The sequence below is a fragment of the Genypterus blacodes genome, unplaced genomic scaffold (genome assembly GCF_046128005.1).
Source record: "Genypterus blacodes isolate CSIRO-AG114 ecotype Tasmania unplaced genomic scaffold, CSIRO-AGI_Gbla_v1 ptg000030l_1, whole genome shotgun sequence".
Lineage (NCBI taxonomy): Eukaryota > Metazoa > Chordata > Actinopteri > Ophidiiformes > Ophidiidae > Genypterus > Genypterus blacodes.
Genome location: NW_027466843.1, coordinates 1952579 through 2009396, shown reverse-complemented (window position 1 = coordinate 2009396; position 56818 = coordinate 1952579). Strand labels below are relative to the sequence as shown.

Here is a 56818-nt window from a genome sequence, read left to right as displayed (position 1 = left end):
ATCTGACTAAACAAATAAACAATCTGTTTCCTTCCTCACTCAGCAGGCAAGCAGCTTTAAAGGCTACTTCAGCCAAATCACAATAACATAACATTTTCACATGGAATGATTTTTAACTGTGCAGGTGGCTTTATTTGCCACCACTACACATTGGTAATGCTCTAATCATTTATTGCATTAGTGATGTAATTGTTGTAACCAATTGTGCACCACAAAATTAATCATATTCAAAAAGTGAAAAGGCGTAGGGGGTGCTTTTTATCATCATATGAGCAAAAGACATACTTAAATAATAGGGGAAAAAGTAATTGGAAAGTTTTTCTGTGATATTCAGCTGCAGAAGGACCAGCTGCAGTTTGGTCCTTCAGTTAAACAGTTTTATTCCTGAGGGAAAACGAAGTCATAGTGAAGCCACTGTGTGGTTTACATGAGTGCCAATATCAAGTCAGGCTAGACAGAACCAGAAACTACAACCACATCAAGATAAGATGCAGGAGACATGGGTAAGGGCAAGACGACTTGCCGGGAAAACTGCATGAAGATACAGCAGTGGATATAAGAGAATACAGTGTCAGATATCTCTACAATGCAGAAGCAGAAAGAATCAAAACACAATTATGGAATAAGCCTTTACTGCAACAAAACACCCTGAACCCCTGAAGCAGCACTTGTACACCTGATTCCCAGTAGTTGACACTGGAAGCCCTAAAGCTGATGACACACAGCTGCTGCCTGATGATGAAGATGAAGAAAGGGAGAAAGGTCTGCTGCTCACTCACGTCAACTTCCCAGCAGGCAAGTCATGACTAAATCAAGGAGAGCACTGGATAAAATAGCCTCTGAGATACTGATGCATGCACAGCAGTAAGCCAACAGCTGCCACAATTAGCAGAGAAAGAGAGAACAGAGTGTGCACATACCTCAGGCATGCTTTAAAGCTTTCCTGTGACCTTATCAGGTCTATCCAATTTCCTAAAGGGATTCATTCAAGATCGATGATTATCTCTGCTGTAGTCACAGCCTGAAGTTAATAAGAGAGATGGGTTCAAGGTAAGAGTTTACACATCTGCACAAACTCAAAATAGTGCAGTCAGTAAATGGAGGCAGCAAAGTCCTACTTTTAAATATCTACTTTAGCTAAATTAAACAACTTTGGGTAGTGGAAATGGTCCAGTTAAGGGCATTAACAAGTAACTGGTGCATGTTGCTGATAATGCATCAATAAAGACAATGAAACAAGCCTTTTATGTCTTCAGAGTAGAAGAAATCTAATAAATTCTGCAATAAGCAAATTCTTCCTGGAAATAATAATCTTTTGAGGGCTAGAATGAATCTTTTTTTATATCTGCTGTTACATGTGAGAGGAAAATGCAATATTCCCTCGGAAGGGTCACAGTAAAAGTAGAAAGTCTCTCACAAATGGAAACACGAAAATAAAATAGCAGAATTACAAAATACGCACGCAAACACACACGCACACACGCAGACACACGCAGACACAAACACGCACACGCACGCACGCACACGCACACACACACACGCGCGCGCACATACACACACACACACACATAGGCAAAGGCAGAGGCAATGCGGTCACGTGACGACATAACATCAAAGGGCCCGTGTGAACTGATGGAGGGGGCGTGTCCACAGCGCGCGCTCTTTGTGTGATGATAAAGATGATTGGCCCAGAGGAGCGAGGAGGAGGCGGGGAGGGGGGAGTTAAAACCCAACTCCTACTGCTTGAGGAGCCACAACGGCCAGTCGGTCTTCTGTCACACCGACCGGACTCGGATTGACTGCATCTTTCCCTAAAGGCACCATGGAGAACTTTAACCTGGGCCCGCTCAGCAAACCTCCCAGACTCCAGCAGCTCTCCCTCCTTCATCCAAGAACATCCACACCCTCTTTCCTCTGCTAGGACATGCAGCTTTCCACTCAAACACTTAGCGCACACCTAAGATCCGTTCCCCAGTAAAAGAGTCAGAGATGCGGGGCCGCGGCGCGGCGGTGTGGCGCTCCTGCCTGCTACTGCTCTTCATCCACGTGAGTGAGCCGCTGGAGGCGAGGAGAGCGCGTGGAGGCAGAGCGCAGCCGCAGTCTCCTCCGGCTGAAGGAGCGGAGAGCTTCCCGTTAGACTTCACAGCTGTGGAGGGAAACATGGACAACTTCATGATCCAGATCAAGAGCCTGGCGCAGTCGCTGTACCCGTGCTCCGCGCAAAGGCTGGAGCAAGACATGAAGCTGCACTTTCTGAGGAATGCGTCTGTGACGTGTAATGACGGGACAGCAGCGGGGTGAGTTAACGCTAGGAAAACATAGACCAAAAGTTCGAAATACAGAATTTAAAGGTGATGATCCCCTAAAGTCGTTGCACAATGAAATGAACAATGACGTCACGTCAGCAGCAGAGGTGGGATGCAGATTGACAGAGTTAAAATGACGCTCCTCTTCCAAGTGCGAGTGGTTGCGGTTGGTAATGATAATAACACAAGTTGTTGACGAAATTGTTTCATTGATTTCTAGTTTTTGCATAAGCATAGTGAGTTTACATGTCCACCAAGTTTGGTTACAATAGATTCATTCACGAGTTACAGCACTTTGTACAGATGGACGTGGCCAGACCAAAAGAATCCAAACCAAAAAGATCCAAAGGTTAAAGTAGTTATTACAGCACCACCATCAGTCCAACTGCCATCCAAATGTTATGGCTTCAAGCTTGTCCACCAAGTTTCATGACCATCAGTAAGTAATCCTACTAACAGGCAGACTGACAGATGGACAGACCAGCATGGGCCAAAACATGTGCTGGTGTAGTGGTGTGAGACAGTATTTAGAGGGGGAATCCCTGTTTCTCAATGAGATGAACTCAAAATGAAATATTAATCTGTATCAGCTGGTCTGTATGGAGGCACACTGCTTCCATCTGTAGTTAGTCACTAGTATTTTAATTTCATCACTAAGTCCACTTTCAAATACGAAAGAGAGAGAGAGCGAGAGAGAGAGAGATTGTGGTAGTAGCCTGATTAAGATAGTTACTGAAACCATTATACAGGATGAAACTATTATCAGTCAAGGATAACTAACCTAACATAAATTAGTAAATTAGTCTTCATCCACTTTTAAATTACTGTTGAAGTTAGGTAAATCAATTGTTTGGGACCTTTTCACCTCTGTAATAGAAATAGTGATGGCTGAATTCCATTTAGGTGCTAATTCAAACCACTAGGACCTTGGCACTGACAGTTAAATGGAATGCACTCATTCATCTCATGTATGATTCATTAATACGTTTGTTATAGTTTTAAATGATCAGTTCCTTGCAACTTGTGGAAATGAGGCTGGACCAAACTGAATCGAACTGACTGGACTCAACTGCAGATTCTGTGTGTGTTTGTGTGTGTGTGTGTACTATCATGCAATCAACAGTGTGGTGACTTTTTCTTTAATATCCAATTACAACTCTGAATAAGTGGTGCAACAACTTTTCCTTTCAGGACCCAAAATGACAAACCTCCTGTGTTTTGTATCTTTCTGTTGTACACACATTCATTGTGATTTGTCGATGTTGTCATTCAGGTACTACATCAAGGAATCTAAAGGCAGCAAGAGGTGGCTGGTGTTCTTAGAAGGTGATGAAGAGCACACAGAAGTCAGATCAGAACTCCTGTATTGAGTGACGTACAGGGGAAGAACCTTTAAGCTGAACACATGGAATGATCCTGACCTGGAGATGAGACATTCATCAGGATTACTCATGTGTACAGTTATTGTTAAATATCGTTCATCTTGTTTACTGTGTGTGTGTGTGTGTGTGTGTGTGTGTGTGTGTGTGTGTGTGTGTGTCAGGTGGATGGTACTGTTTTAATAGACAGAGCTGTGACAGCAGGTACGAGACAATGAGGAGACTCATGAGCTCCACCAAGTGGCCGCAGGGCAGAACAGGTAACTGGACAAAATGAGTACATGTTCGGATTTTGGCAAAATATAGTATTGCTCATCATGTTGACTAGAGTTTTAGCAGCCAACTATGTTAGCTACATCTTTGCACACCTACACACAGAAAATGTTTGTGTTTCCTCTTTAGCTGCGTTAAGCCCTTAATTCTTTTCGCTGTTTGTTTGTTCCTATCTCTCTCTCTCTCTCTCTCTCTCTCTCTGTGCATTCCTACTTTACTTTGGTAGCCAGTGGAGTTGCTGCAGCGCTCATGCATGTACTAACTGACCAAGCTAGTTATTTATTTACACACACACACACTCATATGTCATCGAGGTGAACTTTATGCATCTGGAAATATTATTAGTTTTCTGATTCTGTTGACAGAATTTATGCGACTGGTGAACTAAACTCCACATCTCTCCTCCTGTTTCACTCACCTTTCCTTTACCTTTAAACAGGAACTGGAATTTTGTCGCCTCAGCCAGAGGAAAATCCCCACTGGTGGAACGCTAACATGGTGTAAGTCTGTCCGTCTTAATATCCAAAAAGGAGCATTTGTTCACTAATATGAGATCTGACTAGCATTTATGCCATTTTCCCTATTTAAAAAAAGTTTGTTGTTCTGTCTCTTAGGTTCATCCCTTATTGCTCCAGTGATATGTGGATTGGGGCGACACCAAAGACTGAGCACAGTAAGACACAGACACAGCTTTATAACAGCCTATAGCTATTTACATGATAACGTAACATTGATTCATTTGAGTATTAATATTCTCTAGGTGACTACGCATTCATGGGGTCTGTGATCATTAAGGAGGTGGTGAATGAGCTGCTGACCAAAGGTCTGGCCAATGCCAAGGTTCTGCTCCTTGCAGGAAGCAGGTATGCAAGTGTGTGTGTGTGTTGTGTGCGTGCTCACCACTCCCGTTTAAATGGGCATAAGATAAGCGCTCGATTACAATTAACCCCCTGCATCGCACCTTCCCCGCCCCTCAGTGCGGGTGGTATAGGTGCTCTGCTGAATGTGGACCATGTTGCTGAGCAGTTGGCATCGCAGGGCTACAAGGGGGTGCAGGTCAGGGGCTTGGTTGACTCTGGCTGGTTCCTGGACAAGAAGCAGGAGAAGTTCACCGACTGCTTGGATACCATCAGCTGTGCCCCCACTGAAGCTATAAAGAGAGGGACCAGGTAGGAAGAGGGAGGATGGCCAGGTGAATGGATGGGTGGTGAGGGCTTTGACTGTACCTGGTGAAGGATTAAGCTTTGGTGTGATGTCGTGCAGGTACTGGGGTGGGCTGGTGCCAGAAAGCTGCAGACAGGCTCACGTGGGTGAAGAGTGGAACTGTTTGTATGGATATAAGCTCTTCGCCACATTAAAAAGTGAGTGACTGCTATACACTGAAGACTCTACTGTAAATGTACTTTGAGTTGGCCTTTAAAGTCTGACCTACAGGTTGTCCTCTGTCCTGCCAGGCCCGGTGTTCGTGGTACAGTGGCTCTTTGACGAAGCCCAGCTGACGGCTGACAACATCCATTTGACGGGACAGCCTGTCCAAGAGGGCCAGTGGAGATACATACAGAATCTGGGGCTGGAGCTGAGGAGCACACTACGAGATGTACCGTAAGGCTGACACACACACTGACACCCACTCACACACAAACACACAAAGTGTTTTAATGGCTTGAATCTGTGTGTTTTGGCAGGGCGATATTCGCTCCGGCCTGCCTGTCACATGATCTCATAACCAAAACGTGAGTATATCCACTATCATTGGAACAAAGTTGGTAATGTATTAAACACAATAGTGTTTGGTAATATGGCCATAATCATGTCACATCAGGTGTCATTACAGATGTTTTGTAAAGGAGGTGAAGTTTCTACCCACAGGTTAAAACATTGCTGTTGCTTGCTCAGACAATAAACAGAAATGAAGAAGACATGAATTCATTGTGAGGAACTGCTGCTTTTCTATCCATCACCTTTGCTTACCTCCATCACTGTGTGACCATAGCAACTGGATGGAGATTCAGGTGAAAGGCACCTCACTGCCCAGAGCCCTCCACTGCTGGGACCGCAGTCTCCAACACAGCATCCACGTTAATGGCAGCCATGGCAACCGCAACCACCAAAAGCACAGGGCCCCACCCATCAGGGGCTGCCCTCTTCATTTGATCGACAGCTGCCCGTGGCCTCACTGTAACCCCACCTGCCCGACCATCCGTGACCAGCTGACGGGACAGGAGATGAGCGCCATCCAGTTCCTCAAGCACATGGGCTTTGATGTGCAGAAGATGGCACAGCAACAGGGAATGGACCCCAGGAAGCTACTGGGCATGCTCAGTAATGGCAGCTGAGGATTTGTGAGGATCTGTGAAGTGCAGCTATGAAAAATACAGCATCAGTAAGCCACTCTGCAGAAATGAATGGAAGGCAGGAAATGGAAATAAAAACTGATAAAATATTTAATGTCCATCAACAAACAAACAAACTTGGCTATTTACAAAGTGAACGCAGGACTCCATTAGTACAATGTACAAAGTATAAATGTAAGTTTATATACAGTGTATGTGCCGTAGGGGCGTCTGGGTCTGAGTTTGTGAAGTGTTGTCCTACTTTATTGGCTCTAGCTGTTCATGTGAACAACAGATTCACATTTATAGGAGTTTGGCGCCCTCATCTGTCAATTCTAAAAATCACATGTAAAAACCTGTTTCAACATTCCACCAAACTGGCTGCTCTTTGTCATTTTCTGCATAAAAAACTAATTTAATGGTTAATATTGTCAAATAAAGGTGTAAAGATTTTTACTTAAACCTGTCTCTATGTCTTATAGGTTAGCAGTAGCATGCTTGTGCGTATCTCCATAATGTTCCAGTAATATTCTCCAGTTTCTCCATGGAACCGTTTTCCTCTGACTCTTCCACTGCATCGTTGCTCTCTTAAATGTCTCACACACTGTTGTCCTTCCTTGATACTTTCCAAACTTCAGTGTTCACAGAAAGGTCCAGGTTTGGGCTCCACACTTGGAATCAAAGTAGCTGTAACCTTAAAAGCCAGAGTCCTAGAGCAGAATGGAGAAACAAAGGATATAAGACGAAGCCCCGGGGAGAGATGGAGACATGGTTCATGTTGACTTCAGACACATGACACACCTGACTGGTGAGTCGTTTACGAGACCGCCTTTGATTTTCATGGGTGGTCTGGAGCTTAGTGATGAGAAACTTCTTATCCTCTCCCTCCTGAGCAGGCAGTGATGGAGAACGGCAGGAGCAATAAATATTGACAGGGGGAAACACAAGTGTGAGAGAAAAATAAATGCCCACCCCACAGATCCAAACTGATAAATAGAAGCTACTCAAACTGGTACTAACACATGGTGACCTGTGTTGTTAATGCAATAACCTGCATACAAAACTAAGGTTACAGAAATTCTATTTGCTTGAGGTAATTTAAGTCTTTTTCGCCTGTTGTCTTTATCATTACACATAGTTCTAGATGTCAATGGGTCAGATTGACTGACAAAGTCATATACACGATGAACGTGCCATCATACATTATCTATCTGCTCCTCTAGTAAGTTGATGATCCTCCGTTGGCCGTCCACTATCTGACTGTGGAAGTAGATGACAATCCTGGTAGAAAAGAAACAGATTGCATAAAGCATTAGAGTCAGCCTTCTGTTCATGACACTGAAATGATGATGCATGGATCCCTGGAGGTCCAATTGTGAATTCCCCTGAGCTGGAATGGTTACATGTCCAATTGCTTAAGGATGGAGACAGGAAATTCCTGGAATTGGCCACCCTGCTGTAAACTCCAGTGTGTGTGTGTGTGTGTGTGTGTGTGTGTGTGTGTGTGTACACTCACAGAAAGATACCAGCTGCCAGAAATAGGAAGACCGGGTTTTCCACGAGGTAGGAGTGTGCCCTGGCAAGCACGGACAGGTTGGGATTGTCTTTTTCCAGCTGTTCCACCCACTGCTTTCCGGACTGAAACATAGTCTTGAGGCCACGAAATGGACCGCACGATGCTGACGGCGTGATGCTGAGGACAGTGCGGGACAGATGTTTGAGACTACAAGCATCTTCTTTGAACATGTGTACAGAAAATAAACAACAAATGTGGCGGTATAGTTGTATGTCCAGCCAACATGAGTACAAGTAGGTTTTGTTAACTTTTGGCAGGGTTCTTCCTACTTCTTTTGTGTGTGTGTATATGTATACCTCCACATGGTGTATGTGACAAACACAGAGGCGCCCACGAAGGAGGGGAAGCAGAGGCAAGCGATGAAGGTGGTGGTCATCTGGGCGACTCTGTACGGCTTTCTGGGTGCCTGACAGTTCATCATTACACTGCCCTGTGGGGAGACACAACACAGGTCACATCACAGCAGACAGGAACACAGGCAGGAAAGTGAAATCAGAATATAGTATTTAGCAGAGGATACACACCTGCTACTTAAAAAGGGAGCATTGTATGCTAAGATAAAATAAAAATCAAACACACACATATACAGTGTATGCACCACAGTTACAATACTGACAGACACACCGAAACATCTGATTCAAATGGTGAGAAGTGAAAAACAACATGACTTAGCAGAAGAGGACAGAAATAGGAAATTCTTGACAATTTGATGAACACACCCTGGCTTCAGCTGTGAACCTTGAGGTCATTGCACTTCCTCACATTCTCACTTCCCCCTGAAGTCAAACTACAGTCCTAAAGGGAGGGTGCCATGATTAATGACAATTTGACTTTGCGTTCCATTTAATTTAGTCTCATATTGTTCTTATGTGCTTGTTTGCGTTTGTCGAATGATGAAAGGTTGACTTAACCAAGATCGTCTATGAACCGGCTCAAAAACTGACTGTCGATGTTGATTTCTAAGTTGATTCATGCGAGTGGGCCATTTTAACACGGTGGCTTCTTCTAAAAGGTGATAAGTGAAACACCACAGACGCTGAGAAAGTCACTGGGGCAATGGTGAGAGGGTACACAGCAGCTCTGGCTAAGAGAGATGTGGTAAAGGTGTAGTTGTGCAGGGCAAACCACCAACCCTCTTAATGTAGAAGAGCAGCAGGAGTTTGAGAATCTGTAAAGCAGGCAGGAGAGGTATGAAGAGAACGCCCAACCTGTAACACACAAACTCAGTGTCATGAACAAGTTCAAACACACACGTGACTTGACTTTGAATGAAAGTCCACCACCGCTACAGGAAGTTATGTACCAAGCCAGTGTCTGCCCATAAATGAGCTCCAGGACGTTCCTGGCGATATCAAACACTGGCTTCCTCCTCCTCTTCAGGACCTTCTCGGAAAACAACCTGCAGACGGCAGCAGAGAGACAAAGGGATAGATAAGACACCATAAAATAGAAAGATGGATGAAGGATGAGGTTTAACTAGTGGTTGTTTTAATGTAGTTCAACTAGCTACATATTAGATATATGGACGGCTTATGAATAACCTACCTCCAGAGAAACTCTCCAAAGAAAGTGTACAGGACAGTGAAGATGAAGTCCACCAGTAGGAAACGATAAAGCTCCTGGCCAACGAAACTCTCCCAGCACTGAAGACGATATTGTCAAAAGAGCATAGTGGTCAACACACAGTGGCTGTTGGGGTAGAGGTCAAATCAAAAAGCTACAAAATAAAAATAATGGACCTCTTCATCTACTGAACCCAGTTGATCCTGCGTGTAAAAACACATTTTAACACCACTGCTGACACTATTTCTTAACTTCAGAGTGCAGTTTGATTTCTGAGATTTATTTCCTTCTTAGCATCTTTGGGTGGCATCTATCCATTTTCTACCCACCCAAAGTCATTACTTTGCAAGAATCACTAAAATTGAGCTTTGGGCCATTTCCCTATGCTGTACTTGACCAGAATGTGCATTTAACTAAAATCAAATGAAATTTATTTTGTTCGTAAAACACGTAAATATTGATGAATGAGGCCCAGTGCGTCACGTCGGTCACATTACCTGCAGGCCCAGATTCTGAGGTGCAGCAGCCACACGGCCCAGCCAGTGGTAGGAAAGGACCACAAGCACGCTCACCTTCAACATCAGGTTTCTACAAAACACACACAGCAAACCAGAGGGTAACAACATACACAAATCACTTAGACTGCAACATCAGCTCTTTAGTAATAACAAGTAGTTCCTCTGCTCATACCGGGCAATGGCGACATATGTGCGCACAGTGGGTGAGTAGTAGTCCTCCATCCATGCAGCTGCGTTAAACAGGGCAGGCAGCAGCAGGTTGATGACGGACACCACCACAGGGAGAGCCAACAGCTTGGCCTCCTCCAACAATGGGTTCTGGGGGACACCCCCAGACCTGCTTTGGAGGTCCTGTTCCCGGTCCTGAGAGAGAGAGAGCAAGAGAGAGAGAGAGTATTATATCACAGGAGGAAGTATCATTGTCTTCCAGATGCACACAGTGTGTTTCTTGACTCAGCTGCCGAGGAGGGAACAAACACTACTCCTTCCTAATGCTATCATATACACTCTGCGTGGGGAAGTTTCAACTGATGTAAGGTTTGTTAACATCGAGGCAACAGGCAAACACAGATGTTAAGATGTTCCTGCTTTATGTAGAGCTGTGGAGGATCTGGTGCAGGTGGACGGCTGATATGTATGGATGTACTGCAGATGGACTCAAGGAATCCAGGGGAAAAATTAAATTTTCACTGTCCGACAGAATCTTACAGTTCAAGAGTTCTAAGTTTGAGCGCCGCAAAAAATAATTGATAAGAAAGGTCCTGACCCACACCTGTTAAATTTTACTGAAATCCGTTTTTTTCCTACAGACAGCAGTGATTACAAAACAGCTGCATGCACAAAAAAAGATAACTGTTCATTTATCCACCAAAGACAATCATTTTGTGGGTGTTGACTTGGAGGAAGTCTCCCTCACCTGGAGCATGTAGTTAGCGAAATAGTAAATGGCGAGCAGACAGCCAGCAGTGCTTCCTACGCAGATAGTCCAGGCCAGGCCATGAACTGTCAGTCTCCACACATTCAGGGACATACTTTCCTTCGCTTTCTTGAGATTCACCTCCGTCAGCAGCTCCTGAAGAGAGAGGAAGAGGAGAGAGATGAGGGGCATCGAGGGAGAACAAAGGGCGGGCGGCATGAGAGACGGGAGGACAAAGAGAGGGAAAAAGTAAGAAAAGAATGCATTACCTCATCACATTCCTGTCTGCTAATTAACTGAAAGAGTGAGACAGACAGCGAGACAGAGATTGTGAGTAGGTGTGTGTGTGTGTGTGTACACATACCTTGAGCTGGGTGCAGATGTTTTCAGACATGAGTTTGATAGAAGTTTTCTTAATGACCCTGAAGTCCCAGGAGCAGAAGACCTTCGTGGCCAAGATATTGTCCGACTTAATTCGGAAGCTCTGACCAAACGACGTTGAAAAGCTGTTGGGAGTAAATACACATCAAACTTTGTACATGACTAATATATTAGTATGTTTGGTTCTCTCTGAAGCTACTCTGTACCTATACACCAGGATGAGACATGTGATGAAGAAGGACATTCCAATTGTGAAGAAGTATGCAAGCGGCATATTGTAGGAGAGGCGTCGCCCCGTGTAGTCCAGTGTGGTGCTGTTAGACACAGCAAGATTCTGCCCTCCATCATCATCCTCCCTGCTGCTCTTGTGCAGGGTGAAGTTAGAGTAGTATCCATAGTACATGACAGAGTCTGAGAAATAACCCTGAGAACATGGAGAACACACTTCAGCTAACGGAAACATTTCAATTTGATCAATTTCATTTCTTGAATGTGCCTGGTTTGGATCCGAAACGACAAAAAGGGCAGAGATGAGAAATAATTTAGTACAGTTACTTCACTCTATTTTAAAAAGCTGCACATTTTATAACTTTCAATGAATATTAGCACTTTGAGAGATGCAATACATCGGAATACATTGGAATTCCAATACATTGGAAAATTCCAAGCAGTAAAATGGAGTATTTTGATTCAGCTCTATGTGCACAAACAGTAAAATGCTTAAATTGGATACTTCAATACATTTCACTAATACTTTTAGTAATAACTTTAAGTACTACACAACACACTTTGTGGCATAGCTACATGTTATCGTTGAAAGTGTTTGACAGTTCTTGCTGTTAATAGGCTGCTTGGTTGTTGGGACAGATAGATGTTGATATTTTGATGTGTGTGAACACACACATTTAAGGTGTAGTGAGCGTTAAGAGGAAGCTTCCCAGCCGAGCCGTCTCTGGGAGGTGTTGTATTAATGTGTTATAATGGCACACACAGCTTACCGCTCCAGTGAGAAGCTCTAGTCCAGTGAAGTCCATTTGCCCCTGAGGAGGGAGGCTGGGAGGGTGCACCGCCTGAGGCAGCACCAAGAACGCACCCGTCACCAAGAACAGGAAGATGTTGAAGAAGAGAAGGGTCTTGAGAAACAGGAAGTACGAGAGGACGCCGGTGCCGAAACGCCCACCCACTCTCTTGAGTGCTACTTGCCACAGCTTGAGGGAATGCAGGAAGGACAACGAGCTGTACCAGCTGTGTCTGGCTGCCTGTGGGGGGTCAGAAGCAAGAGAATAAAGATCAAATTACTGTGTTCAAGTGATCCTACTCTAGACACTCACTGGCACATATACTGTATGAGGATCCATTGAGATAATCAACATAATAGCCTAACTCGGGACACACAAGGAATATTACGGCAGACGCCAGTTGTTTTATAAAACAACATTTCAATCTCTCATATCATATATATATGATACCATCTGAGGGCAAACGGGTTGCAGATGGAGCTCACCTAAGAATGGGTGCTGCACTGGTTTAAAGTCCCAATCAAGGGAGGACATAGCCACTCTCTCGGAAATAGAGTGTCTGTATTTACTTTAGGGCCACAGAGGTTATGTGCTATCAAAATGACAAAAGCAGCTCAGCATATTTTGTCAATGCATTCAACCTCCAGATTCACCCAAATACAGGAAGAGCTGCTTTATTATTGCTGTGGGAGAGGAAACTCCACCTGTTTCTTAGCACCCAAGAGTAGCTGGCAGGTGAGGAGGTGTAAACTTTGTGATGCTCACTGAAAACTAAAATCTCAGACAGAGAAAGACGAAGACGTTCGCTGTTCCCCATTCTCCCCAATGCCCCAATCTTGTCAAAATTCTGAGTTTAGACATTGTCAAAATGATCTAAAATCTCCCAGCTTGATTTTACGGACATTTTTAGACACAATATTTAACAAATATTTGGAGTTACTTGAGGGGTCTGCTGCCTTCCACACATCTGTCGTGGCGTCTTTAAGGTGTGTAGCAGCTAATAATAGCAACACATTCAAATGACTGAACTACAGCTGTGCTCATTTACATGATCAGTGAGCGTAAAATACCCTGCAAATAGACATGCAAACTTTAACATCATTTGCAGCAGTTTGTGTTGGGCTTAGTAAAAACACACTTTAAGTTCTTATCACGTAGCTGAAAAACAACAAAGGAAGTCATTTTCCTTGGAAAATATTATTAATTAATTATTATTTGGTTATGATTCAGACCACATAGTTGACAATGAATCAAATGGAATAAACAAGGGCACTGCATTGAAAATAGGGGTCAAACTTTCTATTTTGATAAGGGAAAAGCTCAAGATATAACAGGAAACACATGCTTCAACTTATCAACTTGATAACAGCACTGACAGGAAGACCATACTGACACCCAAAAGAAGGAAAGTCTTTGACTGTGTGTGTGTGTGTGTGTGTGTCTGTCCCATATATTTCCCCCTATATTATATAGCTCACCTAGTATAAAAATATAACATATCCATGATCAGCATAAAACATTATGTCTAGACAGACCTTGTGTTTATTTCAACAATAGGCCGTTGTGCAAAGTGTGTGCGAAGGGCAAAGCCTCAAGAAAGAAGTTGCTGGTGTCAGATACTCACAATAATGATGTAATATTTGAGTCGACTGCAATAGGAGATCTGACTGCCAGAAACCGTTCGTTTTTCCTTTTGTAACGCCAGCCTCCTATAGACAGAGAAACAGAGAGAACCTCAGACTGACACGCTCACCACTGAGGGTTAATAGGCTGCATGAGTACAGTGACTGAGTGTGAGATCAACATGTACCTGAGTTCACTCTTCTCTGCAATGCTGAGTGGCATCGCTTTGAGCAAGCTGACACGGTCGCTCACTGACAGGTTCTGCAGGTTGTTAACCAGGTGATCCCTCTTAGAACCTGCAGCACACAAGGGAGGAATCAGTTTACGTCAAATATGTATTGTTATTGTAGCGTACACATCCTGCAGTGGTCCAAGTGCAAACGTGTCTCCTCACCCCCTCTGTCTGAGTCCGTACAGTCCATATCCATGCCAAAGCCTCGTATGCTGGGCCTGGCAGAGCGGGAGAAGTCTCGGATAGCCGGTCTGCTCTGCCGGCGTCTCCGAAGCTGCATGGTCCTGTTGTAGTACTGAGAGATGATGGCTCCCCTGCTGCGGCCTAGCAGAGGAAGACACAAGTAATGATGAGACTTTAGATTTATAGACAAAGGCAAAGGCGACGCTGAGAAATCCGTCAAAATATGATTGCACCCAAAGACAACTTAAAATTGAGTTGTACAACCATTTGTTTTGGATTTGGAACAACCTCTCGTTATTCCAGATATGAATCAGGACCAAAATCTGTATCCAACATCATCACCAAGAATTGGATATTTACTTAGAGGTGCCACCTCTCCAAAAAAAAGCCAAACCAGTTTCCAGGGCAGACATGGCAGAGAAGCTCACATTTCAGTGGTCTGGGACTGACTAGACACTCAGGCTCTGTGCACTCATTGATGTCATAGTTACAGAGGAATCACAACAGTTATAATTTTCAACATTAAAGGTGGAAGTACTGCACAACAATAAACTCACTGTACTTTGCTATCGATCACATTTGACTGTGTGAGGCTGTCAGCAGTGTTTCACATACTGACAAATAACCACACATTCGTCTTTTGCGTTTCTGATGGCGAAAGACAAAGATTAAGAAATCATACATCCGCCACAAAGCATTAGACTGAGGTGAAGATAACACAGACCGCACTGAAGCACCTGACCTGACACAGATAGAGAAGAGCAAACTACTTCCTCATGAAACTCTACTCAACTGCAACAGACTGTGTTTATGACTAAGCGTGTACAGCACAGCACCGGTACATCCGGGCTTCAAGATGTCATAACCACTGAGGCATAGCTATCGTACCCACGGAGGAGCATTAAGAGAATTCAATCATCCTTAAAGAAAAGCCATATTCAAGCAAAATGATTTCAAGCCACAGCAACATTCAACTTCATGATTGTTGCTCTGTACGCATCGCTCTCTCTATCTTCTCCTGGCCATATGCACAACCCACCGATGGTGCGACTGGGCATGGAGGACAGGACCTTCATGGTAGCTGAGGACCAGCGTTCAGCCACAAGGGGGTCCGTCGGCCTTGCTTCATCGTCGTTCTCCCACTCCAAATCCCCTCGCTCGCCCCTCCTGCCCCTGACCTCATGTCCAGGGTTGGCTGGGTAGGGAACACTGTCTAGGGAACAAAAAGATAAGAGCACACACATGAGGTATATGCTTCATGCAAAGATGTGCTGCCTGTACACATTGAGGCTACATACTGTATATGTATTGCATCAGTGTTATTTGCAGACAAAGTAAACACAGATACCTGAAGCAAAGGCACATCAAAGTCCTCTTCATTTTTCAATAGTGTCTCATTCATAAAGTCAGCTGTTCTGCTTAGTTGTAGTAATGTTAAGCTGTCTTTGTGATCCACATAGTTTTCCATTATGGTAGGTAAATAAAACCCTTACTTTTTAAGTTTCTGCATCCTTTGGGTCAGTCCACATACGGACAAAATTAAATATCATTCATTCTTCGTATCTAAAATTTTAATTAGATCTAGATATGTGCATTCACTGTTCAATTCACTCAGCTAAGACGCTAATGTACATATAGAAAACTGTCCAAACTGCCCAGCTCTACATGATCTCACACACAGATTACCTCGAGCCTCCTCGTCCAGTTCTCTTTGTAGCTGCTGCAGCTCAAAGGCTTCAGCTCTGGCTTCATTCTGAGTCTGCTCTGCTATCAGCTGGTGGAATGAGTCATGAACGCCTTCCTCGTCCACAGGACTCCTGACAGATTGACACAGGGACGTAAGGACAGAAACGGAGAAGGGGGAGGGGAAGCAAGTTGTTCTGGTCCGAGTTCAAACAAACAGTAATAAATACACAGAATGGTCTGAGGGCTCCTCTCCAGGGACAACATTAAAGGCATGTGTGCACACATCAGAACCTCCTGACTCAGGGAAAAGTCTAAGAAGAGTTTCAGTCAACCAGTTAGGACAAGAGGGACATGTTTCTGTTTCCAAACACATAGAGAGCAGATAGTCTGCCGTGTGACCCCTTCCTGTATTCTTAGAGAGCCAAGCAATTGGGCTTGCTGTTATTTTGAAAGAAAAAACAAGACAAAAAGTAGAGGTGCCAGTTGAAAACACACACACATCCAAACATAACTGAGTCTTTATGGAAAACAAAGGAGCAGGGGCGAGATCAGGATAAATCAAACGCAAACACAAATCCTGCTCCATACTCTGGCTGCCAGTGTACAGTGGAACAAGACAACAAAGAGCTCAGTTAATCCCGTCATCTCCGGTCCTAATGTCCCCCCGCCTCGCTGCTCTTCTCACGCCATTCATGTTATGAGGCATCGGGTAAGCTGGCAACGTGTCACATTAAACCAGTAGGTAAACAGAACATGGCGAGAAATGAAAGAGCAACACTTACTCCAGTCCGGCTTCCATGAGTTGATCCAGGTAAAAGTTTACATTACAAGCCATTCTTGTTCTATTCCGACACTCCTGGCCGTCGGCCTCTCATGGACCAATCGCGGAGGGATCACACCCTCACCTGCTCCGACCAGCCCTTTGCGCGCACCATGGTGTTTACTCCTCCACCTGAGAGAGGAGGACGCAGAGAGGGAGGCGGGCAATGGGTAAGAGCAGAGTCATACTGGAATTTGAACACTGCTGTCATGTTGCTGCTTGTCCAGTGAACATTCCGACATTATATTGAGGAAACAAGTTTCACAGCATGAGTAAATGACAGGAGACAACAGTACCGTACCCACCCATGGTAGTAATGGGCGGTTTGTGGAATTGTCGCCTTCTCCTTTTAACTATTATTTGTTAGAAGTCATATACTTTAAATCTCATCTGTGTCAACAAATTGAATATTACAAGCAAAGATTACACAAGACTGGAATATTTACTATGAATAAATTGTTAGTTTAGCTTGTGAAATTAACAATTGATGTGCCAAAAAGTATTTCTTGCAACATACAAAGCACTCAGTACCATCAAACTGCACAGAACTAAAACGTTGCTCTGTTTAAAAATGTATGCATTCATTTTGTTATGTTATCAACATTTAACGAGTTGATAATGATGCTCTCACAAAGCTGACTTGTCAGGATGGATTACGTCATTATGTCCAGTCATGAGCGCTCCATTGTCATACTGCTTGTGATGAAGGCTGTGGTTAGAGTCATACGGCACAATTTCACCAGTGAATATTCATGAGGTGGGACAGAGGAGTGTATTGTCACAGGTCAAGGCCACTGCAGCGTCAGATCTGGGCTGAGAGGAAGCAATGTGTTTGACTGCATTTTCTCACAGCCCGTATGTAAACACACACAGTTACTGTACATGCAACATCTGCAGGCAAACCACCGTTGAAGACATGAAGACATGTCCTGTTGTTAAAACACAACCACAGAGCTCATTAAACTAAATTAGTGGAGTCTAAGTCTAATCTAAGTTCCAAGGAAATTGAAGCCAGATTTTCATTAGTGACCGATAAAACCTCTTTCAAAGATGAATCCAAGCCTGCTTTGATGGAGGAACACGTGATGAACAGATAACAGCTATATATTCAGGGAGAGAAGAGAAGTTATCCCATTAAGTCAGATGGATTTTAGTCTTTTTGGAATGTATTCATGAATGTATGTATATTTAATTAGGTTTCCGTGTCGATAGATGTCCTCACCATTTACCAAGCTGTTATTACTTTCAGAGCGTTTGCTCAGGGTGGAGGTCTCTGGAGCATTTCTAGTTTTTGAGTGTCTATTAAAATGAAATCAGCAACATATGTATGACGCAAGCCACAAGTGTGGATATCAGCCATAACAATGATGGACTGACTGAACAGCTCCAACATGTCTTTCTCTCACTGCTGCATTCGCTGTCTTCATACACATTAACCCCACTTTTAATCCTACTTTTTGCAGGATGTTCAAACAGTATTTATCTTGCATTTGTTTAGTTTTTTTATTTATTTCAATGACGCATAGATAAAAGAAAACTTCAAAATCCCTGCTTTCTGTTTTTATTTATTCTCCCTCTCAGCTCTTTTGAGATTGGGGTTTGTATGAATAACTGCTCAACCCGTTTGCTCTCTCTCTTCCTGATTCTCAAACATAACTTTCACATTGCCCTAGTTTTCCAAAGATCATGTTACAGCCCTGTTCAATTCTTATTTGAAGTCTTTTTCATGTGACTAATTCTGTCTCCCTGTCGCTCTGGTTGGGCACAAAGACAAACAGCTTTACTCCACACACATTGATGGGACGACTGTTCATTCCCTAATGTCTGACAGTAAGTGTGGCTTCAGTCTTGCAGTGGCTTTGTGTCTCATTTTTTAAACTGTGTATGTGTGGGTCCTAACATACTTTAGCTGTCTTCTGAGATTGTGGGGGCGGGAGAAGATTTGACATGGGTCAGAATTGAGCTATACTGCTGCCAAATAAAATATGCTGGGACTGGAAATTGGGGGATATCAGCAAACGTTACACCCAAGTAGAATGAACAAGTTCATTAGAGATTTCCATAGCAACCAAAGCAAATAAGAGCACATTTACACCGGCGTTGACATGAAGGCGCCTTAGAAGACCACAAGGTTTAACATTACATCATGGGTGTTTACTTCTTGAATAGTTGAAACAGGCGGCATGAAGTGGTTACCAGCAGATACGGAGGTGACGGGACGGGAGTGAAGGAATCTGCATATAAATCAGTTCCCACAGCAGTGAGAAAAACCAACAAGTGAGCAGTGAAGGCCAGAGCAGACTCATATTTCAATACCCTGATGTTTCCACTTAACATTGCCCTTTGCTTTAAAAAGCAGGGGACAAAAGAGAAGAGAGAGAGCAGAGAAGAATAGATTCTGCATTTGGGTACAGAGTCCAGGTTGAGTGTGAGTCAATTAATTATTTTGTTGTCCTTTTGGAAGTACTCTTTCAAAGGTTTGGAGGAGTGCAGCATATAAAGGAGAAAACAGAAGGAAGACAAGAACTCCAACAACAGCCGAAGGCAGAGAGAAAGAGACAAATGTGCAAACTCAATGTGCATGCAATTATCACAGCGTCGCTCTGTGCAACACACACACACACACACACACACACGAGGCAGGCAGACAGAGAGAGTTATTACACGATGAGGCCAGTGATATGAACGTGAGTGCCAAGAATACATAAACAAAATTATAGGTGTAGTTTGCTGAGAGTAAAGTCTTGCAAGAAGACACAGCGATCTGCCTGTCTGTGTTCTTGGTGATTGAGACCAGTGACAACGTACAGAAAACGGTTCAAACAACATCAACAATGCCACATATACACAACAGCCGACTGAAACACACACACACACACACACACACACACACACACACACACACACACAGGAACACGGCGACAGTTTGTTTCATCTAAGCTTCTACAAACAGACTGTACACCTCCTGTCGGTCCTCATTATGATCGACACCTGACGCCGACGAGCAAGTTGTCAAGCTATCAATGAGTTTAATAAAGTCCTTAAAAGTTTATCGACGGATTTATAAAGCAAGAGAAAGACTCAAACTGACCAAAAGATTGTGTGAATCAACGGGCTGCACCGGTCAAAGTAAGTAAGCAGTCGAGCATCGACTTACCCAGGCAGGAAAGTTGCCAAACCAGTCGAAACAGCGTCTCCCAGAATCACTGCAGGGTAACCGGGTAGTTGGGTGAATCCATTGTTAAAAAGGGGTGGATAGAAATAATATTGTTCCACCTTTCGACGCACAGCAGAAAAACCCTCTGTTCACATTTGACTACATTAAAATGAATATGCGTAAGATATTTATCATTGTAAATGTATACGTTTTTTATTGGTCGTACAAGTTCATCTAATACCCGGAGACGAGTATATCACCCCCATAGAGATTCGACAACTGGAACGGTTCTATCCGCTCTACCGGGTTTTGTCTTTGTAAACATTGTAACAATACAGGCAGGTCTTTAAATAATCCTCCACACGAATTATTGTGTTATGGTGCCGAATAAAAACGTGAATTCCTTATACATCAGGTGTGCGTTCGTGTTGAACACCAGGGAAGAACAAATTCTGACAGCAATGACAGTGTCAATTGTGTATTTCACAACCCAAAGAACCTGTGAGGACATGTCAATTATTGTGTTTTATAGAAACAATGCGGTGAGAAACACCCAAAGAAAGGAGAAGTGTGTACACAAGCAATACTACTGTGACTTTAAAAGTACTACAGTCCTACACAGTTTCCTGGCCCACCTGTGCATACCCGATCATACCTCTGCTCTGCCCTCTATAAAGTATGCTTTACCATTATGTAAGGAAGGAAGAGGCTATCAGAAATCTGTGCCCTAACGAGATGACTCAATTTATTTTTAAAAACAATAACGTTTATGAAATAAATTGAGAATAAAATTGAAAACTCTGCTTCAACACAGAAGAACCATGAAGCCTGTGCTAAAAACATTTTTTGTGATCTCATTTAGTTCTCTGAATCATATTTGAGCCTATACGTTCTTGTTTCTTGTTTAACTGGAAGTCTTGTACGTGTTTGTGGTGTTGTGGGTGGAAAGATCTTGCCTGCTGCATCGTTTCAAACATTCACCAGTCGGTTTCAAAATGATTCACCTTAACCCATGTTTTCCAGATGCTGTCAAGCACAAAGCATGATTGTTTACTTTCTTTAAAAGGACGCTCATACTTGATTAACTGAGGCATGTTTGTAGGGAAAATAGATTTTAGGTCAAATTTTGAGAGTGCCCTTTAAACCTACAAGCTACCATGTCCAGTCTCAGTTAATCTGACTTAATCAATCAGCCAATCCTTAATTAAAAGGCCTTCATGCAAATACAAGTACTACAAGTACAATAATCAGAAAGATCTTTTTAAGTTGTGAAACTGTAATGTTTCCGCCACAAACATTCTTTTCTGGGTCCTGTCACATGATTTCCTGAGTGCAGTTAAAAGCCGTGACAGTCTTGAAGTATACACAGATCCACCTGCCAGAATGTGAGCTGAACAAACAGGACCAGAAGATGCACAGGGGCTAAATATTGAGTTGGTTCACAATGCAAATCAGTCAACTTTGATACAGATTGCAGTTTGTATTTTTCATCCAGTCATCTTTAGTTGTTGCTGTATTTTTTTTGCGCTTGAACATTTGCGATCAAAGAGGAAGTGGTGGGCCGAAGAAATGGAGGGGCAACGAACTGTCAACTTTGTGAGACTCATATCAGGTAACTTTCAAAAACACAATAGGTCTGTGCATTTGTCTGTGTGTGTGTGTTTGTTTGTGTGTGTTCTTAGGTGAGTCTGAGAGGAAAACTTAACTTTAAAATTATCTTTGTGTATGTGTGTAGAATTACACAAAAGGATACACTTATTGATGCGTAACATATCTTTCTCTCTTCTTTTGTGTAATTTCTTCTTGTTCAGATTATTATTTTTAATAATAATAGTAGTTGTAGCAGTAGTAGTAAGAGGAAGAGGAGGAATAGTTGCAGTGGTTTCCATCATTGTAGATTTATTTGTAATGTATACATGTGACTACCAGAAAAGCACAAATTATAAAAAGTTTACAAAGATACCTATTATGTAACAACAATCTTTCCGATCAAAGTAATAATCTTGTCTCAAAATTATCTTGCAACCTCACAAGGGTAATGTAGTATTAAGAATACATTTGCATAACCAATGAAATCACATGTGCCATTCCCACCACAGCTGAGAGCAATGAGTCCACCCTGTCTGATGATTCGTATGAATACTATCAGACAGAGATATACGACCAGCTGCCCAGTGTCCAGGCTGCTCGAGCCAAGCAGAATACCAAGGCCCCCCATGGCAGCTTGGAGATAGAGGAGCAGCAAATCTATGGCATACTGTCCAGTGACAAGACATCCACACAGCCACTTAAGAATCTGCCCATATCTATTCAGGCAAAGAGAGATGCCAGGTGAGGGAGTTTAGAGCGGTTGTCTAGGGACTGGAATGTTCCTAGTTTGACCCGAGAGAGCCTGTCTAATGTGTATTGCAATATTCTCTGCTGTTTCTCTTATTTGGGTGGTAAATATTGTAGTGCAGTTATGTGTAGTTAAGTTATGACTAAAATCACTATCATATTACATTGTTGATGCAAAATAGGAACAGGAGGAATCTGGAAATTCGTACTATTGGTAATTGGGAGTCCTGGAAGCGGAGCCAGAGTATCAGCAGGAGGAGGGTGTGGGACAATTTGAGGGGGGCTCTGTCAAGTCTGTTGCCATGGCGGCACACTCTCCACAAAATTGAAGGTAAGAAAGCCCTGTACTTGCGTTGAATGTCTTCACTACTCCATAGTCCCAGTCCCTTTCCTCCTTTGTCTTTGTAATCCTTTGCTGGTGTATTGCTTTAAAGCTGCATTCTCAGAAAACGTTATGAAACCTTAACATGATTGGCAATTTTTTGGCAATTAGCTGCATATCATATATACCACACATGTATGCTTTACACGTTGTATTATTATTATATAGTCTATTACTATTGTAAAATACTTACTTCCCCAACCCTTTGTACTTCCTATGTACTTTGTACTTTGTTTTGTTACTCTGTTCCCTTATTGTATGTACTTTGTACCCCTTATTGTGTGTACTTTGTTATCTTGCATGCATTCTTGCACACTTCTTTTTGTACTAGAGGTGATTCTTCCGTTTCATTCTCCACTGTACTGATACTGTTGCACAGTAATTTACCCCGGGATAATTAACTTTGATCTTATTTTATCTTATCTTATCTTCACACATTTTTGTGTGAAGTAGAAGCATTCTAGAGATATTTGATGTTCACTTACCAGGTCTGTAGGTCTTTGAATGGACCCTTATGAAATACTGTGTTAAAGGAGTTGAAAAGCCTCGGAAAGCTACTCCACATGATGTAATAAGTTAACTTCATAAGTTCAATACAAATATATACCCTGAAATATCTATTTATTTTAATGTGAAGTAGTTGGGGGAATCTTATTCATGCACAGGGTTCCATAAGGATCCAGGAGGCCTTTGGATCTGATAAATGAACACCAAATATCTCTAGAATCCTGCGATGTACAAAAGAAACAATGTCAGTGACCTGGGTCATTTATACATGACCTGGTATTCTGGAATGTCAGAAACAACGCTCTCTAGAGTCATATTTTAAGATAACACAAGCTCATTATGCTCTCTGCTTCTCTGTTACAGGCAGGTTTGGAGTTGGCGTGAAGGCCTACTTTGTTTTCCTCAGATATCTGATTTACCTGAACCTACTATACTGTGCTTTTATAGCATCTTTCATTTTGGTGCCAACAACAGTTTATGGCCAAGGCTTCAGCAGTGGTGAGTCAATGGTACCTGAAGATTTGACTAGATACATTTGCACTGGATGTAAAACATTATAAGTTGTTCTTTGTGGTTTTCCAGATCTGTTGAGCTTTGGAGACAACGATTCAGCTTTGGACTTTATCCTGGGAACGGTGAGTTTGCTAGTCTGTATGGTTGTGTGAGAAAATCTGTGTTAGAGTTAGGGTTAGGCATGTAGCAGCTAACCATAACCACAAATAAACTACACCTGTGCCTGCAAACACACATACACCCACACACACTCCCACGCAGATAATATTTGTCCTTTCCATTACTCAGGGTTTTCTGGAGCGTTCTCCGGTGTTCTATGGGTTCTATACTCGTGGTTCCCTGTGTTTACCCTGCTTAAATACGCCCCTGCTGTATCTCACTGGAATCCTTTCCATCCTCTTCCTCAGTCTCATCATGGTGGTCCGCAGGTCAGTCAGAATTATGACAATAGAGCAAAACATTTCAAAAATCTATGGATGTATGTGAAATGCATGCAGGTTTTGCATTGTACTTTAGAACAATGGTTGGCTACAAGCAGACCTGGATGTTGGGGAAGAGTTACAGCATGAATCTGAGTTTTAAGATCCTCTGCGGATGGGACTTCACCATTCGGGACCGTGCTGGAGCTACTCTGAAACGCTGCTTTATTAGAAATGACCTCAAGGTGACAGGACACACCCACACACACAGTACACAATACTAGTTATCACCCTTCCAAGCAGTGTGGTGAACTAAACCATCTACCTAAATACTACGAGTGAATTAAGAGAATGTGTCAAACCTATAGCTACTGGTTGATGTAAATCATTTTATAAATTATGTTGTGATATTCAAATTCTAATCTAATCTATTCTAATCTGGAAATTGACAGTGGGAAAAGGTGCATGATTCATGTCTACATTTGCTGTTTAGGCACAAGGGGACATTGCTCACAATTTAGTCCTAAAGTTAAATTGATGGAATAAGGTCTTTCTGTGTCATTCGTCATTTCCCCAGCTGTTCCTGGAGGAGAAGAGTTTCTCCCTGCGTCAGGCTCAGAGGACTCTTACACAGAGGGCGGGTCTCTATTGTCTGAGATTTGTCCTCAACTTGCTAGTTCTGTTTCTGCTGGGTGGAGCCTTTTACCTCATCTACTTTGCCACAGTCACATCTCAGTCTATGAGCAAGATGGTAAGGCTTTCACACTGAATATCTATCACACAGGTACAGTACCTCCATCTCCATGGCTGACACCCTCACTGTCTTTGTTAGGATGGACACCACAGGTTGGTCAGTCTGTTGTTTGAGTACCTCCCTCCGTTCACCATCACCCTGGTCAACCTGTTCCTCCCTCACATCTTCCGTAAGATCTCAACTTTTGAAGATTACTCCTTCACCATGCAGGTCAATGCCACTTTGGTGAGGTAAGGCAGGAAACAATTACAGTCAATGTATACATGAAGACACAACAGCATACAAGGATTAGCTATGATGATCATGCAGTGTTTGCCCAAACAATCAATCCTGCCTTTTCTTTAGGAGCATATTCCTGAAGCTGGCATCTTTGGGGATCTACTTATTTTTCCTCTTCAGCACAGACAACCCAAAAGTGAGTCAACAGTAAGGACTGTGTAGAGGGGGGAAGTAACACAGTACACTTATTTAAGTACTGTACTAATGTGCGACAAGGTGCTTCACTTTATACTTTTTACTCCAGTACAATACTATACTAGTACTGTACTGTACAATACTATTTATGTACTGTACAATACTATTGTATAAATTCAGCAGTAATTTAACATTAAGAAAGGGATCATTTCCAGTTCTTTTATTTTAAATTCAGTTCAGAGTCAATACTTACATAAAGTACTGTCAATATGGGAAAAATGTTAATGCAGGACTTTTACTGGTAATTTATTAATTGCTACTTTTTCATCAAGTCAAATTTCAGAACATTTTGTTTAACCACTGGAGTTATACATCAGGCATGTTGTTCTTTGTCCGTCATATCTCTACAGACGCATGACACATGAAGCTTGGATCAGAAGTAAAAGATGCTTATGTACTACTACTTAAAACTTTCATGACCAATGAGTAATTTCAGACAGATATTTTCAGTCTTTAAGATTTATCAATCTGGGTTAAGAACTGTTGAGGTGTGGGCCTATCGATCCCTTTTTGGACGTTCAAATAAACCTTTATTTGAAAAACTATAACATATGTTTATTTCTTCTCTTACAGTGCTGGGAGAACCACTTTGGCAAAGAGATGTACAAACTCTGTATCTTCAACTTCCTTGCCATGTTCTGCAGTGCCTTCCTCTTTGAATACCCCAGGAAGTGGGTTTGTTTAATCAAATGGACCGTATCTTGCTTTCTTCTGAATGAAAGAATCAATGCCATTTTTTCTTTTTAGTGAGGCCACAGCAGTTGGACCTATCTAGAGGAAAACTAAAGCTCAGTGATCTAAATTATCATCCCTTGTGTGTCAGGTTGCTGCAGGAGAGTTATCCCTCATCCTGTTTGGCCCGGTTGTCAGGCAAACAACACTTCCTGATTCCTTTCAACGTGCTCGATCTGGTGCACAATCAGACTGTGTCCTGGGTGGGAGTCTACTACTGCCCTCTGTTGCCATTGATAGGAATGGTCACACTGGTCGCAACGTTTTACATCAAGAAGGTCAGCTTGTGTCAGATGAGTTATTATAGACAAATTATTCATGATTATTTTCCCAATCTGACTCAATATTTGCACGCATATTATAAAGTGTATAATATGACCTACATACACATATGTCCTAATACAAGTGTATGAATTGGTTTCTGAACAGTTTTTCTTTCTTTCTTCTAAACTTCCTTCCATCTCTGTGACATCTCTGTGTTGTAGTTTGTCGTTCTTAGGTGCTGTGCAGCAGAGCAGCGGATGTTTCGAGCCTCCAGCTCCTCCGTTTTGTTCCACCTCATGTTGCTGCTGGGCCTTCTCATGGCTGTGGCCTCGCTGGGTTTCAACCTCTACCAGTATGAACTCACGCACAGAGAACAAAGCCATTCGAAATCTACTTTTGTCTCCAGCATTAAGACAATGCACAAAAAGTCTTAATTCACAGTGCAGCTTTTTGTTTTGGGATTTATTTATTTATTTATTTATTACAATGTTAGCAGCAAAGACAGTGGTGTGGCACCACCATTTCAGTTTGGAATGAAGCAGATCCTTATAAAATGTGATACAGAACCTTTCAATAGGTGAATATGTCCACTTGTCCAAAACTGGGATTTGGGCTAAATAAAACCAGATTTCTGGAAAGAAACGGAGGGACACTTATAGTTTGGTGGTCAATACATCATTATAATATTCACTGTTATTATCTGTGAAATAAGAAAAGGGGACAATTATGTTTATATGATTTGGGTACTTAGAAGTAAAATCAAAAAGCTATGGTTAAGTATGGAATAGAAAAAAAATAGTACAATAGAGTGTATTTAATAAACTTTATAGCCAACAAGTGTGCCAGTTATTCACTCTGACCTAGTTTTCAATTGGAAAACTATCACGAGCAAGTAAATGAGTGACAACACATGAAGCCGCAGTAGCAGGCAGCTTGGAGCTAAATGCTAACACAGCATGCAGTTCATGTTAATGTCACGCTGCTAACATGTTGATGCTAGTCTGTTACATAAGCATCCTAGCTGTATACATGTTAACATCCTAATGTTAGAACTCTAAATGTTACATAAGAATGTAAACCAGGCAAAGCTCATTGTAGCCACGTTAGCAAAATGTTAGCTTTTGTTTTGGTTTTCTGGTGTGTTGTACTTGAAGCTCAGTTCTCTATTCTCTTCGCTTTGCAGGCTTTCCTTATCTTCCTCCTGTGGTCCATTTGGAAACGGACAAACTGTGTTTAATGTGACAAGTGTGTGTGTGAACAGTCTCCCTCGCCCTGCACAGAAAACTCTGCGCTACCTGAGCTCTGAGGCCTTCGCCCTGTCGCTCATACTGGCTGAGATGTAAGTGTGAAAGCAGATCATGCATTTCCTTCCCTCTGCTGTGTTCTGCTTGCTTCAGGGGATGTGCTAAGTCGCAAGCAAACACCATCTCTGTATTTGCTGTGTGTGGAGTTTAACACTTAACACACTTGTCTTAAATGTAACAGAGCTGGAAACAAATGATTTAATAGTACTGTTCATTTTTGTCACTGCATGCATATTGGCTTAAAATAGACATACTTTGAACTTTGAACATGACTGAAGACAAATTCTATTTCCACAGTATACTCTTAACCTCTTGTGTGTCACGGCAACAAGCCAATCAGAAGGCCATTGAAAGGCTGAAAGACATGTTGATTATGGTAAGTTACATATCACAAGAAACAAGTCACAGAAAGAATATGAGGAAATGTGAGTGGAGTTACTGCTGACACTATAAGAGGGCCTGAGTTTACATTTGCGTGCGTTATAACACCTGCAAATGTGTTTCCTTCACAGACCAGTTCAGATAAACGTTTCCTGGTGAAACAGCACACCACAATTCTCAGGCGCGCAACAGACCCACACAGAGCCCACTCTGTCAGCACCGATGAGGACTAACCTAGAGGGACACGAGAGGGACCTAGAAGGACACCTTTTCCTGTTAACTTGTTCATGTTTGATCATGTGATGTAATTCATTGCAGTGTTTTTGTTGTTGAGCCAAGCTTCTATTGTGACTGTGATTTTTTTCTATGCTACAAATAAAGTACATATGGACATCATTCTACTTAGCTCATAGTCATAGAATTATGTGCTGTAAAAAACAAACATTTACAGTATAACTGTGTATTTTCTGTTTTTTCAAACTTAATTAAAAATATGTTTTTAAGCCTTTGCGTCCTATTGCAATGTCGAGCCCTAAACTTCACGTCTGTTTCTATTCACATCAATTTCATGCGGTATAAAGCAAATTTACAAACAGGCAGCTAAAAAATAGTGACTGTTATTTTTGGAAAGTATAAAAACCAATAAAAGTTATCTAAATAAATTGTTTCCATTTATTTATCATGTCAAACGATGCCCCCTCAAAAGAACAAATCAATTATGTATAATCAGTCTTCTTTGGAAAAGTAGCAAGTCGCCTATCATGTATCAAGTGGGTAAACTCAAGCTACAATTCTTGAAACTGTTAAAACCTCTCAACACTATCTGACCTGCAGCTGTACTAATGTTCAGTGTGCATGGGTGGCAAGAATTAGGCCCAAACATGCAGCTAATGTCTTATCTTTGTGCAACACATTTGTAACACACCTACACACACACACACACACACACACACACACACACACACACACACATGCGCACACACACACACAACCTCACTTAAGAAGCCATGTCAAAGGTTAACAGATCAGATCTGTTATGAGGAATCTACAGCTATTCAATTTGTTGCCAATTTTGGGTGAGTTTAAATAATGTAACATGAGTAAATCATTTCATTGATTGACTTATAATCTACTTGTACTGTGTTGTTCTGTTTTTCTTCAGCTTTGGCGAGTTTTGTCATCAAGATAAGTAAGTCTGTTGAAATGATACTTACAGCGTGAAACTTGTTTACTAGCAGGAAAATGTTGCTATGAATGTTTTCTGTTACAGATCTATACAGATATTTGCGGTGTTATATATTGCTTGGTTTGTTTGGCTTTATGCTATATGTTTTTCTGTTACACAGGCTATATGTAGCTGTGTTATACAAGCTATATGTTGCTCCTACTTTATGAGTTCAGAACATCACACATTTATGTCATAATTTATATGCCAATAAGAAAAGGGCTAATTGGTTATTAGGTAGATTTTCCCAACTTGAACTAGAACTTCCTTTGCTGCCCCTCTTTCTCCAGATGGATCAGTCTCTCCTCGCCCATTGTTGACTGGTCCTGACATGGCATTCCTTGGTTCTAAAGTGGTTTTCAAGTGTATTTCACCTTGGTCCTCTCCACCAATCTACTATCAGCTGATGAGGGATAGTGATCAATTGGTTGCTACATACACTGACTTCCAAGGAAACCAACCTGCAGTTTTTTCCTTCAAGACCACTCTGACATCAGAGGGGTCCTACTATTGCAAAGCAAAAAAAGGGGGAAAAGCAAAAGTCAGCAACAGCACCCAGCTGCTTGTAGCGAGTGAGTACTTGACATGGAGAGATAAGCGTCTGTCAGTCTTGTTAGAGTTTTGATATTTTTTAGAAATGTCAATGTTTTAAATGGAAATGATTCCACTCCACTTTAGAAGAAATTTCTCCAACAGTGAAAAGATAGAAGTTCGCCACAATAATAGTTAAATGTATCTTTTGGACAAATAGAACTGTATCATGTGATAATGAAGGTAACACCTCATAAAACCCATTTTCCTCTAGCTAGCCTTTTCCCTACAACATACTGCATGTACAGTATATCTCCATAACATTCTCTCAGCTACTGAACGTTATGGGGCAGAGTTGCGCAAAACCAGTAATCCATATGTTAGAAGGTGCTGAAGTTACTATAGGATACCAAGCCTTAGTTTGCTAATCAAACTGAAAACTCTCTCTCTGTTCCAACTGTGGATCCTTCCCTCATTTCTAGCTCCTGTGTCAGGAACCTCTGTGACCACTGAACGATTCCCTCCTGTTGCTTATGAGGGATCGCACCTCATCCTGAGCTGTGACGTCTCCCAGGGTTCCCACCTTTCCTACACGTGGTTTTTCCAGAGGAGGGTTGTGACATCTTCAACCCTGCCCTTGTTCCACCAAACAGGGAACAAGCTTGTTTTGAAGAAGGTGACACTGAAGCATGCTGGGAACTATTCCTGCTTGGCTGGGTCCAGATTGAAGGACACCAGCAGGTTCTCCAGCAGTGGGGAGATCCAGGTGACAGTCAAAGGTAAAGGTCAACAAAAATACTATGATAGACAACATTGGAACAGATTGTTAACTCAAGGAGCTTTCAGTCTCTAATTACTCAAAATAATCTTATATGAATAATTGTTTCATCCAACACACTAGGTAGATATTGATTGGCTACATATTTTCCACCACTCTCTCCATCTTCTCCCTTCCTTATTGTTCATTCTCTTCCCCACCAGTCAATGTTTCCACACCAAGAATCTCTTTCACCATCTCCAAAAAGGGTTCAGATTACAGTGGCAATGTGACATGCCGGTGCTCAAAAGGCAGTCTTCCTGTCAACTTCTCTCTGTCACTGGACGACAAAGTAGTGAGCTCAACTACAGCAACCAAATCCCTCGTTGCCTGGTTTCCAGTTGCTGTGGTGCCTGGGCTGGACATGGGTGTGGTGCGATGTCTGGTGAAAAATGAGGTGCAGGACTTGATGAGTGAACCTCTGACACTGGAAGTAGGTAAGAGTTGTATAGATGTGTGAAGTGAATATACTTCCCTTTCATTCATCCTTATTTTCCCTCATTATAGTGACTATACAAAACATATTTATGTAGCAATTTATTCTTTGCATTTATCTACCATACCATATGGCACATGATGTTATTTCCTCTTAATTGTTTATGTTGGGTTGATTGGGATTGTATGATAATAATAGTATGACTGAAATGAATCTGATCCACACGTTGAGGAAAAAAATTGTCGCTACCTTTTTGTCAATAAACAGCATCTTTGGTCTACTTGACTTCATTCAGTTATAATGGATTCTAACAGTGGGGAAGTAATAAAACATCCATAGACACTCCTCAAACCATTCTTGCTGCGTAATTATTCATTAATTCACAATACATCTGTATAAACAATGTGTTCCAAACAATTGTAGTTTTGCTGATAGAGGGCTAAATACACTCCGTTATGTAAGCTTTGGAGTTTCAAGAAGGCGATGGCTTTATATTTGGCACAACTATGAGTCTTTAAGACTGAGCAAATAAAATGATAATTGAAGAAGCTGCTTATGCTACAGGGGTTTAGAAAGTTTCTGTAGATGTTTAAGTTCTATTATCTGCCTTGGAACCTGAATGAATTCAAGTTGACTAAAGCTGCTGAGAGCTACCTTTCAGAGTGTTTGACACTGCAAAGTGAGTTTAGGAGTTTCACTTCAGTCCCTCTCTCTCTATCCTGTTCATCCAGTGCCAGTTGGAGGCCACGCAAAAGTGGATGTGGAATATCTGTACAGAGCCGATTCCAAAATGGCCACTGCGAGACTGCATTGTCAAATCAGCATGGGGACTTTCCCTTTCTTCACTTGGGTCTTCAATGACACCGTTCTTCCCTCTGACACTGACGTGGACATCCATATTAAGCCCAACCTCCATCACTATGTCTTCACTGACCACAGACGTGTCCTCATCCTCAGCCAGATTGGCCCAGTGGAATCTGGGTATTACCGCTGCAGGGCGAGGGACAGCTACGATGACTCCACGCGCTGGGTGGAGAGCGCTGCTGTGCTTGTCCAAGTCAAAGGTGAGACAGTCAAGACTGCAGGTGCCACATGGTGTCATGTGATGTTCATACTGAACATAACACATGGTGTATAACCTTCTAGACATTTCATCATTGTCTTGTCGTGTTTGCACTCTTTACCACAATCATGCTTTTTACTCTTGATCAGACAGGATCCCTAACTCCATGTCTTGAGTACCTCCCAACACCTTCCACTGAAACACCACCAAGTAAAAAGCAGAAAACTGTGTATTTTATGGACTTATATTTGACTCGTACAGTACATGATACATCACTGGCCTGTCCCTTCTCTTCCAGAGGTCATGACATCCATAGAGGTTGTCGTCATAGCATTCTGCTGCTTTCTGCTTGTGGCTCTGTCCTTGGCCGTGGCCTGTGTGTACCGGATGTTTGACCACAAACAAGGTATAATTGTTCATGTATATGCTGTTTGATCGGCAAAAATTCAATGAGTGGAAAATGTGTTACCAATCTGTCTATCTTCGCCTCTTTCTCTCATCCATCCATCCTCCCTTCTTTCTCAGGTCATACCTACATAGGAACAGTAAAGTAAGATTTATTTTTACTGCACCTCTGAACTGTTAAAAATTTCTATAATTTAGATCATCCAGTCTGACATAATGTGTTCCAATGTTCCAGTACCAGCTCAGGGGTTCCTGCTCTGTCCTCACCGACTTCCCAGTCAGTGGGTAAGCAGGTGAACAGATCCAGCATAGCCACTGCTGTCCTGAATCAGGTACACAGGCCTTTGAAACTGAACATCTTGCCAGCACACAATTCCTCACAACTATATGGTCTACCAGCTATATTTAGCCACACCAGTGACAGGGGTTCAGGTTGGCTCAAAACAAACCACAGCACTAGCTTTTGCCTTTTATTACTTATTGTATACGAAGGTACTCCAATCAATTAATGAAAACAAATGTTGTAAAGCCTAATATCACATGAAATGTCTCAAAGAGCTTCACAGATCCCCAACAACAGACAGTCCCTGACTCCCAAGTTGAGTCAATCAACAGCAATAAATAAATAAATACAATGAATTGGTTTATTCTCTCCCTCTTCTCTGGGAGCAAGGCACCCTAAGATTCTCAAATAACACTGGGAACAAATGGAAATTGTTTTCCTTGCGGTTGACTGTGAGAGAAACAAACTGGTCCAGTGCTTCACCAGAAACATGACTGCTCGTCCTCTTTCTTTCTTTCTGTTTCAGGCCATAGAGAGCACAGTGTGACACCAGATGATCCTGCAGCATATAATCTGTCTGATCTGCCACCCCCCACCCCACCCCCGCCGGTTGGTTCCACTTTCTTTTTAAAATTATGCAGTTCAGTTTTGTTGGCCTTGTAATGCCAACAAAACTAATTTATTGCACTTCTACTCTAGCTCTAGTTATGCTCTTAGCTGTTGGTTTTGGAAGGAAATGCGCTTACGATTTCTTGTGACCTGAAGTTCTTTTATCTACCTTTGTTGAACACACTTATTGTAAGTCGCTTTGGATAAAAGCGTCTGCTAAATGATCGTAATGTAATGTAATGTAATGTTTTCTTTGTCTCAGGCTATGCAAGAAACAGGAACATTTAGTTGGAAATGTAAAAAGTTTCTTTGTCTTAAAGTGAAATTACAGTGAGAGAATAGATCAACTGTATTGTGTCATGTTTTCTTGAAATAAAATTTAATTTTCCAAATGTTATTGTGGCAATTTATTATTGATCATCTTCACTTTGCATTGTGTTAAACCTATCAACATAAGAAAATATGAAATGACATTCTGAAAATACGAATAGGATTTGCATCTTCTGAGTGTTAAAGAGTGGGAGGGTTTTACAACAGGGAGGCGGACAAATATTATCAGTTAGTTGCACGTGTGTGTATGTGCGTGTGTGGTCTCTCATTGCTTTCACCAATAGAACAACTGTATATCTAAAACTGCCAAACGGCTGCAGTAAGCAGGGGAGCCTGATCATACCTGCATATGTGGGATCACAGTTCTCTATATGTACATGAAGTCTGGATTCTTTCAATATTTGGATGTACAAAGATGTCTGCTCGCCTTTTCGTGGTCATAGTGGGTAAGATAATTGACACAAATAATCAGCATTGCAGTAAATGTATATGATCTAAATTGATTTTTTTTTTGTATCTCACTCTTCCTAGGGCTGTGCTACTGTAGCCAGGAGAGCAGTAAGTCAGTTGTTGATGTGTGTGTGTGTGTGTGTGTCTGTGTGTGTGTGTGTGTGTGTGAGAGTGTGTGAGAGTGTGTGAGAGTGTGTGAGAGTGTGTGTGTGTGTGTGTGTGTGTGTGTGTGTGTGTGTGTGTGCTCTGATCAGTGCAAAGTCAAATTTTGTTACTCAACAATTCTGTCAGTCATGTGTTATTTATTTATTTTTTTGTTTTTTTGTTTTATTTGTAGTTCTTGGACCTCCAATTCTCCAAGGCCCAACAGTAGCTGTGGTCAATGACGCAGTAGAATTCTATTGTGAGGTGCAGAAGTACCCGAAGAATGAATCTTTGTCGGTGGAGATCTTCCAGTGGGTATTATGTTGTATGAAGTCAAAGACTGAACTAAGATGGATTAATTGCTGGTAGACGTTGACAGACAGTTGACCTCCTGTGGAGGAGTTACTGTAAATCTCTCTAATTATGAACTTTATTTAGAGATGGATTTACCAAGGTGTTTGCTGAAGCCCCTGCCATAAAGGGCTCCGTCTATGGCAGAAACATCAAAAAATACCATGAGGGCTACCTGGAATGCAGGGTCAGTCTGATGAACAACTCGCTGATAAAGCCCACTGTCAGCATGAAACACTACCTGAAGGTTATAGGTGAGTGAGGATATTGCCATGTACATTGAACTGTTAATAGTTCCCATTTACAAGCAATTTGGAGTATTGTGATCTCTCTCATGCAGTGCATGTTAAAATAAGTGAGCAGAAATATGACTTGACAATTGGAAATGTATCAGATATAAACTTACCATCTTGTTTTTGGGAACCTCCCTCCTGCCTCTAATGACTGCCCCTGAAACTTAATGGACGAGAAGGTATACATTTAGAGTGACACCAACAGTGAAAATCAAGCCCCAGTTTCTTCGTTAAATTTCCACATTTTAAACCAGTTTTTAACATGTTTAAACATGTCTGTACAAAACTTCTATTATAGCCAGTGAACACAAATAACTATATTCAAAATAGGGTACTACCAGCATCCCTGGGTTAGCTGATATGAATACGACTGAGTCACATGATGTCATCTGTTCAACCAACTAAGAAATGGCTCCACAGAGAAAAGGCTCAAATTATCAAAATGAAAAAAAATGACACTGCTCTTATTTTTTAAGAGTAGCTTGGGTTTATGACTTAATGGATCTTTAATCTCCAGTTTGTTACCATTAGTTACCATAAATTTGCTGTCAGCTGAGAATAGGACATCTTTCTGCTGCTGTGATTTTTGCACAGAACCAGTGAAGAATGCAAAGATTGTGGTCCAGTCAGGTCCAGAGGACTTCTTTGAGGGTGCAGAACTGCAGCTCGACTGCAAAGTTTCCGCTGGGAATCACCTTTCCTTCAGATGGCTGCTGAACGGCGAGCCTGTCTCTAAGTCTCTTGTACGGGATCATCAACACAACAAACTTGTCATCGACAGGTCAGTGCTCTACTACACTCTGAGCCTCTTGCTTATTCTATATCTTATGCTGTATCATTTGAACGCCTTACATTGTAGGTATAATGCTGGAGAGTGTAGTTTGACACAAATAAAGCAAAGTCCCCATGCTTTATTTGGACACAATTTGGTTTCATACATTCATGAGATTAAGTACTTTTTGTAGCTTAAATTGCTGGAGGAGCTACAAAAAATGTTTTGGGGAAAAATCAAAACAGCAGAAAATCTAGTTTGGTGTTTGGCCCATAGGAAACTAAATACAGATAGACCCAAGGAATCTACTGTGGTGAAAATAATTTAGATCCTAAAGACTTTGACTTTGAACTAATGAACTCACTTCTCTCTTAGAACAACATCTCAAGACAGTGGCTCCTACATGTGTGTCGCCGCCAACCAGTTCAATAAGACGAGGGTCTTCACCTCCAACAGCTCTGTGGAAATCAGAGTCAAAGGTTATCCATCACCTCTACGTATTAATTAACATGGTGTTTCTCTTTTAAATAATATTGAAAGTAACATCCCCCTCTGTACTCACCTGCATTCACTCAGTCGTGGTGTCAAACCCTGACATTTCCTTCACCGTGATGAAAGAGGACGCCCAGAACTATTCGGCCATTGTCATGTGTCAGTCCACAAGAGGGACCCCATACATTACCTTTTCACTCTACAACGAGACAGAATTTGTTGCAAACGAGACAGTTGAAACACAAAGGGCCAGATTCAAACTTCCCATGGTTTTGGGGCGACACTTGGGACGGCTGCAGTGCCAGGCGTACAATGGAAACCGCACTGTCAAGAGTGAATGGATGGACTTAGAATATGGTAGGCTCGCAGTTTAAAATCACCAGACGTAATAGTTGATTAATCTCTTTATTTATTTAATCTTTTTGTTTTTGATTGTGATATTTCCAATACAGATACATTAAGATTTGAACTTCTCCAACAATTCTCGTCTCGTTCACTGCTTCATTCTGTAACATCCCCAACAGTGCAGGTTGGTGAGCCTGTGGAGCTGAAGTACAAATACGACATCGGAAGTGACTTTGCTGTGACTGGTCTGACCGTCTACTGTACGGTGGCGAAGGGAACTCAACCACAGTTCCGGTGGTTCCTCAACAAAACTTCTCTGGAAGGCAAAGGAAGCTTCTACTGGGTGCATCATCTGCCTCCAGTCATGTCTAAACTCATCCTGTCTGTAGGCAGGAGCAGCGCCGGGACTTACCATTGTGAGGCGTGGGACAGTTTTGATAGCACCACTGTGATAAGGAGTAGGAAACGTTACATGGACAAACAAGGTACTGATGGGTTATTTAGAATGTCTTCCATTTCAATCTCCAACATCAGAACTCCAGCCTGTCTCTGCAAATGTGTATCATTGCTTCATATCTTCTCACCTCAGTGCTGAATCGTCTCCCCATAGCAGTGGTGGCAGCTGTCTTCGGATGCTTTGCCATCCTCATTTCCACCGTCTCCGTTTGTTGTTGTGTTGGAGTGGTGTTCCGTGAGTTCTCCCCTTTTCCTGCTCTTATTGCTCCCTCGTTTGTCAATCTTGTGAAACAACCTTGTTTACTCTCCTTTCAGGGCGAAGGCTCCGTGGAGAGAAGTCTCTGTGAGTTCTTTTAGATATTGGAAGAGAACCCATGAAAATGTGACCGCAACTGAGACTCCAGACACACCACAAATCTCTAACAAAGAAGCATTTTCATTCAGTTGTGTATCTGTAATCTATAACCGCCATCTCCTTTCCAGATGGATTCAGGAGACAGACACGGAGATGAAAGGAATGCTACCTACCTATGAGGATGAGCTGGTCTGTCTATATTTTTGAATATTCATACATACGTCATACAAACTTTGTCTACAGATGCAGCATATTGTATTTCTCTCTCTTAGGATGTCACAGAGTACTCAGAGGATGCCGACGTGATAAAGGCAGCCAGGGTTGAAGGCTCCGATCAGGTGAGATCATAGATGAAATTGACAGATGAAATGAACCAAACAGTCAAAGTCTCAGTAAGTTAACAACCAAGCAGTCCATCTCACCTCTCTGTGCTGGTGCTCTCTGTAGGTATCTGAAACCTCTGTGGATGAATGGCCCCTAATTAAGGAACAAAAGAGGAACCTGGAGGAAGAGGAGCTGGCTGAGGAGCCTTGAGGAGCCGATCAGTTTGCTTGATAAAAACGAAACAGGCTGTTACTATAATTGAATTAAACAAAAAGTGTTTACATGTTGTGCTGTCTTTGTATCTCTTTTTAAAATCTTTATATTAGATGCATACAGTAAAGTAAAAGCAACAATACAACAAATGAATCCTTTATCTTTACTTTAGATTTATTTTAGAATGTCTTGATCTCAGTTTGAGCAAAAGGTCATGCAAAATGTCCTGATATTCTAGAGATTTACATCCAAACTAGATCACTGACACTGTTTAGTAAGTTTTAGTTCGTTTTTTAACTATTTTGTTGAAGTAATTAAGCAGCTATTATGATTCTAATAATTATATTAGTTATTTTTAAGATACCATGAACTACCTTGGCCTGCATCCAATCATGATTTACAGTGAAAATTAAGTCGATTTGAACCTGAACATCTCCATAGTTACAATGCTACATAGTTACATTGAATTTAAACAGGTTACTGCACACGACCTCTAACAACCTCTACTGTCCCAGAATGTGGTTGAAAAGTTCAAAGTTACAGCCTCTGAAATTCAACTTCAGTTCAATATTCGATTCCGGATGTTAGAATACAAAGTAAACAACAAACAAACATGTTATCTAAGTAACTAGTAGATAGCAAAGTTTGAGCACCTGTCCGGACAGAGCTCCGCCCCTGCAGTCCTCGGTCCAGCCAGAGGGAGGCGCTGGTCCGGTTGAGTTTATTTGACTCACTGCCCAGGCTGGTGGACCCACGGGGGCTGAGCTCTGCTGCCGCTTTGCTCGTCTTGTGACCGCACAGGCTCAGGAGACACACAGACATGGACGAGACGGAAAGCAGCAGCGTGTACGGAGCTGCTCTGGCCGGAGGAGGCTTCGACTTCAACAAGTTTATCCGACAACCGCAAACCATCGTGCGGTTTCTCAGCTGGGTGAGTGCGCGGAGGACTTTCTCTTTCTCGCTCTCTCTCTCCACTTCTTCAGTGTGTGTGTGTGAGAGAGAGAGAGCGAGAGAGCGAGAGAACAGGTGGAGCGCCTTTTTGTGAAACCAAACTTGACCGTGTGTTTTCTCTGCGGTGGTGCGTCTTTATCACACAGAACAACGGCCTCTGTGTGCAGCTCCCCGCGGCGTCATGTTGCATGCAGCTGGTGTGTGTGTGTGTGTGTGTGTGTGTGTGTGTGTGACAGGAGCTCGGTGACAGCACAGATCAACACGCCGCTGTCACACACACACACACCACACACCCAAAACGAGGTACAACGAACTTTGGTTCCGGGAAGGTTTGTTGCCCGAAGTGCTCGACGAAACGCTCTCTAGTTTATAATCATAGATAGTTTTGTCCCTTTTGATAAGACGAAGAACTATCTCTACTATCTATCTATCTATCTATCTATCTATCTATCTATCTATCTATCTATCTATCTATCTATCTATCAAACTGAATATTCCTAGATGAATCTGTATAGGATCTAATAAATATAACCTAAAGGGAACGTTACATGAATGTTAACTGTAGGGAAGAAAGAATGCAAGCAGGATATTGTTATAGCGTCCTGTAGCCATGTTGATTTTCACCAGAAACGGGTAACAATAGAATGATTGTTTTATTAGGATGACTGATAAGGTCTGAGCCTCACATACAAAGATTTGATTATGTTATCACTCTCACTCAAATCTTTAAATACATTCATATATAATGGAGTGCATGTCGATGTGCAAAAGCTCCAAAGGAATTCAGTTACTTTCAGCAAACATTACAACTTCCTTCCATATCAGGCACAGAATCAATCAATCCTCATAATAAGTGACTTTTTGGATGCTTTCTAAAATGGATAGTTGGTTGCCAGGTTTGTTAACTTTATTTTGGAAGAGATGTGATCAAAAGAGAGAAAATGCTCCTGTGAAACCAGGGGGAATTCTTGTATTCGGGAAGAAGTTGTGCGATTGCTGGTCACCTGTTGCTAGGCAAATGTCGTGGGACGGATTTGTGTAAATGGCAAGTAGTCAGAGAAACTTCACCAAACAGGTTACACACATTTGGGTTGAGCCGTCGCACAGTGTTTGTCTTTGACGTAACGGCAGATTATGAGTAACTGGAGATGAATGAGCAGGACGATCCTTCCTCGTGTGAGTATGCTGTGTCTGGTGTAAACATGTAGCAGTTTCTAAAGCTAGTTAGTGTTGCAACATGTAAATACACTCGTGAGGTAGAAGATCGAGTACAGAATGTGTCCTCAGTTGCTACAACCCCTTGTTTGTGTGTGTTTGTTTGTGTCACTTATAAACTGCTGGGTAGGTAAGGGGACTCCTCTTTGGCTCTGACCATGTATTTACACACACACAGACACTCGCACACACATACTGAAGGTAGCTGGCATCAACCAGCTACCAACTCTGAATCCACACACTGGATGATGTCGTCACCATGGTTGTCTGGTGACTTTTTTTTAAATTGACTTAAATGAACCAGCACAAGAGTGCATTGTTTGCCTACAGGTCCCATAATGCACCACACCAGCTGCTGAAACAATAGAATAGTGTGAATAATGTCTCTTTGATACGTCAGAATGAGTTTCAAACCCAGGGCACTGTTTCCCAGAAGCCTCTTGGAGTAAACAATGTTGTAGGACTGTATCAGGAGTTTTATCTCAAAGCAGAAAATAGTTTGAGTAATTGAAACATTAAAGTTTTCTTTTTTGCCCCATGGCTGGTGTCTAACGTTAGGCCCTCTCTCACCCTCTCACCTCATCTGTCCTCTCCCTGTCTATTAATGCTTCCTCTTTCTCTTCCTCCTCCCAGGCTCATTATTAGTGTTGTTAGTGAGCTGGTGGCATCTCTGGAGTCACATGGCGGCAGCTGCACTCAGAAATAGGTCACATGGTTTGGTTGGTAACCAGAGCAGACGGTAACAGAGCATGAGACATCCATGAGCAGGGAACAGTCAGTGCTCTCTAACACACAATGATCGCTGGGACGAGGCAAAGTTAATATGTTTGTAGTCGGAGGGTGACGATTCTAAAAGTCATCTTAAGGTTCCTCTAATGGATGAAATGGAAATGTCTCGCACCCGATTTGGTTGTAGAATGAATTGTGGGCTTTTAATGTTGCTTTGTCAAATGTTTCAAAATCTTTTGGTGGAAACAAGCAGAAGACAATTCATGGAAAGGTCATACTTCTACCGCTCATGGTTCAGAGGTCATGAACCAAAATGCGTCGTTCATGAAGAGAAGCAGAGATAGAGCCGTCTGCACGTCCAACACAAATCCTGCAAACAAATGGGCTGATTACAGAAATCAATCAATGTTTCCTTCCATTTGCAAACGACAGACAGTTTTGATTGTTGATCGCAACTACAAGAAAACCCCATATGTGATATTTTCAAAGGAAGCATTTCTCACATATGACATACATGTGGGGATTTGCAACATTATTTTTGTGTTAGATAACATCCACATTGGCTTATAATCTAACTATTTTTGTATTTCCTGACAGCATAGCTCAGCTGCTTTAGTATTTGGCAGCAGACACAGTGTGAGAGCTTCCTTGTATGACCAAGGAAGAGTTTTCACAGTTGCATTGTCAGTAGATGATAATGTATTCATTGTTTGTCTGTGTGTGTGTGTGTGTCTCTCTCTCTCTCTCTCTTTCTCTCTACCCCAGCTCTTTGCCCTGGTGGTGTTTGCCTGCATCACAACTGAGGGCTACATCAACCCCATCGACAGTCCTGAGGCAAAGTGCATGTTCAACCAGAATGACTCAGCGTGCCATTACGCAGTAGGGATCGGGGTGATCGCCTTCCTGGCCTGCGTTGGCTTCCTGGCGCTGGATGTCTACGTGCCTTTCATGAGCAGTGCACAGGAGAGGAAGTACGCTGTCCTGGCTGATCTGGTATTCTCAGGTGAGCAGGAAGGAAAATGTGACTGAAAAGGTCTGGAAGGTTTTGTTTGGCTGAGGATGAAACGGACTCTAACAAAACGGCATGATAGCTTTTCTGCGGGTGTAATTTGCTTGTACTGTAATGATGATGATGATGGTGATGATAAGTAGTAGGATGACATCAGCATTTTAAGGAGGACAAAGTTCACAGGCAGTCGCTCTTTGAGGCAACAAGGAAGAAGTCGGGGAAAATATGAAAATGTTGAGCAGATGACTTTTGCTCTTTTGTTTTCCTTTGATGTAATGTGACCAAACATCTATGTGTGTGTGTGTGTGTGTGTCTCTCTGTGTATTGTCCAGGGGTGTGGGCCTTCCTGTGGTTTGTGTGTTTCTGCCTGTTGGCCACTCTGTGGGGTCGCACACACAATGTCAGCAGTATCCCTGAGGATGCAGCGCGGGCCACCGTCGCCTTCTCCTTCTTCTCTATCGCCACCTGGGTGAGAGCTGAGATTAGTTTTTTCATGCTGTACTATGATGACGTGGAATCAAAACGTATAAAAAGCTGTATTATGCTGATGTGATGTCCAGGCAGCAGCTGGAAAGACTTTGATATTTGTCTGTCGCATCTTAACGTGCAGGGGATTCTCACTTACTTTGCCCTGGGTCGTTACCGTCACGGAGTCAGCGACATGGCCGTCCCGACCTACAACGAGCCGCCGATGGACCACCACAGCCCCTACGCTCCCACCTACGCCCCCACCTCGTACAACCCCACCACCTACAACCCCACCACGTACTCGGTGTATCCCAGCAGCGGGCCGGATGTGCAGCAGCCTCCCTTCACCTCAAACCTCCACCCGGCAGGAGACTCCGGCTACCAGCCGCCCAGCTACTGAGACGGAGCCAGGTAGCTGATGGGAGGTGGTGCTCCAGGTTGGCTGGTTGATGGATTGTAGTTGCACTGCACAGTTGCGGACCCATATCATATTGATGTGGTGGTACGTTTGATTAAACACACTCTTGGAAGTGTTCTGAGATCTGAGAACCTGAGCAGTGCAGCTACAAGTTTGAGTTAAGGCGAGTCTAGCAGGTATGTAGTCAGGTGTGAGCACATCAGGCGGATTTTGTGGATGAGTGCTGATGATTGGCCAATCTGACTTTAGACCTGAGAGAGTGCAAAGATGCAACTTTTACCTCAAAAGGGCTTAACCTGACGGGGAGGCGGAGATCACTGGAGGTATATATTAGAATTAGTCTGTTTTTGAAACGACTGCCAATGAAAGTTCCAGCGAGAGTGGAAGTGACCTGCACTTCATGTATTCCAATTTACTCTGTTGGAGCCAGAATTTTGCTTTTTTCCCCCCCAGAATGTGCATTTATACAGTAGATTGGCACTATGCAAAGCTGCAGTTATAACGGGGGTACGTGCCTAATTTGTTATTGTTTCATTTGTCTTTTCTTTGCCCCAGTACATTTATATCAAGGACCCATAAGGACAAAGTTTAAAGTAAATGTGAATGACGTCATTTTACCAAAAAATACTTGTGGGTAGATATGACACTAATGGTTCTTTTCTTTGATTAATCTTTTTTTCATTGGTTCATTTTCAATGAATTGTTTGCTGGGTGTATGCAAATGTCACAAAGAAAATACTGACAAATGTCCACCACAAGCTTCCAGACTGCAGCGGGAAATCTTCAACACGACGCTTTAGTCCTCAAACTTCAAACCCTGAATTTACAATCATGTGAAATAGTAGATAGAGTATAGAAGTAAATCACATTGAACAAGTTGGAACCAGCAATATTTTGGCTTTTTTAATTGAAAATGATTAATCAGTTGTTAGAATTGTTGGTTGATTTTCTTGATATAGAATACCTTGTGCTTTGGCTGCGGCTCTGCACAAACACACTCTTTACTGTTGTTTACTGTTAACCACCATCTAGTTTGTCAAATTTGCTCTCATCTTTTAAATCCAATTCAATCCAGATCTGTTGTTTTGGCCTGAACTTGCGCTTTCTTAGCAAGCCTAAGTCACCTGGGTTGGTAGAAATGGCTTATAGGCGTCAAGATGAAGCGTTGCCCTTTAAACTGGGAGTTGAGATCCAGATAGACCCGAGGGAGGAGTCTGAAGATAAACAGACACTTATTGAACAGGTTTACCCATGCAGCATGTCCTAATACTAACAGGTAACTTATTATACACTGGAGCAATGTGCTCAGATGTTCTCCAGGACTACCGCCGCTGGGCCTTGTGTGCGTGTGTGTGTAACCATGACAGATTAACACCTCTCCTCAGTAAGACCACTGGTTTGCCATGTTGTAGTGCCTTACAGTAATGTGCCAGTGTCAGTTTATCACCTGAGCAGCCGTCTGTCCCATTTTTTCAGTTTACCCAGACTGCCACTGGAAATATTTGGAACATGTGTATTAACTGCCAAGGTTGCTGCGCGTGTGTGTAAACTGACATTAGATATGTGCAGATGACCCGGCTGCATCAGAATGTGTTTGTATTTATTGGGCATTGCGTTGCCGTGTCATTGTGCCAAATTAGAGTTGGTGTTAATATAAGAGAGGAGGAAACATAACCTGCACAAGCCAAACACTCAGTCACTCACTGTTGTGGTTTATGATCAGTTTGTGCCTCAGATTAAGAATTTAAGCATTTTATTTCCTTGCAGACAAGGTGCTTAAATGTGCTTGAGATTTTTTGATAATTGATTTTCAGACTTTGACTATTGAGGATTTCCCCCCCAAACCTCTGTGTGTTTCTGTAGCCTTTGTGTCTCCTGCTGCACAAACGGTACCAAAATAGCTAAATATGTCCAGTTTCAACATAAGGCTGTCTGATCATCTCTGTCAGGTTAAAGTGCAATCACCGCAGTGGAATAATGAGATGAGAGACGTTTCACCGCTCAGCTTAAAGGTTACTGTGTTTATCTCCATGTGGCAGACGCACCCACTACCTGGGCGGGTCTACCCAGTGAACCAGGACGTCCACACGGGCTGCAAATGACGCCACTTAGAACAGAAAAGCTTCAGTCTAAATATTCTAGTTTTCTAGTGATTGCACTTGAAAAATTCTTTGATCATTGAGTCAAATACATTTAATCCTGGTTTTGACAAAAGCCTTATTAAACTCAAAGTATTTATCCAAGGTCCATTTTAGATTTCAGACTAGAATCATGGCAGAAATTATCTTTATGGTTTGTGATGTTTTATTTAAAAAAAAAAAAAACGGAGAGGGAACTGTTTTTTTGTTATTTACAGAAATAGTTTCATTTGCCGTAAATGTCAGAAGCACACTGGCTATTGTCTGTAAACTTAATGTATCTCTGATAGGCACAGAATAAAATCTTTCACAGAAAGTGTGGCGTTATAATACTTCAAGGTGTGATGGCTGATGGGAACTTTTGTGAAGGGTGGGTGGGGGTCTGGCACCAGAGAGCCTGGCGGGATTTCAGCAGGTTATTTTGGTCTTTACTTGCATGTGAGGGCGTTGGATTACATATCACTTTACTTTCAGGGCCCTCAGTAGTAAATAATATTTTTAAAACTGGGAGACAACAGATCAGTCAAATCAGATCCTGCATTAAATTCATAAATGAATCGAGCCTCAATTCTGCTTTTCCTACCATATTGAGTCTATAAATACAGTGTGAAAGTGAGAACAGGAAGTGGTTTCACTTAAAAATAGACCAAACCAAAATAAGATGCAAGGAAAAACATTAAATACAAAAGACTATACAAGTCACATGAAAATAGACTAAAATAGTAACACTGAAAAACACTTTACATTATAAACAAATGCAAACATCCATTACTGACACACGCATATACACGCATGGACGCACACACACCCCTCCCTTTCTCTGGAACTCTGCTGCAGTTTTCCAAGTTCAGACTTGAAGGGAGGAGAAGAGCTTCCTGGGAGCTCCAGTCTCCACTTGTTTTCCTGTGAGCCCATGCTGCTGTGGTGTCACATCCCTGAGGGGGGCGCTGTTCTCCTTGTCCGTTAGCCCTCCGTAACACTTCCTGCATACTGCGCGGTACATGTCAGCTCCACCGATCACTTCCACCTACGGCATTAATAAGGACTTGTTTAATAAGTAATACATCTGATTAAGTTGGCAGGCAGGCGCAGGCACGCACACGCACGCACACGCAGGCACACACACACACACACACACACACACACACACACACACACACACACACACACACACACACACACACACACACACACACACACACACACACACACACACACACACACACACACACACACACACACACACACACACACACACACACACACACACACCTGGACTCACCTCCGTCTCGGCTCCCAGCCTTTTTGTGTATGCGGCCTCTCTGTAACACTCCATGCAGACGGAGTTGAGCTTCACGACGCTCTCAGCCAGAGGAACGAGGCTCAGGATGTTTCCAAACGGCTGCAAGAATGCAAAGGACGGCACAACAGTGAATGAATGCAGGTATAATTATATTACACACACTCACACAGGGGCACTGTGGTGTGGAATAATGGGAACATTGAACGGTCTGCTAGTTTTGTTCCCCATCACTCCTCAAGAATGTGTCCTCCCTGTGTTTGGCCTCGGCCCACAGTGAGGCTCTTTCTGCCCACACACTGTTCTTTATTATAGAATTAGGAGTGTTTGTGAGTATTATGCTGACACTCACTTTTCTCTGGAAGGTTCCATCCAACGCGGCGACAATGACCGTCTTCCCTAAATTAGCCATCTCCTCACAAAACTCCACTGTGTCCGGGAACTACAGGAACACAAAGTCACAGCATTAGTCCGTCTACAGGGAAATCAGTTTACATGGATTTACCACCGTTATAAACTAAATGTTACAATAAATGTTTCCCAACCCTTCCTGATTTTTATTGTGAAAAGGGAGTGTTAGGAAATGGTCACTAAGACCCAAGTTAAGTGCTCAGTCAAAGCAAGAGGAAAACATTCCGGACCTTATAGAGGCTGAACATTAACTAGTTTGACCTGAGCCAAGGAAACAAAGTCGTACTCACAAACTGGCCTTCATCAATGCCGATGACACAGGCGCGTAAGGCAGCAGGCCGCAGATCTCCCAGACGATTGGCTGGAACGGCCTCCATGATGTTTCTGTAAGTGCAGACGGAGATCAATTTAGCTGCATTGTCAACTGAAACGAGCAACGTGTTGGTCTGAGATTGTTGAATGAAACAGAACCAGTAAGTGGAAAAATAAAAAAATAAAAGCTAAAGCATAAGCGACACACATCCCGAAACCAAGTGGAATAAAATAAAATAAACAGGTGGAAACAAAAATCGTCAGTTGCTATTTCTGTGGACATAGCTTGTCAAAGTTGAAGGTAGGGTTACATTTTAATTTTTTCCTGACTGAAAACTGAGATTTGAGAATTTGAGAAGTGAGCAGCATCTCACCGATTTCCTCAATGTTATTCAAACAATAAAAGGTTTATAATACAATATATTATACAATAAATAAATAAAGGGAAAATTCAAAATCCCATAAAACCAAACACATTGGACGAGAACTTGGTGTTTGAACTAAAATGGCCTTGGTTGGATTTCTACTGCACACAAATGAAGTGTGACCAAAAAGATCCCAAACTGTACTACAAATAAATAAATAAACAAAATCATACTTTTAACGTGTTTTGCTTACTTGTCATGTGTGGCCATGCCTGATGAAGAATAACGTGTGTCTTTGGCATATTTGATCACCAGGCAGTTATACTGGGCCACCTGGAAACGGCGAACTCTTCGCATGAGCTCAGTGCTGAAAGACACAAGTGTGGTGGAAACTTTCAGTGACACAATTGAGAAGACTTAGAAGTAAAATGAAGAATCAGTTAAATCCTTTACACTGCAGTGGGTCACTTCTGGTTGTTACACAGAAAGACCAAGATACAATACATGACATGATTTCTTATACGTGCAAAAGTAAATAAGTAGGGATTGGGTGGTTCCAGGGCTTCAGAGGCGTCTCTGGGTGTCCACTCCCACACTCAGCACGCGCCTCTCCCGACCCAAGGCCCGAGAGTGCGACAACAGGCATAATGAAAGCCTAAACAATCTCCAGGTCTATGTGGAAAAGGTGAAGGCCCAAGTCACACATCATTTTTGTACATCACACTGCAGGATTGGTTATTAAATGTTTGATCATTGGTGATTATATATTTATATATGAGTAATTTAATTTGGTTATTGATATCAACACACAGATTGTCCACAACAATAAGTTTAGTTCCATTAGACCTGTGAGTCTGAGATGTGGACATACACCATGACATTTGACTCAATTAGATTTAAATAGCCTTGTTTTAATTAGATGAATGATATTTAAAGCAAAACTAATTGTTGTTCCAACGCATCAGATAAGGGATTATCATTGAAAAAGTGTGTGAAGACTTCAGGCAAAGGAAACCCAACCCTAAACTGAACATAATGAAAAAATAATTACGTCACTACCAGCAGTTAAATTATTGCAAATTGTGTTTACAATACATTTGTGTGATCTGGCCTATCAAATAACATCAATATACATCGTGTTTGTGATTCTACCCGACATGTTGATTAGTACAGTATAAGGCACTACTTTTGTATGAATTGGAGATGAATGACAAATTATGCACTTGAAAGCTTTGGTTTGTATAGATATAGACGGTTACATTTGGCGGGATAACTGCAGTCTGGGCGGAACTTGTGGCATCAGCATTGTACCTCGTAACTACTTGTACCGTTACTGTTACAGTGACTGAAAGAGGCACAAATAACCATCAGCAACTTGTGGTGTTACTTTGTATTTTAGTTAATATGCCAAACTTACCTTTTCCCTGAAAACATGGGTCCAAAGATGACCTGTGAACAATAGCGGAGGAAAGTGGGTGAGGACAATGTTTAACGACTGAACCGCACCAACAGTCTTTGTTTGAACACACAAACAAACTCATTCTCTTTTATGTACAAGGTCAATATTTCCTATTCATCTCAAACAAATATATGTATACTGCTGCTAGTTACGTTGACGATAACAGCTACGAACCTGGATTTGCCCACGGCATTTTCTCGGTGAATTCGGAAGAACTCTCGTAAATTCCACACATTCCATTTTGGTTCAATGGTGTGTTTGTAAATAACTTAAAAACAATGCAAACTAGAAAGCAGCCTGCAAAGCAGCTCCAAAAGTTGAAATATGGCGCGCCGTGACCGACTACCGGTCTTTATCTATACCGGAAATGTATTCAGCCAATGGGCGTAAAAGTAAATAATTGTAACCCGGAAGTAAATTGACATTCCAAACCAATAGGATGCTGCAGTATAGTGCGCCCGCGCCACGTTACGTCGTGGCGGGTTGAGCGTTACTTTATATAAATCACTATTCCAATTTCGAGTAGCTTTGGAAAGAACATTTTTCAAACACGGAGGACATGCTAGAAAATTAAACACTTCATTTTCGGAGACAAACAAACATGTAGCAATCACATATAAAACAGCAAAGGGGAAATAAAGGTTAACTCAACAAAAATAAAAAAAACACATAAAGCAAGAGAGGAGCACTAGGGGTTATCTGCTAATTTAAGTTCTATAATAAGTTACAAAGTTTCAAATTGTTTCTCCTCTTCTTCTTCACCGTTAAATTCAGAGGTAAGAAATAGGAAAGACATATCTTGTGATTTTTATTCAGTAATCCATTATGTAAAAAATAATGTTCCAACTAAACATCGAACAAGAAGTTCGGGAAATTTGTGTTTGGTAGATTACTTTTCTGTTGTAACAATGCTTCTTGGCAATACATTTTATACAGTTGGAAAGCCTGTTTAGTTCCCTTTTAAATGGATCCTCATTTGTAAGGAACATGCACTTGCTGAGTATGTGAGGTTGCGCTCATGAAAAAATTGCCAAATCTTCTCTGCCAATGCCAAACAGCTTATTCTGCTGTTGCTATTGACTCTTGTTTGGTGTTGTTTGGTGGATTGGATGAATGAAGTCTATCAGTAACAAGGAAGAAACAAGACATATTGGCAATTTGACAAAATGACAAATTTCACAAAATTTGCAAGACAAATTGCCAATAGGTCGTGCACAAATGCATGTTCCTTGCAAATGGGGCACCATTTAAAAGGGATCTAAACAGTCTTTCCAACGGTATAAAATGTATTGCCAAGAAGCATTGTTACAACAAAGAAATAATCTATCAAACACAAATTTCCGAACTTTTTGTTCGATGTTTATAATCATAGTAATAATAGTGTATTTATTCTTGCTGATCTGACATAATACTGCTCTGAAATGCAGGAGGTAAGGCAGCAAGTATCTATACCTCACTGCAGGGGGCGTGCGTGAGCCGAAGAAACAAGCAGCCAGTTAAATATTAAATCAAGTTTCTCCATTGAGCCGCCCTAACCAGTGACGTGGTGAGACTCACCACTCACGAACCTCACAGCACATGACGGGTCGGCGCGGTTCCCTCCCTGCGGCCAGATAAAGTATTTGTTGTGCAAATATCCAAAGTTCATTTCCTTCGATTTCCTTCGACATACGACGCTCTGAACGAAGATGAATAAGGAGGTAAGTCTTTCACTTTGGGGTTTCCTCTTTAACGTCTGACATGATTATTGCTTTATTGACTTATCGCTTCAACCTCATCAATGTGTCAGTTTTCAACTCGCTGTGCGCTCATTGGAGACCGAGGGTAAGTACTCGCCTGGTCAAAATGTCATTCCAGATATCTGTCATTTGTCACTCATGTCACACGGAGTGTGTGAGAAGAAACGCTGTCACGTCATATCACTGACTGCCCATCAGTGTCGCCAGATCCTCCTACGCAGTTCTGCAGGGAGATGAATTAACCAAGGCTACCAGCAGGGGGCGGGGTTGTCCATGTTTACGCTTCCTGATCAGCTGGCGGTAGCTGGCATTCATGGCGGCCTAGTTGACAGCAGTGTTTGTCCGTTGACAGGAGATTCAGCGGCAATATTCGCCCAGACAGTGGTCTCACAGGATGTCTGCAGACGACGTGGTCAATGCCCACGTGAAGGTTATTACGGCAGGTGGGTGTGTTCGGAGCTCCTTGTTTCTGATCAGCTGTGACTGTGATGAAGCTGTGATGGATCCTCCCTGTTAAATGTTTTTGGATGTTGTTATGAGTAACTCCTAACTTAGAGGAAACATCAAAAAAGTGATGTTTGTGAAATTAAGTGCAGATTTAGCAGGTGACTTATTTTGTATATATTCATATCTGACATACAGTTACATACAGTTTGGACAATGACAGGATGTTGTTTGAGGTATACATAGTAAATCGTGTGTGTGTGTGTGTAGGTACAGAGCGTGCCCGTGGGCTGGCTCAAACTTTACTCAATGTGCCATATGGAGAGGGAGATGGTGAAAAACTGGATGTCTACATACCCAGCACCACCTCTTTGGGTGAGACTTTGGGTATCATGGTCCAATATACAGGGGCTCACCATAATGCATGTTGGGTAATGGCCCCCTCCTCTCTGTTTCAGATGTCCCCCTTGTTATTTGCATCCACGGAGGCTACTGGCAGTTCCTCAGGTATGACATTCTGTTCTTCGGAGTGTCATTTAGATGCACAGCATTCTTCAGTGTTCAGGTTTTTCTTCATGTTTTGTGCACATATAGCAAGGAGGAGTTTGGATTCATGGCTGTTCCTTTGATCCATAAAGGCGTAGTGTTGGTCGCTGTCGATTATGATATTGCACCCAAAGGTAGAGTCTTGCTGACTTTTCACATTCAAGAGTCTTCAAGGCAGGAGCAGTTGGGTCACGTCCCTGTCCCTTCTTTTTCAGGTAACATGGACTTGATGGTGTCCCAAGTACGCAAAAGTGTTGTGTCTGTCATTCAGCAGTATTCTCACATCAGGTATCTTTGCTTTTGGTTTGTTCTTTCTGCTTAATCCTCTTGCATCGCGTGATAATGGAGTTCCTTCTGGGGCAACAGATTAACACTTAGTTTGGCTTTGTGCTGCAGATGGGAAAATGTTATGACCACAAAATAAAAAGGCATCTTCTTCCCCTGATGACTGTGTTGATACAGGTGATGCATTGTAGAGATTTGGGGTTTGAATCCCTCAAGTCACTCACTTGTTAGCATTCTTTTGAAATCTGTTGGGGAGGCAGTAGCTCAGTGGGTAGAGCTTCCGCTTGGGAACTGGAGGGTCGCTGGTTCGAGTCCCTGCCAAGGTGCCCCTGAGCAAGGCACCGAACCCTCAATTGCTCCCCCCTCTGCGTAGGGTGGTAATGTAATGTAAGTCGCTTTGGATAAAAGCGTCTGCCAAATGCTCGTAATGTCATAATCATCACTCTGCTGCTAAACTTCAAAATAACTTGTGATTTCTATGGAGTATAACTTTTTTAACAAAGTATTCTTGGAGAGATGGAAAGATCAGAGGGATTTCATATTACAATTTTACACAGTGGTCTGTACCTGTGTGGCCATTCTGCCGGAGCTCACCTGGCTGCAATGATCCTCTCCACTGACTGGTCGCAGTACAATGTCACTCCTCAGATCAAAGGTGAGATGGGAAGATCTATAGTAGGGCAGCACCTGACCTCAAGAGTTACACTACAACTTATCTTTCTTTCTCATTGTTGTTGTCCCCAGGTGCATTCCTAGTCAGTGGCATATATGACATCCTGCCTATCCTGTCTACGACTGTCAACGAGCCTTTGAAGATGACCGAGTACGTAGAGTGACGCCTCACTCAGTAACCATCAACCTGTGATTGTAAATACATACAAGTATTCGGGTTGTTTCAGCTGTAATCAGATGGCGAAAATGCCCATGTAAGGGCCAGAAAAGTACAGAGTAAAGTTGCAGTTATGTTGCAATTCATTGAAATACCAGCAACACTAAGAGGGTTGGACAGTAAATATAGGTTCTGTCACTCAGTTTTCTGTAGATAGTACTGTGTGCATATGCATTGTGTGTTTGTGCAGTGTCATAACTGTCTTTGTGCAAAGGTCCTTGTGTGTGTTAACATAATTGTCTGTTGCCGGACTCTCTGTGCCAGTTGGTGACGCTCCTTCTGTCTCTCTGTCTCTCTGTCCATCTGTTTCCCATTGACAGGGAGGTGGCAGTAAGAAACAGTCCCAGCAATCTGGTCCCTCAGCTCAAAATCTCCTCCTCCAGCTGCCACATCGTCGTCGCTGTCGCACAACACGACTCACCTGAGTTCCGCAAGCAGTCGGAACAATACTGCAAAGTCAGTGCTGCTGATTGAGTGAATACTATTTTGGTTACGGTGTGACGATACTTTTGTTATTATTTAGGATTCTTGCATGTAATGGACGGTACATTAACAATAGTAGAGACAGTAGGATTCTGATAGATTCTGATGATGTTATGGTGACAAGATAAGCATTTGAAGAGAAATTTTCAGTTCCTGTTTTTAATGGTTTTTAAACCTTATCTATTTCACGTTCTGTCACTCTTTTCTTTTGTCCTTCCTTTCTTCTCTCATTTCTTTCCTCTTACAGGCTTTGGAGGCAGCTGGATTGAATGTAACAATGGAGGATGTGCCCAACACAGACCACTTTGATGTTATTGAGAAAATGATCGATGGAGATTATCGCCTAACAAAGGTACATCCTACATTTGCACCAAAGCACAAGCCTGATTCATTATTTGGCAGCTAATTTCATGATACAATTTCCCAAAGTATCCTCTTACCTCTTACAGTTTTGAGATTGTAGTTGATCTAGAAATGGGGGAGATAGGTTGTGAAATTTTCTACTTACCAAAATGCCCTAAGCTTGGACAACAGCTACATGTGGTACACACACAGGCTGTGCTTTAATTCCTCACCTTCTCTCTGTAGCTCCTCTTGAAGATGATGGGAAAGGACTGAGGACAGACTTTTGTTCTGCATCAAGAACATGCACTATTGAAGGGAGTCGATATTCACTGTTACTGATGATTACTGTGAGCATCATTATAGTTTTTGTGATAAATGGACAATAACTATGAATCATCCACACTTCGTCAGGGTAGATGAATAAAGCACTTCACGTGCACTGTTCAATCTTCTTTTAATATAGAGGAAAATGATCAATAATAAAATGGAAATGTTGTTGGGAATGAATGGACTCATTGTTAGTTTGTGCAAGAATTCAAGCATTTTAAGTGATTGTTTAAAATCATTATTTATATTAAAATGTTCATAATTTCACTTTTATATACAGCTATACCTATAATTTACTGATACTACTAGTAGTTTAAATAACATTCAGCTGTGTGTTTTTTTTACTTGGCTGTATTTCTTAACTTTCATCATCCTTTGGTTTTAGATTTGTTTAAACTCTATTGACCAATAATTGTTGTTGTTTTTAAGGTAAGATCAAAGATAAGATAAAACTTTATTATCCTGAGGGAAATTACTTTTACCTGACAAACAGGTGTAATATATAATACCATACCATATATATGGTAATATTAATAATGTCTGCAGAACACTTAGTATTACATTGGTGTACTACACCAAAATGTAACAGAATCATATTTATGTTATTTTGAGTTGTAGCTGTAAATCATTCTCTGAGACTATTGGTCGCATACACTCACTCAAATGTCATGGAAGCTAAATAGATCGCGTCCGGTTTGTCTTTGTACTTTAGTCTTGTTGGAATTGTCTCTTCTTCGACCTGTGGTCACATTACATTGCTGCCACCAGGCGGGGTTACTGTGCTGTAAAGTCAACGTAGCGGAAAGTAGAGAAGTTTAAAGATGGAGAGACGGCGATAGAGTGTTGCGATATAGTCCGAGGAACAAGCTGAGAGACGACCAGGACGAGGCGGACACGTAGACCGTCTGCACCGGGTAAGACCCGAGGTTTGATCCATGACTTGGTAACAACCGATGATCCCTGAATTCAGCCCCAGACCGGCGATGAGCTGGAAACACTAGTCAAAGGTTACTGTACCGCTAGCGAGCTACAGCTATTAGCTCATGCTAGCTACCGGCACAGTATCGTGTGTTGTCTCAATTAATTATATAACTCATAACACGCAACAGACATGCTAACAATGAACCTCCTCACTTAAGTTGAATTTAATATAGATCAACAAAGTTAAGTTAAGTTCACGATAGTTGAACCTAAGCTAACTACATTTATGTAACAACGGGTGTTTCAGATAAACCAGTGACCATGGCAACTGGTGACCTAGAGTGAATGCGTTACTGTTGACAGTTCGAATAATGTGGTGGTGGTAAATGTTATAAAAGCTAAAATGTGTGTTTAATGCAACCTTATAACTCTCATTCGGAGTAAACTCGTTATTCAGCTCCATATTTCATCTTCGTCGCAAAAGACGACTAAAAACACCAAAAGGTAGTCTACGTTTCAACAACTTCCGTCTCTAGAAACGACATGCACTCGCGCTATAGTCACCAGTCTACACGGGCGCTAGATAAGCCATAGCACCACCTGGCGTGCCGGTGTTGTGCTGACTCGTCCTCCCCGGTGCCTTCGTGGCTACATGTGCTTCTTCATTTGCAAGATGCAAAGCCAACATGTCTCTAGTGAACTCCAGATGATCTTAGTTTGCTTCCTCAGCCAGACGTTATGAGCATTTTCAACTGCTGAGCTGAGCTAACACGCCCTATAATATGAAGCAGACATGAATGGATGCAAACTGTCTCAAGTACAAGTTCTGACCTTTTCATTGAGTGTTCTGTAGACAAGTAGAAACAGCTATTACATGTTTACAAAAAGTTACTGTATGCATCAAGTTTTTGCCAAAGGTTCTGAAAAAGACTACTTGCAGATAAAAGGTATGAATAAAATAAATGTAAATATCAAAAGTGCCATTTCATCTGTGAATGAACGCTGAAATCAGTCAAACATCCTATTTTCTTTTTTTAAAGGCAGATGACTGCATCAGAATCAAGATTGTTTGTTTGTTTGTTGTTGTTGATTGATTGATTGATTGATTGATTGATTCACATTTCTGACCAAGTCCTTCACACTTCACTTCACTCAACAATGAATGAGTCATTAAGTGTAGCTGAGTCATTCCCACCACCCTGTTAAAAGCAAATCAGTTATTTCTGTATTCATTATATTAACTGTTTTACCAATAGTGCAGGGTGATAAAAGGCAGCAGGGTCACACAGATTTCATCCTTGCAGAATCCCTTCAGGTACACACACATTTGGTGAACAGTAACAACTTCATCAATTTGTTTTCAACATGTTTGAGTTGTATTCCACCATGCAATTAATCTCCGATGCACTATATTAGCTTTCAAATAGTTATTCATATCTCACTTCTCCCCTTAATGTCCCATCTGCCAACAATTACTTTCTAGCAGAATCATGCGCGCACACACACACACTCTATTTCCACAGACATGTGAGAGTTTCTTCCAGTTGGCGTCACATGTGCCACCCTGAACCTATAACCTGATGGAGATGCTGGTGTGCTGAAGCCAGATCAGGGCTTAAATGTAATGCTATTATCACCACCAGGCTGTAATCTCATTCAGAGGGCCGCTTAGTCCTCATTGAGAGTGCAAATCAACTAGTGAAACTTGATTCGGGTATAATTATTGAATAGTAGAAGAGCCCATTAGACTTGTTGATCTTTCATTTAAATTCTCCAAACTTGTCGTGTCTGGCTTGGTTTCCATATCAAGCCTGTTCTCCCAGTTCTCGCTGTTTGATGACAGATTCGGTCTGACGTCGTTAACAGAAAAAGATAAGACCTGAAACTTTGCCTGCCCCCTTTTTTGAGCCTACAAGAGGGCACAGGAAAGAGAGCAGATCAAACTGGGCAGATGAAAGGAGACGGCGCAGAGAGATGGAGATTAGTCATTCATGAGGGACAGAGGGCTGAAGAGACGTCGGAGTTTGTTATGGGATGCGTGCGAAGGAGAACAACATGCTGGTAACAGAGTGCTCAGGGGAGAAGAGGCGAAAGAAGGGTGAATAACTGAATTCTTCATACAGGGTGTAACAGTGGGG

General features: G+C 42.1%; 8 protein-coding genes across 10 annotated transcripts in view; 6 read left to right on the top strand and 2 right to left on the bottom strand.

The window, feature by feature from the left end:
* The first annotated feature begins 1767 nt into the window (after positions 1-1767).
* Positions 1768-6616, top strand: notum1b (notum, palmitoleoyl-protein carboxylesterase b). The gene is made up of 11 exons (XM_076145581.1): positions 1768-2297; positions 3580-3632; positions 3850-3945; positions 4398-4458; positions 4573-4631; positions 4719-4821; positions 4936-5127; positions 5222-5319; positions 5413-5560; positions 5644-5691; positions 5952-6616. Exons 1-11 carry the CDS (start codon positions 1990-1992, stop codon positions 6292-6294), a joined length of 1509 nt encoding a protein of 502 aa, XP_076001696.1. The 5' UTR covers positions 1768-1989; the 3' UTR covers positions 6295-6616.
* On the bottom strand, positions 6385-20064 carry tmc6b (transmembrane channel-like 6b). 2 transcript variants are annotated; one of them, XM_076145578.1, is made up of 21 exons: positions 19966-20064; positions 16771-16940; positions 15989-16119; positions 15342-15515; positions 14282-14443; positions 14075-14183; positions 13889-13973; positions 12244-12504; positions 11452-11669; positions 11229-11370; positions 10865-11020; positions 10121-10311; positions 9928-10018; positions 9413-9510; positions 9171-9266; positions 9000-9075; positions 8164-8297; positions 7808-7984; positions 7494-7572; positions 7093-7179; positions 6385-7001 (listed from the first exon to the last, which is right to left on the bottom strand). In XM_076145578.1, the coding sequence occupies exons 2-21, from the start codon at positions 16821-16823 to the stop codon at positions 6987-6989; spliced, it is 2535 nt and encodes an 844-aa protein (XP_076001693.1). In that variant the 5' UTR covers positions 16824-16940; positions 19966-20064; the 3' UTR covers positions 6385-6986. The 2 variants fall into 2 exon arrangements, with proteins under 2 accessions (XP_076001693.1, XP_076001694.1); XM_076145579.1 differs by having other exon boundaries at positions 19900-19983.
* Positions 20065-21228: 1164 nt separating this feature from the next.
* On the top strand, positions 21229-28454 carry tmc8 (transmembrane channel-like 8). The gene is made up of 16 exons (XM_076145580.1): positions 21229-21577; positions 22065-22296; positions 22485-22633; positions 23555-23689; positions 23774-23826; positions 23993-24132; positions 24221-24368; positions 24701-24874; positions 24956-25107; positions 25223-25292; positions 25925-26022; positions 26175-26361; positions 26569-26699; positions 27531-27686; positions 27949-28027; positions 28164-28454. The coding sequence occupies exons 1-16, from the start codon at positions 21535-21537 to the stop codon at positions 28263-28265; spliced, it is 2049 nt and encodes a 682-aa protein (XP_076001695.1). The 5' UTR covers positions 21229-21534; the 3' UTR covers positions 28266-28454.
* Positions 28455-28974: 520 nt separating this feature from the next.
* LOC142994829 (uncharacterized) lies at positions 28975-37976 on the top strand. Its single transcript, XM_076145703.1, is given in 23 exon segments — positions 28975-29108; positions 29195-29221; positions 29548-29829; positions 30271-30567; positions 30770-31042; positions 31773-32105; positions 32258-32314; positions 32403-32510; positions 32630-32654; positions 32745-32841; positions 33319-33333; positions 34072-34177; positions 34263-34289; positions 34519-34636; positions 34764-34930; positions 35564-35750; positions 36117-36220; positions 36318-36590; positions 36758-37063; positions 37168-37382; positions 37384-37578; positions 37662-37727; positions 37837-37976. Coding segments are annotated over 23 exon segments (3405 nt in total). The 5' UTR covers positions 28975-29068; the 3' UTR covers positions 37924-37976.
* Positions 37977-38628: 652 nt separating this feature from the next.
* syngr2b (synaptogyrin 2b) lies at positions 38629-45186 on the top strand. The gene is made up of 4 exons (XM_076145497.1): positions 38629-38857; positions 41587-41824; positions 42163-42299; positions 42441-45186. The coding sequence occupies exons 1-4, from the start codon at positions 38747-38749 to the stop codon at positions 42696-42698; spliced, it is 744 nt and encodes a 247-aa protein (XP_076001612.1). The 5' UTR covers positions 38629-38746; the 3' UTR covers positions 42699-45186.
* tk1 (thymidine kinase 1, soluble) lies at positions 45019-49051 on the bottom strand. Its single transcript, XM_076145499.1, has 7 exons — positions 48876-49051; positions 48660-48691; positions 47496-47609; positions 46856-46949; positions 46507-46596; positions 46137-46256; positions 45019-45881 (listed from the first exon to the last, which is right to left on the bottom strand). The coding sequence occupies exons 1-7, from the start codon at positions 48939-48941 to the stop codon at positions 45702-45704; spliced, it is 696 nt and encodes a 231-aa protein (XP_076001614.1). The 5' UTR covers positions 48942-49051; the 3' UTR covers positions 45019-45701.
* A 1194-nt stretch (positions 49052-50245) lies between these two features.
* afmid (arylformamidase) lies at positions 50246-53939 on the top strand. Its single transcript, XM_076145348.1, has 11 exons — positions 50246-50401; positions 50793-50883; positions 51155-51259; positions 51343-51391; positions 51479-51564; positions 51646-51718; positions 52273-52370; positions 52460-52538; positions 52925-53060; positions 53335-53439; positions 53676-53939. Exons 1-11 carry the CDS (start codon positions 50390-50392, stop codon positions 53703-53705), a joined length of 864 nt encoding a protein of 287 aa, XP_076001463.1. The 5' UTR covers positions 50246-50389; the 3' UTR covers positions 53706-53939.
* A 584-nt stretch (positions 53940-54523) lies between these two features.
* Positions 54524-56818, top strand: part of cant1b (calcium activated nucleotidase 1b) — a 6042-nt gene continuing 3747 nt past the window's right edge. The window contains exon 1 of one of the 2 annotated variants that reach the window (XM_076145346.1): positions 54524-54673. Coding sequence is in view for 1 of the 2 variants with exons in the window: in XM_076145345.1 (XP_076001460.1) it covers positions 56715-56778 (64 nt within the window). In the remaining variant the exon portion in view is untranslated. Of the gene's footprint in view, positions 54674-56471; positions 56779-56818 lie in introns of those variants that run through there. The other variant, XM_076145345.1, reaches the window with a different exon arrangement.

What these genes read in the sequence shown, in the direction of transcription:
- afmid (XM_076145348.1), top strand. An exon ending in GGCTACTGGCAGTTCCTCAG is followed by an intron (nt 51,392 to 51,478) that starts GTATGACATTCT and finishes GTGCACATATAG; the next exon opens with CAAGGAGGAGTTTGGATTCA. An exon ending in GAGATTATCGCCTAACAAAG is followed by an intron (nt 53,440 to 53,675) that starts GTACATCCTACA and finishes TTCTCTCTGTAG; the next exon opens with CTCCTCTTGAAGATGATGGG.
- tk1 (XM_076145499.1), bottom strand. Translation starts at nt 48,941, where the DNA reads ATGGAATGTGTGGAATTTACGAGAGTTCTTCCGAATTCACCGAGAAAA. An exon ending in ATGGAACCTTCCAGAGAAAA is followed by an intron (nt 46,257 to 46,506) that starts GTGAGTGTCAGC and finishes GCATTCTTGCAG; the next exon opens with CCGTTTGGAAACATCCTGAG. An exon ending in GGCTGGGAGCCGAGACGGAG is followed by an intron (nt 45,882 to 46,136) that starts GTGAGTCCAGGT and finishes TTAATGCCGTAG; the next exon opens with GTGGAAGTGATCGGTGGAGC.
- tmc8 (XM_076145580.1), top strand. Translation starts at nt 21,535, where the DNA reads ATGGAGGGGCAACGAACTGTCAACTTTGTGAGACTCATATCAG. An exon ending in CAGGCAAAGAGAGATGCCAG is followed by an intron (nt 22,297 to 22,484) that starts GTGAGGGAGTTT and finishes GATGCAAAATAG; the next exon opens with GAACAGGAGGAATCTGGAAA. An exon ending in TTATTAGAAATGACCTCAAG is followed by an intron (nt 24,369 to 24,700) that starts GTGACAGGACAC and finishes TCATTTCCCCAG; the next exon opens with CTGTTCCTGGAGGAGAAGAG.
- syngr2b (XM_076145497.1), top strand. Translation starts at nt 38,747, where the DNA reads ATGGACGAGACGGAAAGCAGCAGCGTGTACGGAGCTGCTCTGGCCGGA. An exon ending in GGCTGATCTGGTATTCTCAG is followed by an intron (nt 41,825 to 42,162) that starts GTGAGCAGGAAG and finishes TGTATTGTCCAG; the next exon opens with GGGTGTGGGCCTTCCTGTGG. An exon ending in TCTTCTCTATCGCCACCTGG is followed by an intron (nt 42,300 to 42,440) that starts GTGAGAGCTGAG and finishes CTTAACGTGCAG; the next exon opens with GGGATTCTCACTTACTTTGC.
- notum1b (XM_076145581.1), top strand. Translation starts at nt 1,990, where the DNA reads ATGCGGGGCCGCGGCGCGGCGGTGTGGCGCTCCTGCCTGCTACTGCTC. An exon ending in GTGGCTGGTGTTCTTAGAAG is followed by an intron (nt 3,633 to 3,849) that starts GTGATGAAGAGC and finishes TGTGTGTGTCAG; the next exon opens with GTGGATGGTACTGTTTTAAT. An exon ending in GTGGCCGCAGGGCAGAACAG is followed by an intron (nt 3,946 to 4,397) that starts GTAACTGGACAA and finishes ACCTTTAAACAG; the next exon opens with GAACTGGAATTTTGTCGCCT.
- tmc6b (XM_076145578.1), bottom strand. Translation starts at nt 16,823, where the DNA reads ATGGCTTGTAATGTAAACTTTTACCTGGATCAACTCATGGAAGCCGGA. An exon ending in TCGCTAACTACATGCTCCAG is followed by an intron (nt 10,312 to 10,864) that starts GTGAGGGAGACT and finishes TCTCTCTCTCAG; the next exon opens with GACCGGGAACAGGACCTCCA. An exon ending in CTCAGAATCTGGGCCTGCAG is followed by an intron (nt 9,511 to 9,927) that starts GTAATGTGACCG and finishes TATCGTCTTCAG; the next exon opens with TGCTGGGAGAGTTTCGTTGG.